Raw genomic sequence first — 72,089 nt, forward strand, 5'->3', positions numbered from 1 at the left:
CACATGTCATTAAGTTATATATCTTTTCCTGATCACCATATTAAAATTCCAAATTCCATCTTTCCAACATTCCAGTATTATGGTATTATGCTGGAGGCAACTTATACAGTTTATGATAGTTGATCATTAATATTTTAGAAATTTCCTAGGTATATTGATATCACATTAGTAGCTTAAAGTTGGTGGAAATATTTACGGAAATTGGAAAACACTACAAAGTAGGATTTTTTTTCAGAGCTGTTTTTTTAAACATTTGCCAGCACACTACTACCAATTCCTTTTATTTCCCTATTTTTCCATAATATTTATGAGCTTCTAAAATACATCTTAATATACTTATTTGTGTGTTTATTATATATTGTCTGTCTTCCCTATTATAATCTAAACACAAGGGTAGACTTTTTTATTTTGTTCACTAATGTTAGCTCTCTGATGTATCTATACTTAGAAAAGTCTGGATTCCTAGAAGGCACTCAATAATACAGGTGGAATAAATGAGTCTTTAACAATATGAACCCTATTAATGCAGTGACAAACAAGTACTCCCAAAGGAAAGACTATATTTCCCAGATTCCTTTGAAGTTAATCAGAGTGCATGTTCTCACCATCTGACCATCTTTGGGCTAACAGGAGGTTACCGGAAGTAATGTGTTCAACCCTTGCACTGTGACCTTAATGGGGAAGGGATCAACCTTTGAACAATTTAGAATACAGCTATGGTCGTGTGCCATCTTAGACCATGTCTTTGAGGCAGCATTGTACAGATGTCAGTATAAAACCATATAATGGGTCCTGGATCCCTGATACAGAGACACTTCAATAATAGTCCTGGACTGATCATGAGTAGATTGTTATTTAAGAGGTAAATAAAACTCTATCTTTAAGCCAGTGCTTCACACTATTTTCCAAATTATGGCAGAGTTAGAAAATCCTATCTGTATAACATGCTGGGTATATAGATGAAGTAACAGTCCCATTGGTTCCTACTACCAGTAGGCACACAAGTGCCCCATAGCACAACTATTACAGTGCTCTGCTTTCTGCCAGTGTTATTTGGTCTTTGTTACAGTAGCCAGAACACATATTTTAATTAATATAAAAAATCATCTACATTGTTTATTTGCTCAGAATAAATGAATTGCAACTACTCCCTTTGTTATTTTGAAATACTATTGGATTATAAATGAGATTTAGATTCTAGTACTAGCTTTCTTCTATGTTAGGCTATTTGTACTTCCTGATTCTTCTTTCTGTAACACATAATCATTGCACTCTCTTTCCCAGTGAATTTCTTCAGGTTTATGTTGAGATATCATTTCCTTAAGAAAGCCTACTCCAAACTCTCAGGCGAGATCAGTTTCTCCCAATTTTCTATATATATATATATACTTCAGTGTTATTTTTTGTTATATTATTTAAAACAACTTTGTGTCATTGATTGTTTTCTATCATAATGGGTAAAAAAAAAAATGTCTGTTTTTCTAATAGCCTGGCGCTTGATAAGCATTCAATTAACATTTGTCAGAAAATGAATTAGCAAAATAGTATGTCTGCAACTGATTTTTTTTATTACAACAAAATGGGACAGGAAGATAATATCTGCCATGTTAAGTTTGAAGTGTTCATGTGAGCATGAACTAGTCAATAGATGTTATGGCACTTTAATAATAATATAGTACTATATAAATATAATATAAAGATATGTAATTAAATATGAATCTTGTTTCTATGATACATTACTAGGTAACATAGGCCTTATATGTTTTAATTTCATTAAATGATTTAATTTTGCTTGCTTGTGTGATCATTAGAAGTGTTTAACAATAATCTAGATGAGTTTGCTTTCCTTTATTTCATTCTAATTTTAAAAAAATGTGGTTATATTTTTCATTTATACATAATTTTGTTATTTATAGTCAAAGTAGACCCTTGGGTTTGACACAATCTTAAATTAAGATAAGATTAAGCTATTGACCTTTTATAAGTCTCCAAAGACAATTTTTAATTTTTGGTAAACAAGATAAACAATTTTGAGAATTAGTGAAAAGTTTTGGAATGTAATAATTCCTCCTAAACTAGCATTTTGGAATTAAGTATGTGTGGATATCATTCCAGATGGTGACCTTTAATTTAAAACTTTCTGGGTTTATGCAATTTGAGCTCCTGAGAATTGCTATCTCCCAGCTGGTAGCAAGGCACCATTACAGAGTTAAAGGCAATCTAACTTCATTTATCACAGTTCCTAGGACTCATTCACACACACTTTTATTATCTTGCCAGTCACCAAGTATTACATTAATGCTTACTTTTTTCTAAACGCTAAGTATACAACAGTGAATTATACACAGTCTCTGTGTTGTCAGGTTGCTTAAAATCTAGTGTGGAAGACACCCAATAAACACATAAAATGAAACAAATACATAACATAAATATAGTAACTCCAGAAGTAGTTAGTTCTATGAACAAAATTAAGTGGGAAAGAGAGTATTGGAGTAATATTGGAGTATTGGAGAAAGAAATACTGGAGTAATATTTCTACAAATATTATGCAAATGAGGCAGCTGCATGAAGTTTTAGGTAAAATGCATTTTAGCATATATTAAATAGTCACTAAGTAATTGCTAAAGTGGTGTATGCATATAAACTGCATAAAACAATGATTGTGCAAAGGTATGGATAGGTAGGAATGAGCAAGTTATGTTCATTAAGATATTGTGATTTTTTTGGAGTCCAATAGAAAGTGATTCAAATAACATTGTAATCTCAGCTTCTTCTGTAAAATAAGAATAATAGATACATTCATACTATTATCGTGAGCCTTTAAGCATTTTATGTATATAACAGAATAACTTACATATGCTAGGAACTGCTTTTGAATATTATCTCTTTCCTTTTCTTTGGGTTTGCTGTAGTAGAATATCTCACATGATACAAATACTGAGTATTTTCCCAAGGGAAAAATATGATGAATATAAATTAAATTTCTGACTCCTGCTTTTTAATACCTTAAACATTATAAATAAATTAGAAGTAAGAAATTGTTTCTAAAACTTTGTAAAAAGATTATTGATTGGAGAGGTGCTTGTTTTCTGTTTACTCAATCTTCCTATGTTTTCCCTCTGGGTTCCAAATTTTTGAGTAGCACACTTAAACAATGATACATTGCCTTATTCGATCCATGAGAACAGGGCTATATAGTTTTAAATTGGTCCCAATGGAACTAATAATACAGTCATTGGGGAATGGGCAACCAAAAACAAGAAAAGTTAATCTTTGATCATAGCTATGATTCTAAGCAACTTGTTTATGTCTAGCATGCTTAATAAGAATATTAAACATATATAGATATATATTTAATATAAATATATATGCATATTTACATATATAAAATAATGGTTGTTAAATAATGATTAATAATATATATGGATAGCTTTACAGTATAATTGAATGTCTTCTTGCTTATATTTAGTAATTTCATTAGATACACAGAAAGGAATACTAGAAGTGTATGCGTATACATAAAAAATATGGATATAGATAGATGTAGGGTAAAGATAAATATATGGAAGACCATACATTTGCACACAAATGTAACATAAACATACCAACACTACTAATTTAAATGTATGAATATGCATTTGCTCTTTTGGTAGAACATTAGTCAATAATCTATTAGTTTTCAGTGTGGGTAAAATATGAGAATTTAGCCTTGTAGAATGGTTCTCTGGGTGGTATAACCTACAAATAAAGTGGTAAGTGTGAAGATCTTTTAGCAAAAGCTGGGGAAGCAAAACTAAATATAACTATTCTAATACTGTAGGTATCTACATTCATGTTGAGATTTGTGGTCAATACTTTAAAAATTTACAATGTGTAATCATGCTTTTTTTTTTTTTTTTTAAAGATTCTATTTATTTATTTGACAGAAAGAGACACAGCGAGAGCAGGAACACAAGCAGGGGGAGTGGGAGAGGGAGAAGCAGGCTTCCCGCTGAGCAGGGAGCCCGATGCGGGCCTCGATCCCAGGACCCTGGGATCATGACCTGAGCTGAAGGCAGATGCTTAACCACTGAGCCACCCAGGCGCCCCTAATCATGCTTTTCTAATAGTAATAGCTTTTTCTTTCCTCTTTGGAGAAAGTAATGATTTTTCAAAATTAGAATGGAAGGAAACTTAAAAAACAAAAACTTTCAGATTTAGTACTGCAACAATGGCTTACTTTGCCAGATGTGTTCTGGTTAAGGGCTAAAGCAATCAAATAAGCAGTTCAGAAGACTAATGCCTCCCTGTGGAAATGCCATTGTATTTCACATAGAAAAATGACTTGTCTGTTTCTATGATCAAAGCTAGTATTCATGATTGATATCTGATTAAAGAGAGAGATATGTATCACATAAACTCTATTGAAAATTAAGTATTGTGAAGAAATTGACATACTATTTATAAAGGAAGGTAATCCACGATGAATGTGAAATCAGTACTTTTTCAACTGTAATACTACATATGTTTATTAGAGCTCAGGGGAAAAGGCAGATTTTATTAGAAATGGACAGGCCTAAAAGCATGTCTGTTAGTACACCAGAGTCATGAAGAGTTGATGACCTTATTATTGAGCAATTGTGTCCATCAGACATTTGATATCTCTAATATTTTCAGTGAATTAAGGATAAATTTAATTTTTCAAAATTAGTGTTACTTAAAATTTGAAACGGAAAATCTGTAAATTGAAACAATTATTTTAGGCCTAATTTTTCCACATGTGAATTCATAAAAAAACAACAGTTTTAATGTCCCAAAACAAAGATATAGAAACATAATTTTTATCTTTTTTTAAGGAACAAAACTCAAATCCTTATTAGAAGTGAAAGAGAGTTTTTATAAAAATCCAAGAGAGGCATTTCATCTACCTTAATACTGTGTACTTGTGTTGAATTTAATTCAGCTATTCAAATATAAATGGAATGATTTAATAAAAATCATTAAGAATATTAAATAAAAAATGAATTATAAGAAAAATGAAAGGAAATAATGTGTTAATAATGAAAAGATTTCCATATTCACATTATGTTGTTAATGTCAGTAGTGATTGCTTTCATTATTCTCTTTATATTCACTTTTTACTATTCTCCTTCATATCATAGTCTCAACACCATATAACTTTTAACCAAAGTAACTAACTTATCTTTCAAAAAAGCCCCATAAGCCAGTTATTTGAGAACAGCTGTCATACATAAACATTTTAGTAGACTTGCAAAGATCATAAGCCCATAAGATAAAGCCCCACACAGCCACACACTTCCTTTTACACTTTCTTAAATAGTAAAAATGAATAATGATAATATTACTAAATATTTTTAACATAACCCAAATATATAATTATAATTTTATTTAATTATTTAACAAACAGACATTCAGTAACATCTCACATGACAATGAATAGGTCCCTGCTTTTACTCCACAGAAATGACTAAATGTACAGAAAATAAAATCCAATTCCCAAAACTACTGCCACCAGTGGGGAAGCCATGTTTAAACTAGAATCAAAACTACACTTGGCCAAAAAAAATTAAAAAAAATAAAAGCAAAATCAGAAGCAAAAAACAGAGAATCAGAGAGGAAGCAGAAGTAAAATTGTTTTTACTATTTGTGATTTACTCTGGGAACCAAGAAAATACATGCCTGGACTTAAACAGTCCATGAGGTATACAGTTTTGGGGCTACACAGCTTAACTGGCTCTACAAGATGAGTCTACTTGGACATCTTACTGCCAAAGCATAAATTTTTAAAGTTAAAAGCTCTTACACAGATAGAGTGAGCATGTGTCAGAGATTTATTTAATTCATAAATGAGGAAAACAATAAAATGGCAAGACTGGTTTTGTTCATTATAGAAATGAAGACACTGTATCTTAGGGAAGTTATTTGCTGAAAATCACATGGGAAATAAGTGTTAGATGTGGGAATAAGATCTAGGACAAAGTCTCATTTTACTACACATTCTCCCAAGTGAGATAATTCCATTCTTTAAAAACTTATTAAATAGTCTTCATGGTATTTAACTGAGATCATCAGGCCTATAACTTCTAATTTCTGATCCTGAATAACTTGGTGATATTATTACATCTTTCTTTTGTATCGTGTTTTATTAACATACCTTATATGTTCGCTAGACTTTCTGTAAGATACATCATACTTTTTATTTGCACTAATTCTTGTATCAGCTAAAATCATTAGATCTGATTGTATGTAAGCTACTATATTACAGTTTTATGGACTTTTTTATAGTAGTAAAGTTTATATATGAAAATACTTATATTAGTTTTCAAATAGTGTGTATCAGAATTTTTTGATTGCAAACAAATATTGGCTCTGGATAATTCAAGAAGAGTAATTATTGAAAGATTGTCTGATAGTTCAAAGAATTCATGGGAAGCTGGATGTGAGCAGAAGCAGCACCCAAGATCAGGCCACAGGAATACCTTGGTTAGAATAGGAATTTGCTGTTGTTGTTAAGCAGTGAATACTCTGGTGCTATATACACTGCTGCTAAGGAATATATTAAAATTTTAAATGAATAGTCATTTGTTCTTATGTAATTACATAACTTGTTCAAGATTCACAATATTGAGTTGAAGCAGCTATTGTCAAGCTGGATCAGATGTCTACTCCATAAGTGCTGGGAGATATATAACCCATTTCAACTTTCACACTGGGAGGCAGAAGTCTCAGTAGGATTTTCCCCCGTATAGAAAGTGAGGGTAAATGAATTTTAGACAAAAAAAAAAGTTCACCTTTCTGGGGGCCTAACATTTATTCATTATATTTTCTTTCACAATTATATCTTTTTTTTATTTAAAAAAATTTTTTTTTAAGTTTTTTTTTTTTTTAATTTATTTGACAGAGAGAGAGAGAAGACAAGTAGGCAGAGCGGGAGGCAGAGGGAGAAGCAGGTTCCCCACCTAGCAGGGAGCCCGATGTGCGGCTCGATCCCAGGACGTCGAGATCATGACCTGAGCCTAAGGCAGACACTTAACCGACTGAGCTACCCAGGCGCCCCTCACAATTATATCTTAAAATGACAACAAAACTACAACAAAACACAAAGTTCCTGCAAAACATAATGCAAACATCCCTTCCAAAGAGAACGAAAAAATGAATTTCTATGTTTAACTACAAGTCTAGGTATAGTTGGACATCTCTAGTTAAAGTTAAAATTACTTCTATATATTTTATAATTTATGGACCATTAAATATTGTTTTTGTACAGTATTGACAGAAAAATTATTTAAAACATAGACATATTTATGACACAGCAAGATGGAAGATTGACGAAAGATTTTTCTTGTTTTTTTCTACTAGTCACAAGGCAATAGCCCTGATGTATAATTCCCTTCTACGTTGCCCATCGTATGCACTCTCTACTGATTAGTAGTATCTTGCTGGTCAGCATTCTTTTTGGTAACACAAGCCAAGCCTTAATTTTGAGGGATGAGAACAATATAAGTTTATAGTAAATTATGTAAATTTACAGTACACTTCCAGTAAAACTTACCACTCTATAAAATAATATAACATTGTCTCCTAGGTGCATCTAAATATGTATTCACTAGATAAGATATCAATAATTTGCTATCCAAACCACTGTTTTTATGAGTCAGAAGACACTGTTGATGGTTATACTCAAACAACTGTGTACAGAGATTATCCGGAGCAATTCTAGAATGCATTTATCATTCCACTATTTTATACTATCTGTATAATATACAGTATATTAGAAGACATGAAACTCCTAAGGCATCAGGCCACTGATCTACTGTTTCTAGAAAATGAGAAATGTTTTGTCAGAGAATATGTGTTATCAGGCATTCAATATTCTCAAGGATGGTGCTGTTAACACACCTCCTTGTCACTAAATGTCCAGTCTTATTCCTTCCACATCTCTGATCATTTGGGTCATCTTGTCAAAACCTTAGACACCAACCATAAACCAGAATGTATCCTTATGTTAATCCATCTATCCTTCTGGGCTAAGGGGACAAGTTGGCCTGGTGGAAGATTGACTCTCTCCACTGTTCTTAAGAGACATTCCTAAATGGGAAATTTATGCGCCCTACATGATGATGGAGGCCTGTTGGGCAAGCCTAACATTATGGCAGGCAAGATGTATTATATACATCTTATTCAAGGGAGACAGCTTAGGTCACATGGTCATCTGGCGTGCCATTCTCTACTGGGACCCTGTAGTCAGTAAAAAATTATTTCTCAAACATCAGGCTCCTAGAACTATGCTTTTCATCCTCATCAGTCAATCTAGTGAAAAACAATTATTTTGCTATAAGAATGACCATTTCTGCATCTTTCAATACTTTTATGGTGATAGTAATCTTAAATTTTCCTATGATTGTGGTATTGCTTTTAGCTCACTCTTTTTGTACAAATAGAGAGCTCTAAATGCCTTATGTGCCTTTTTCTCTCATAATTCATGAATTAATTAACTAAATATATATTGAGTGCCCACTAGATGACAGGTATTAATTTGATATTGGGTAAGTAGCATAGAAAAAGACAAAAAAAAAAAAGCCCCTCTTCTCACAGATCTTCCTTCTAGGGAGGGTATCATGTAATAAACTCACACACACACACACACAAAGAAAATTTTCAAATAACTTTCAGTAAACTGACTAAAGATAACTATGGCTTGATAAAATAGGCAGGGTAAGGAGTGAAAAGTAGGCATAAGGAAAGACCTCTTTGATGGTTTGGCTTTTATTTCTCAAACCTACAACTTTGCATTTTTGCTGTAGTCTTGGCAGAGTCTCCATGTGGGAAAATTAACTAATTGTGCTGGGTCTGTTTGCATTCTAGTTACCAACAGGGCCCTGTAGTTTCCATAGTGGCAGGTAGGCCTCAACTGAGGTCAGCAGATTGGAGGAGTTCCAGAAAATGAAAAGTGTGTAGACTTGCTTTGAAGAAAATAGCAATGTAAGGAATTGAATTTGCCTCATTTGTAAATTTTGGATAACAATCTGAAATGAAGGCTAAGTGAGGTGACACATTTAACACATAATTTATGGCTTAATTTGGCACAGTTCAAGGCAAATGGTAACATTAAATGTTGGCTGTCAATAATATAAGAATAATGGATGATTATCTTGAGAAGTTAAATGCTCTATTACTAGTCATTGCAGATAAATTTCAATTGTTTTATTCATGTTTATTTTCATTTTGGTTGAACACTATCCTACTCAGATGGAACCCTATATTTTCTCTAGCATATAGTTTGTGCACAATAAAAAATAGGATATATAAATGAATAGAACAAATAATTCATAAAATAGCAGAAAAATATGAGTGGCCTCATTCTCCCTGGGTCTTCGTAAACATTTTACCATTAACCCCAAATAAGCAGATGAACCAGTTCTTTATGCTTTGCCTTTTAAACATTTCCTTATCTTTCTGTATTCATATTTCATTTTACCTTTAGTCTTCTGACATTGTTATCAGACATTGTTTATTATTTTAAAATTTACCTTTTATTTTGCCTCATTCCTCCTACATTTTGTCCAAGTCATTTTTATATCTGAGCTCTCCAAAGAGCTCTTTGTGTCATCACATTCATTTCTTTAGATGACTGACTTACTCTTTTGGCTCTATCATGATATTTTGTGACAATACTATCAAAATTCTGTGTGACATTTCCCCTGGGTTAACTTCTTTTCTCATGTTTCTGCCCATGGGGTTATATTTATTTTTCTATGGATTTAATTAAACTTAATTTCTAAAATTCAAAGGGGATTTGCCTGACAAAGCTTGGTAATTCCTTTCTTTACAAGAAGGACATCATTCTGCTTTGGGGGAAGTATTCTTCCATTTCACCATTGTAACAAACTACCCAGGTCACACATCTTTTTCAGAGTAATTAATTTTTAGTGGGAGGAGCGATGAAAACACTCCCATGAATCCAAAGTTTTAATATCCTCCACTGAATTTCAAATTCTCTATTTCATTCCAGGTTCTTTCTGGTAGAGTTGGAAAGTACATTTATTGTCAGTCAATAAATTTTGTATAAAAAGTATTTCAGATCTTTACATAACTATAGCACATATTGAATCACCTCAAGTGTGAAGTACCAAGGAGTTTAGCACTTGTATTTTCTGCTCAAGAGACCACAAGAGATTAATGACATAAAAAGAATAAAGTAGAATTATTCAAAATGATACACAGCTCAATATTGCCTATTTTTTAAGGTTTTATTTATTTGAAATAGAGCGAGAGAGAGAGAGAACACAAGCAAGGCTGAGGGGCAGAGGGAGAGGGAGAAGCAGGCTCCCTACTGAGCAGGGAGCCCAATGTGAGACTTGATCCTGGGACGCTGGGATCCTGACCTGAGCTGAAGGCAGACGCTTAACCGATTGAGCCACTCCGGTGCCCAATACTGTCTATTTTTAATGTACATATTGTGCAACAAAACTGCTGGTTTCCCTATTGCATGAAATGATAAACAAAATCTGTTTACAATTTCCTTGCCTTGACTCATGCTGTAGAGTGTAAAAAAGTATATATTATTGAAAGGAGGAATTTGGAAATTTGGTAAGGTCTGTAGCATCTGTTCTGCTAAAAAGAGGTTTCCCCATTGATGTTCAACGTGGTGAAATATTTTGAACCCCTTGGAGACTCATTGAAGTTTCTGGAGTCTGAGGCATCAGCAGTAACCATGAATGTCTCTGTTCATTTGTAAACTGCTCTAGCCAGAAAATTAAGCTGCAAGATGAAGATCTTGCTTCAGTGATCCATACTCTTGACATATTCAGCCTTTCAACCTGGTATATTTCAAACCTCTTTATTTGAATCTCTCCAGGGAAGCCAGTCAAAGAATAAAAATGGCCCATAAAGTAGCAGACTGCTTTTTGAATTGAACAAACAGCATTCGGCAGTGATTTTCTTTTGCCTTTGCTCATTGCCAGGACACTTCCAAATATAAGAAAGCCTTTTCTTCTCATTTTCAAAGCATCACACAAGATGAACCCCAGCTTCTTCAAACAACATCAAACTTCACACCATTCTATCTGAATCCAGAATAGCACTGAACCAAAATGGCACAAAATTCCTAGAATGCCAGGTATTGGGACATTCTATTAAAAGGGCATGGGAATAAAAAAAAAAGAGCCTATAATTCCTTGCACACTAAAACAAGTACCACAGAAAAATAGTTAGGTTAGACTACTGATGTTCTAAATAAAAATTACAGGGGCGACTGGGTGGCTCAGTCGGTTAAGCGTCTGCCTTCGGCTCGGGTCATGGTCCCAGGGTCCTGGGATCGAGCCCCGCATCGGGCTCCCTGCTCAGCAGGAAGCCTGCTTCTCCCTCTCCCACTCCCCCTGCTTGTGTTTCCTCTCTCGCTGTGTCTCTCTCTGTCAAATAAATAAATAAAATCTTTAAAAAAAAATAAATAAATAAAAATAACATATTTTAGAAATAATTTCAAGGTTAGAAATTTCTATATTTATAAAATTTTAATCACAGTAAATATGTTAGTGTCATAAATGTTATATCAGGGTACAAAACATCACTCAGTTTGAAGATAATGCTGTAAATTACATGCCAAATATATAAAAAATGTTTTATTATATACTTTTATATTATAGGTTAAATTGTGTCATATCTGTATATATATGGCTGTCTATTATGTATGAAATTATTAAAAAGTGGATGCTCTTCTTTTTTCTCAGGCTATAAGCAATCAATATTGGAACATTTCTGAATAGATTCTATTCATCAAAACTATGTTAGGCACAGTGAAGTTGTAGTAATACAAAGGGTTGAGTTGTCAAGCTGATTTATGCAACTTACACATTTTACTCAACGTCTAACTTTACTAACATTTAACATTTTTGTTCAGTAAACAAAAAACACCTGAAAGGGTGGTGCAAGATATGAGATATAAAATGTACGGTGATTCAGGAAATTAATTTTAAATAGAAATACCAAATTGGGGGCAACCCTTTAATGAAGGAGCCTAGAATGAGCCAGTGAAGTGGAGATGAATCCTGGGTGTGTCATCATTAGCCAAGTATTTAGGATTCCACATTTGCTGGCTAATGACAAAGAAGTGACAGCTGAAGTGATATTAGAAGATATATTTTTCAAAGCAACAAGAATGAAGTTTAAGGAGTGTAGAATAGAGCCTATATCTGAGAAATTGCCATCGTTGCAAATTCAAAAAGGGGGAGCCAGGAAAACATAAAAAGAAACTGTAAAGTCCTGTTGTCTACATGGTGTGAATACATTTTTGTTAACATTTATCATGGAACTGCTTCTTATAAGAAATACTGACTTCTTATTCCCTGATAATGTAAATCTTGGAGAAGGACACAGGAGGAATGAGACAAGCCATCACAGATGCTTTATTTTTACATTTAGTTACTGAATGAGGATATATGGCATGAGAGTAACCAAAACAACAACCATGGCTTTTGAATTTAGGCAATTATTCAATGATTCATTTTGTTTTTGTAGATGCATTTTTTGTATGGATCATTTTCCTTTTGCCCAAAGAACTTCTTGTACTGTGTGTTTGGAGATGATTTGTTCAGCTTTTGTATGTCTTTGAAAAATCTCTATTTTGACATTATTTTGAAAGACTATTGCTGGGCATAGAATTCTAGGGTGATAGCTTCTATTAATACTTTAAAGATGTTGCATTACTCTCTTTGCATTTGTAATATTTCCACTGATAAATGTCGAGCCATCCTTAACTTTATCCTTTTGTTCATAATGCGTTTTTTGTTCTACATTATACTTAAAATTTTTCTTTAGTATTGGTTTTGAGGAATTTGAATACAATGTGCCTTATCATAGTTTTCCTTGTGCTTTTAGTGTTTGGAGTATGTTGAGCTTCTTGCATCTGTAAATTTATAGGACCACATATAGATCAAACATATATAACATGCTTGATCATATTGCTTCAAATATTTTTTCTGATTCCTTTGTCTCTCCTTTGGGAATTCCAAATTCAAATAATATTGCAATGCTTTAAGTTTTCCCACTAATTCCAGCTGAATGATTCTCTGTTCATTATTTAATTTTTTAATTTTTTAAATTTTTAAAAATTTTATTATGTTATGTCACCATACAATACGTCATTAGTTTTTGATGTGGTGATCCACGATCCATTGTTTTCGTATAACAACCAGTGTTCCATGCAGTACGTGCCCTCCTTAATACCCATCACTGGGCTAACCAATTCCCCCTCCCCCCTCCCCTCTAAAACCCTGTTTGTTTCTCAGAGTCCATAGTCTCTCATGGTTCATCTCTCCCTCCGGTTTCCCCCCCCTTCATTTTTCCCTTCCTTCTCCTAGTGTCTTCCATGCTACTCCTTATGTTCTACAAATAAGTGAAACCATATGATAATTGACTTTCTCTGCTTGACTTATTTCACTTAGCATAATCTCCTCCAGTCCCGTCCATGTTGATGCAAATGGTGGGGATTCATCCTTTCTGATGGCTGAGAAATATTCCATTGTACATATGGACCACATCTTCTTTATCCATTCATCTGATGAAGAGCATCTCGGCTCTTTCCACAGTTTGGCTATTGCAGACATTGCTGCTATGGTCTGTTCATTATTTTTTATTTTTATTTCCCCCCCTCATTTTCAGATAGTTTCTATTACTACATTCAAGTCAACTAATTTTTTCCAATATCTAATTTACTGTTAATCCCATCTGGTATCTCAAACAATATAGTTTCATTGCTATTTTTTTAAATTTAATTTTATTATGTTATGTTAGTCACCATACAATACTCATTAGTTTTTGATGTAGGGATCCACGATTCATTGTTTTCATATAACACACAGTGCTCCATGCAGTACATGCCCTCCTTAATACCCATCACTGGGCTAACCCAAACCCCCACCTCCCCTCCCCTCCAAAACCCTCAGTTTGTTTCTCAGAGTCCATAGTCTCTCATGGTTCATCTCTCCCTCTGACTCCCCACCCCTCAAATTTTCCTTTCTTCTCCTAATGTCCTCCATGCTATTCCTTATGTTCCACAAATAAGTGAAACCATATGATAATTGGCTTTCTCTGCTTATTTCACTTAGCATAATCTCATCCAGTCCCATCCATGTTGGTGTAAAAGTTGGGTATTCATCCTTTCTGATGGCTGAGTAATATTCCATTGTATATATGGACCACATCTCCTTTATCCATTCATCTATTGAAGGGCATCTTGGCTCTTTCCACAGTTTGGCTATTGTGGACATTGCTGCTATGAACATTGGGGTGCATATGGCCCTTCTTTCACTACATCTGTGTCTTTGGGGTAAATACCCAGTAATGCAATTGCTGGGTCATAGGGTAGCTATTTTTAACTTTTTGAGGAACTTCCACACTGTTTTCCAAAGTGGCTGTACCAACTTGCATTCCCACCAACAGTGTAAGAGGGTTCCCATTTCTCCACAACCTCTCCAACATTTGTTGTTTCTTGCCTTGTCAAGTTTTGCCATTCTAACTGGTGTAAGGTGGTATCTCAATGCGGTTTTGATTTGAATTTCCCTGATGGCTAATGATGATGAACATTTCTTCATGTGTCTGTTAGCCATTTGTATGTCTTCTTCAGAGAAGTGTTTGTTCATGTCTTCTGCCCATTTTTTGACTTGATTATTTGTTTTTTGGGTGTTGAGTTTGAGAAGTTCTTTATAGATCTTGGATACCAGCCCTTTATCTGTAGTGTCATTTGCAAATATCTTCTCCCATTCTGTGGGTTGCCTCTTTGTTTTGTTGACTGTTCCCTTTGCTGTGCAGAAGCTTTCTTTCTTGATGAAGTCCCAAAAGTTCATTTTTACTTTTGTTTCACTAGGTTTTGGAGATGTATCTTGAAAGAAGTTGCTGTGGCCGATGTCAAAGAGGTTACTGCCTATGTTCTCCTCTAGGATTTTGATGGATTCCTGTCTCACATTGAGGTCTTTCATCCATTTTTGAGTTTATCTTTGTGTATGGTGTTAGAGAATGGTTGAGTTTCATTCTTCTGCATGTGGCTGTCCAATTTTCCCAGCACCATTTATTGAAGAGACTGCCTTTTTTCCATTGCATATTTTTTCTTGCTTTGTCGAAGATTATTTGGCCATAGAGTTGAGGGTCCATATCTGGGCTTTCTATTCTGTTCCATTGGTCTATGTCTGTTTTTGTGCCAGTACCATGCTGTCTTGGTGATCACGGCTTTGTAATATAGCTTGAAATCAGGCAACGTGACAGCCCCCCACTTTGTTTTTCTTTTTCAACATTTCCTTGGCAATTCGGGGTCTTTTCTGATTCCATACAAATTTTAGGATTGTTCGTTCCAGCACTTTTGAAAAATGTCATTGGAATTTTGATCGGGATGGCATTGAAGGTATAGATTGCTCTGGGTAGCATAGACATTTTAACAATGTTTATTCTTCTGATGCATGAGCGTGGAATGTTTTTCCATCTTTTTGTGTCTCCTTCCATTTCTTTCATGAGTGTTCTGTAGTTCCTAGAGTATAGATCCTTTACCTCTTTGGTTAGGTTTATTCCGAGGTATCTTATGGTTTTTGGTGCTATTGTAAATGGAATCATTTCTCTAATTTCTCTTTCTACAGTTGCATTGTTAGTATATAAGAAAGCAACTGATTTCTGTGCATTGATTTTGTATCCTGCCACATAACTGAATTGCTGTATGAGTTCTAGTAATTTGGGGGTGGAGTCTTTTGGGTTTTCCACATACAGTATCATGTCATCTGCAGAGAGAGTTTGACTTCTTCTTTGCCAATTTCAATACCTTTTATTTCTTTTTGTTGTCTGATTGCTGTTGCTAGGATTTTTAGTACTGTGATGAACAATAGTGGTGAGAGTGGGCATCCCTGTCATGTTCCTGATCTTAAGGGAAAGGCTCTCAGCTTTTCCCCATTGAGGATGATATTTGCTGTGGGTTTTTCATAGATGGATTTTATGAAATTGAGGAATGTTCCCTCTATCCCTATACTCTGAAGAGTTTTAATCAGGAAAGGATGCTGTATTTTGTCAAATGCTTTTTCTGCATCAGTTGAGAGGACCATATGGTTCTTCTCTCTCCTCTTATTAATGTGTTCTATCACATTGATTTGTGAATGTTGAACCACCCTTGCATCCTGGAGATAAATCCCACTTCGTCGTGGTGGATGATCCTTTTAATGTATTTTTGGATCCTATTAGCTAGGATTTTGTTGAGAATTTTGGAATCTGTATTCATCAGGAATATCAGTCTGAAATTCTCCTTTCTGAAGGGGTCTTTGCCTGGTTTGGGGATTAAGGTAATGCTGGCCTCATAGAATGAGTCTGGAAGCTTTCCTTCTGTTTCTATTTTTTGAAACAGCTTCAGGAAAATAGGTATTATTTCTTCTTTGAATGTTTGGTAGAATTCCCTAGGGAATCCATCAGGCCCTGGACTCTTGTTTTTTGGGAGATTTTTGATCCCTTCTTCAATCTCCTTACTGGTTATTGGCCTATTCAGGTTGTCAATTTCTTCCTGCTTCAGTCTTGGGAGTTTATAGGTTTCCAGGAAGGCATCCATTTCTTCCATGTTGCTCAATTTATTGGCATATAGTTGTTGATAATAATTTCTAATAATTGTTTCTATTTCCTTGGTGTTAGTCATGATCTCTCCCCTTTCATTCATAATTTTATTAATTTGGGTCCTTTCTTTTTTCTTTTGGATAAGTCTGGCCAGTGGTTTATCGATCTTATTAATTCTTTCAAAGAACAAGCTTCTAGTTCCATTGATCTGATCTACTGTGTTTCTGGTTTCTAATTCATCAATCTCTGCTCTAATCTTAATTATTTCTCTTCTAATGCGTGGCTTAGGCATCATTTGTTGCTTTCTCTCTAGTTCTTTAAGGTGTAAAGTTAGTTGGTGAATTCGGGATATTTTTATTTTTTTGAGTGAGGCTTGGATGGCTATGTATTTCCCCTTTAGGACAGCCATTGCAGTATCCCATAGGTTTTGGACCAATGTGTTTTTGTTCTCATTGGTTTCCATGAATTGTTTAAGTTCTTCTTTGATTTCCTGGTTGACCCATTCTTGAGCAGAGTGGTCTTTAGCTTCCAAGTGTTTGAATTTCTGCCAATTTTTTTTTTTTGTGATTGAGTTCCAGTTTTAAAGCATTGTGGTCTGAGAAAATGCAGGGAATAATCTCAGTCTTTTGGTATCGGTTGAAACCTGATTTGTGACCCAGTATGTGGTCTATTCTGGAGAAAGTTCCATGTGTGCTTGAGAAGAATGAGTATTCTCTTTTTTTTTTAGGGTGGAATGTTCCGTATATATCTCTGAGGTCCATCTGGTCCAGTGTGTCATTCAAAGCTCTTGTTTCTTTGTTGATTTTCTGCTTAGATGATCTGTCTGTTGCTGAGAGTGGATTATTGAGGTCTCCTACAATTAATGTATTGTTATCAATATGACTATTTTGGTTAACAGTTGGCTTATGTAGATGGCTGCTCCTATGTTGGGGGCACAGATATTAACAATTGTTAGATCTTCTTGTTGGATAGACCCTTTAAGAGTGATATAGTGTCCTTCTGTGTCTCTAACTACAGTCTTTAGTTTAAAGTCAAATTTGTCTGATATAAGAATTGCTACCCCAGCTTTCTTTTGAGGTCCGTTGGCATGGAAGATGGATCCCCATCCCTTCCCTTTCAGTCTGGATGTATCTTTAGGTTCAAAATGAGTCTCTTGTAGACAGCATATGGATGGGTCCTGTCTTTTTATCCAATCTGCAACCCTGTGCCATTTTATGGGAGCATTTAGGTCATTCACATTGAGAGTGGTTATTGAAAGATATGAATTTATTGTCATCATGTTGCCTGTGAAGTCCTTGTTTCTAATGATTGTCCCTGTAAATTTCTGTTGTATATCACTCTTAGGGTCTTTCTCCTTTTATAGAACCCCCCTTAATATTTCTTGCAGGACTGGCTTAGTGGTCACATATTCTTTCAGTTTCTGCCGGTCTTGGAAGCTCTGCATCTCTCCATCCATTCTAAATGACAGCCTTGCCGGATAAGTATTCTTGGCTGCATGTTCTTCTCGTTTAGTACCCTCAATATGTCTTGCCAGCCCTTTCTGGCTTGCCAGGTCTCTGTGGATAGGTCTGACATTATTCTGATGTTCCTCCCTCTGTACATAAGGAATCTTTTCCCCCTAACTGCCCTTTAGATGGTTTCCTTGGTTCTAAGATTTGCGAGGTTTACTATTACATGCCAGGGTGTTTTCCTTGATATTGGGAGGGGTCCTCTCTGCCTCTAGGACACGAATGTTTGTTTCATTCCCCAGATTAGGGAAGTTCTCAGCTACGATTTGCTCAACTATATCTTCTAGTCCTCTCTCTCTCTCCACCTCCTCAGGGATCCCAATAATTCTGACAATGGAACATTTTATGGTGTCACTTATTTCTCGGATTCTATTTTCATGGATTTTGAGTTCTGCCAATTCAGCTTTTATTTCTGTCCTTAGAGACTTTATGTTGCCATCAATCGATTTCTCCATTCTATCTATTGTCTTCACAATTGCTACCCTGAATTCCATCTCCTACATCTTGATTATATCTGAATCCATTTGTAAATCTGTGGCAGAAGTCATAGTCTCTGAGTCTTTCCTATTTTAGAGGTTCCTCCTCCTAGTCATTCTTGAGGGTGGTTGAGGGAATGTACAGAGTCCAAATTATTGACCACAACCCAAGCAAGATGCACCTGTTTTTTAGGGACCTTAGTGTTGTCATCCTCTTGTTCTCCCAGACTGTCTTCTGGGGGAGGGGCCTGCTGCAGTGTTATTCAGGCAACCCTGTTTGAGTAGAGTTGCCCTGCTCAGTGAAAACTGGTTTTCTGGGGCTTTTGTTCTCTGGTGGCTTTCCCTGGCAGCTTTCCACATCTCTTCTGAGAGTCACAGCAGAAGAGACCATTTCCAACCCTCTGCCTCATAACAGAGAGATGGCAGTGTGTTCTTCAGTGAGCTCTCCAGGCCACACTATCTCCATTTCTGTCTGTGTTGCTATAAACTGCAGTGTCCTGGGTTGTGCACCCCTCAGCAGCACTCTGAGCCCTCGCTTCCAGGTCCAGGCATGTGTTTACCCTTTGTGCTTCTAAAACTGCCAGCTGCCCCCAGTTCACACGCACAGTCCTGCTCTGGATTTCCGTCCTGGGGGCTTCCCTAAAGTCCTTTCCCCTCCACTACTGGTCTGTGAGTCTGTGCCCTGTCCCCAGTGCAGGAGGCTATCACTCACCAGTGCTGTAGGTTACGGGGGGCTGGGCTCCCTCCCCCTTCCATTTATCCTCCGATATCTGCTGGCAGAATCACGGCTCCCCACTTCATACCTTGAAACCAACCGCAGGCAATATTCTGTTTGTAGAGATCCAGATCTGTATTCTTACATCTCAGGCTGATTTCATGGGTGTTCAGAGTGGTCTGGTATATATCCAGCTCAATTCCAGAGACTGGTTGGAATAGGACCCCCTACTCCTCTGCCATCTTTTCCGTATCCACATATACCTCATTACTAAATTTTTCAAGGTATATGGTTATAATTACTATTTTAAAGTATCACTTTTCCTTTTCCTTTTTTAAAATTTTATTTTTAAGTAATCTCTACAGCCTACATGGTGCTCAAATTTAAAACCCTGAGATTAAGACTTGCATGCTCTACCAACTGAGCCAGCCAGGTGGTCCTAGTTTTTTTTTTTGTTGTTGTTGTTTTTAACACTTGTATGACTTCTGGATTGGTTTCAATTGATTGACTTTTCTGCTAATTATACATCATATTTCTTGCATTTTTACATGGCTGGTATTTATTATTAGATGTCAGATATTCTGTATTTTACCTTGTTTAGTGTTGGGCATATTTGTATTCCTATAAATACTCTTGAGTTTTGTTTTGAGATGCAGTTAAGTTAGAAACAATTTGACCATTTCTGGTTTTGTTTCCAAGATATTTTAAGTGGACAGAAGAAGTGTTCAATCTAGGACTAATTGTCCCCATTATAGAGATAGGAAACTTCTGTATCCTCCACCCAATTATGAAGCTCTTCAGCCCTGTGTGAGCACCAGACACTGTTCATTTTGCTTATTTGTTTTTATTCCTGATTTTGATTACTTTTCTCAAATGCACATGCTGATCACCATTCAGCAAAATATGTAATGGGGAGCCTCTGCAAATATCCAAAGTTTGTAGTTTTCTCCTCTCCAGTTCTGTCTTCTGAACTCTAGTTGCTTTGTTCACTCTGGACCATCATTTCTGCCTCCAGAACTCATGGAGTCTGTTGGTCTCCACCTGCTTCTCCTTTTCTGAACTGTGACCTAGAAACTCTCTCATAGCAATAATCTGGGGTAATGATAGGGTTTATATCATTTATTTTATAAACTGGAATGCCATTCAAGACACTTCCTAGGGCCTTGCCGAAATTATTGCCCCATTATTTCTTTTCCTTTTTCTTTTCTATTTTCTTTCTCTTTTTAAAATTACTATTTCATGTAGGAAGATCAATCTGGTTTCTATTACTTCAGCATGACAAGTGGGTATCCACTTGGGAAAAATAAAATTTGTTTTAATGTTCTCATATATTTTGGTCTTATTTAAAAATTCAGAGCTTAGAATGAAAACATTTACAAATCACATATCCAACAAAGGACTTATATCCAAAACGTATTTTTAAAAACCTTCTACATGCAACAGTAAGAAAATAATCATCCAATAGAAAAGTGGACAAAAGGCTTAAATAGGTAATTCTTTAGAGAGGATATGCTAATGGTGAATAAGCACATGAAAAGACACTCAACATCATTAACAATTAGGAAAATGCGAAGTAATTCCATGAGATCCCACTATCCACCTAGGAGAATATCTAAAATTAAAAGTTTGAACATGTTAAATGTTGGAAAGGATATGGAAGGACTGAAATTCTCATACATTGTTGGTGGAAATACAAAGTGGTACAGCTGCTTTGGAAAGAGTTTGACAGTTTCTTAAAAAGTTAAACATAGGGGCGCCTGGGTGGCTCAGTTGGTTGAACGACTGCCTTCGGCTCAGGTCATGATCCCGGGGTCCCGGGATCGAGTCCCGCATCGGGCTCCCTGCTCGGCAGGGAGTCTGCTTCTCCCTCTGACCCTCCCCCCTCTCATGTGCTCTCTCTCATTCTCTCTCTCTCAAATAAATAAATAAAATCTTAAAAAAAAAATTAAACATATGCCCTCAAATAACTGGCATTTCCCTCGTTAGTTATCCAAGAGAAAGAAAGCATGTGCCTATACTAGTATATAAATGTTCATAGAAGCTGTCTTTGTAATAAATAAAGCAGGAAATAGCCTGAGTCCATCAATGGGAGAATGGATAAACAATTGTGGTAAATTTAGAAATAGAATCGTATTCCATTATAAAAAGGAATGAGCGGGGCGCCTGGGTGGCTCAGTTGGTTGAGCGACTGCCTTCGGCTCAGGTCATGATCCCGGGGTCCCGGGATCGAGTCCCGCATCGGGCTCCCTGCTCGGCAGGGAGTCTGCTTCTCCCTCTGGCCCTCCTCCCTCTCATGCTGTCTCTCATTCTCGCTCTCAAATAAATAAAAAAAAATCTTTAAAAAAAGAAACCAAAAAAAACCAAAAGAACAAAAAAAAACTGTATCCTTAAAAAAAAAAAAAAAGGAATGAGCTGTCTCAAAATAGTTATGCTGAGGGTAATAAAGTAGACATAAAGATCCCATGATATATGATTGTGTTTATTAAAATTCTAGGCAATGCAAGTTAATTTACACTGGAAGAACACAGATCTGTGGTTGCTAGGAATTGAGATGGTCTGGTGGGGCTGGGAAGAAAGGATTACAAAATGGCAGAAGAAAACTTTGAGTGATAGATATGTTCATTATCTTAACTGCAATGATAATTTCACAGATTTATACACATATCAAAACTTATCAAATGGTACATTTTAAATATACACAGCTTATTTTATGCCAATTATATCTCAATAAAGCTGTTTTAAATTTTTTCAAAAATTAGAGTTTACTATGGACTAGGCATTATGTGGACAATGGGTATACAATGGTGAGCAAAGGAGACATATTCTTTGTAAATAGTAATTTTCAGTCTGTTGGAGGAAATACATATATAATTACAAGTTTTGATTAGTGCTATGACCAGAAGAAAGTGCCTGTATTCAATTCCATAATGTAATGTTTAAGTTATTGACAACGGGAGCCACAGCTTACCTTTTACATCTTCACATCTCATACATTATATGTTATACAGTAGCCACTCAATAAATACTTTTTAATTTAATTCATTAGTATTTCATGACTGAGAAAAGGTACTGTTCTAGTTCCCAAAAAGGTTACTCAATGATGTTGAAGATATATACAGATAAGAATTACAAAGGAATAGGATAAATTATGACTTATATGTACCTAAGATAAAGTGGGAAAACATGATGCCTAATTTATATTTGTAGGTCAGGAAATAATTCTTGAAGGAGCACTGAGCTGAGCCTTAAAAGACAAGTACCATTAAGGAAGAAAGATAGTGGGAAGGAGAGGTTTTATAAAGAGTGATCAATATGTTCAGAATCATAAGGTGAAAAACATAGGTGACATTATAAAATCTTAGATGGTTGGAGTTTGAATTGCATTTGGTGAAACGGCAAGTTAAGAAGGCCTAGAGGTAGCAAAAACGAGATAAAGGACTGTGTGTTAACTTATTGGTCTATACTTCATGCTAAAAGCTATTGGGAAACAGTAACAACTTAAAGTAGGGGAATAATATAATGAAATTTGTATTCCATAAAATCATTCTGGCATTGAAGAGAATTAAAACCCCAGTATGGGGACTAAACAGACTTTTGTAATAATGTAGTAATGAAGTTAGAACCTATAGCTGAAGCATTGAAAATAAAAAGAAAGGAATGGATTTCAGATGTACTAAGAATTGAAATTGATAGAACTTGGTGACCAACTGAATTCGGGTAGTATAGCAGAGGAGGAAATAACTTAGGAGACAGAATAGAGGAGCATATCCTTTAAGGAAACAGTTTCTAAAGGAAAGGAGTAGGTGTGGTGTGGAAGAAAGGTAATTAATTCTGACCTGGCTGGTGGATTTGGAGATACTTGCATAGAACTCCTAAGCCCTTCTCACTTTCTTTCCTGCAAAAATGCACTAGCTTTCCAAGTGTTTCCCTGAGTGCCCTGCCATTTCACTCAGCTCTGGCAAATGGGAGTTGCTGGGTTTCCCAGGAAGACCTTTTCCCCCTGTATAAAGAATCATATGAGAAGAATCTGATTCCAACTTCTGCCTTTGCAACAAGCTCTATCAACATGCATGTTAGATCTTCAGGTTATGAGAGGCAAGTCTGAAACTCAAACTGAACACTTTGAGATGGCAGAATATAAAGAAGGAAGAGCTCAGGTTTCGATAACATGTTTAAACTATTTCATCAACATTGAAATTGCTCTGGCTCTGAGCTTCTTTATCTGTGAGGTAATACTTACCTACATTTATTTAAGTCACTTTTAATATGATATTTTGTTTCTTTGCAATATTCTAGTATGCTCAAATACAGAGAAACACTCTGAATGCAGAGGCAAAGGCAAGGAGCTTTGGAAAACAAAGTAGATGAGAAATACAATTTTGAGATATATCAGCGCCTAAGTGATAAAGTCATTATTACATATAATTCATTTTTAGTAACACAGATTGTATGTTCTATGTTATCCATTCAACATCCATTCCACCCTTCTCTAGTTTGCCTCCCTGAAATACAGAGGCTGGAAAAATAAAAACTCCATTTTCCACACTTATTTGGTTTCTAGATGTGATTTAGATTTGGCCCATCACGTGCATACATAAGATGTTGGAAGACAGAAGTGAGATGGAGGCCATATGGCAGCTTCTTCTGCTGTTTCACCTGGCAGACATGGATATTAAGGCATTTGCTGTTTTATGCAATACATCAACAGTTGTGCCATAGTTCAGTAACTGGCACCATGAAAGCAGAAAGACAGGGTACAAACACCAGTTTTGCTGGTGCAGGTTATAGTAGATACAATGTGGTTCTGGAGACAAGAGAAAAAACTGTAATTTTTTTTCATCATGGTGCTGTCCTGAATGTCTATAGGTGTGTGAGAGTATGATTTCCTAATCATGGTGGACTTTAATTTTGGTAGTTCCTGGTTGTGGCAATGTAAGTGTTGTAGGGTTTGTAAGTTTATGATCTTAAAAGAAACTTCCTTGATGTACAGGTTCCCTGGAGTGATTTGAATTGTTATTCTTGAAAATCAACCTAGCATTTCCTTCTTCAGCCCTCCCACTGATTTCTTAAGCCTTTTAATATCCTACAATAATATCTAAATAATATCTTTTAATATCCTTAAACAAATTCCCTCTTTCTTAAACTACCTAGAGTAGAATTTTGTTCTATTTAACACTGACAAATATCAAAACCATAATTAATTTATCATTATCACACACATTTACACATTAATTGTATATTTTTTGACAGTCTTTTTTTTCTTCTGGTATTTAACAAAGTTCTAGGCATATGGCAATTCATAATTTTATATAGATATATAAATAAAGATAAACTTCTATAAATCTAGTATCATATTCATGTCAATAGTTTTAGTTCAAAATATTCCCTTCTAGAATATAAAAATAGCAACAAAAATATGTTAAACATTCATTGTCAAAGTTTTATAGGGAAATATGAAAGGTGAACTCCTGGCATTTAAAGTGCCAAATGTATTCAGACATTCCTTTGAAGAAGGTAAACCCTACACAGTATATGTGTTGTTTAATGACAGGTTTACGTGATGTCAAAATAACCTTCTGGCAGTGAATAAATTGGTGAATACAGGTACAAGTGCCCTAGCTGATATCACTCTTTTTTAATCTATTGTTTCTAAATAAAATTTCCTATCAACTTGCAAAGAGTTTCTAGTCCCAAGGTTTTTTTATTGGCCATATCTCATTTAGTTTGAAAGATATTCTTTAACTTAATGTGGACAGTCATTGGGAAGAAGAACCCATAAAGACAAAATTTAAAATGTTATCCACAGATAGTCATATCTTTACCATTATTAAACTTCTGCTTCACATCTATCAGTTTATTAGCCATCCAGAAGCAGGGTTGTCCTCTTATACTTAAGCAGAGGAAGTGGCATTCAGTCTAGTTTTGAGGAATTATGCAGTGTTTAAGCCCTTTATCTTTGTGCTCTGACTATATTGGTTCAAATCCCAAATCTATCACTTCCTAGCCAAGTGACCCTGAGTAGCTTAATTAACTTCTTGGAGGCCAAATTTCTGTACCTATTAATTATCTATCAATTATTCTGCATCTATTCATGTTTTTAAATAGTTATAGGAGGATAAGCCCCATAGGTGTTACATGAAGTTTAAATAATTTTCTTTTCTCCTAAAGCACTTGGCCTAATGTTTGTCACATAGGGATAGATTTAATAAAGTCTAGTTTTTTAAAATTATTGAGGAGCTCCCTTATTTGAAACAGCTCTCTCACAGTCCTGTTAGTTGTTCTAATCAACAATTTTAGCATTAATCTATAAATACTATTTGAAGAAGATACGCATTTAAATTTCATTTAGGCATTAGGTTATAACAAATACATTCACTGTACTTGTTTAAGTGCTTGTGTCAGAGGATATAATATCCACCTTACAGAAAACTGTGACCATATGATGCAGGCATATATTTTGAATGGAACAAAGGAGGGTGAGAACATATTATGATAACTATGGGGATATGAGAGGGAGGATTACAGAAAAAGGAGCAATGTTAGATCACTGTAAAGAATTCCACTTAATTCAAACTTTTTAACAATGGCAATGATATTAATAGAATATTTGAATGTCTAAACAAGTTAACTGAGAAATGTATCAAGAAATATGATTTTAAGTACTCAGAAAACTAGATTTAAGGTGTAATAACTAGCGGTGATGTCTTATTTGATATTTCAAATATAAATGTTAAGAATAATTGATCTGATAATCAAATTTACAAGATGGTCTTCTTAAAGTATATTTACATAAAGAAGTTACAGTGATTTCAGTTAGTCTTCTAGTTGACTTTTTTTGCATTTCTTTGGCAAGACTTAATTAATTTTCAATGAACTGCCCAGCAGCACTTGTTAAGTTATTATGGGTATTACAGAGGCACTGAATATATTAATTTCTTATGACTTGAGCTGTTAATATATTATTCTAGCAAGGTTTTTAGCCAGTTAATTAAAAATGCTTAACAAGGCAGCACATTGCAAAGCACTTAAGGTAATCACTAAAGTAAGACACATTAGCAAAAAACACAAAAGAAAAAAGAAAATATATCTTGATCATAGCAACAAAACAAATATCTTTGTTACACGAAATAAATGTGCATTAAAAAATCTTTCAGTTTCTAATATTGTTGGACACTATCAGTCACAGTGTGCATTTCATCATGAACGGTGTACTGGTATTGCTGTAAATGTGTTATGTTCTGATAATACAGTCAGTAACTAATGTTTCCCCATGAACAGAATGTGTTAGAGATATGACTTAATTGCTTTGAACCTCTATTTACACTTTCTCAATATGTTTAATCATAATTTTCAAATATCAGTCTCAATATCACATTAATTTCTTTCTTGGAACAAAATATTTGTAATTTTTCTGCCTTCTGGGGACCCATGTCATTAATATCTTTGAAAGCTGGGAATATGTTCTGAAGAGAGAAATTGCTATAAATAAATGCTTACAGAAATTTATATTGTTTAGGTTGATTTTGAGCATATTTATTATGGCTAATATCAGAGAGTATGATTTAGTTCTTCATAGAAAGTTATAATTTAGAGTTAGAAAACATCTTGAAAATTTGTACTCACAAATATTTATTATGTGAGCAAAAAGGCATTCATTTTATGGAGGGGATTTTTTTTTGTTTTTTATTATTTTTTTTTATAACAATTTTCCTTAGAGTTTTTTTTTTTTTTTTTTTGTTAGTCCAAGGTAAAAGAAAAAAAAAATGAGTTTATAGACATAGCTAACACTAGTATAGAGATTTTCTTATTCATTTCACTTATGTTTTCAGTATAATCTGAAAGGTTTTTAAAGTTTTTAAAAAGTTTTTACTTAAATTCCATTTAGTTAACATAGAGTGTAATATTAGTTTCAGGTGTACAATAATATAGTGATTCAACACTTCCATACAACACCCAGTGCTCATCACTCCTTAAACCCCATCACCTGTTTAACCCATCCCCCTGCCCCTTTGGTAACCATCAGTTTGTTCTCTGTAGTTAAGAGTTTATTTCATGGTTTGCTTCTTTCTTTCTCTCTCTTTTTTTTACCCCTTTGCTTGTTTGTTTTGTTTCTTAAATTCCACACATGAATGATATCATATGGTATTTGTCTTTCTCTAACTGACTTATTTCACTTAGCATAATACACTCTAGTTCCATTCATGTCATTGCAAATGGCAAGATTTCATTCTTTTCTATGGCTGAGTAATATTCTATGTATATGTATATGTGTGTGTGTGTGTGTGTATCACATCTTCCTTATCTATTCATCAGTCAATGGACATACTTTGGCTGTTTCCATAATTTGGCTATTGTAAATAAAGCTGCTGTAAATAAACATCAGAGAGCATGTATCTCTTTGAATTAGTATTTTTGTATTCTTTGGGTAAATACATAGTAGTGCATTTGCTGGGTCATAGAGTAGTTCTATTTTTAACTTTTTGAAGAACTTCCATACAGAGCAGCTGCACCAGTTTACATTCCCACCAGCAGTCCAAGAGGGTTCCTTTTTCTCCACATCCTTGCCAACACTTGTTTCTTGCATTTTGATTTTAGTCATTCTGACAGGTGTGAGTCAATATCTCATTGTGGTTTTGATTTTCATGTCCCTGATAATGAGTGATGTTGAGCATCTTTTCATGTGTTGGCTATCGGTATGTCTTTTTTTTTTTTTTTAAGATTTTATTCATTATTTTCGAAAGAGAGAGAGAGAGGGAGAGAGAGTGCTCACATGAGTGGGGGAGGGGCAAAGGGAGAAGCATACTTCCTGCCAAGCAGGGAGCCAGACATGGGACTTGATCCCAGGACCCAGGATCATGACCTGAGCAGAAGGCAGATGCTTAACCAACTAGCCACCCAGGCAGCCTGTCTTATTTGGAAAAATGTCTGTTCATGTCTTCTTCCCATGTTTTAATTGGATTATTCATTTTTTGGGTGTTGAGTTTTGTAAGTTTTTTGTATATTTTACATACTAAACCTTTACTGGATATGTCAATTGCAAATATCTTCTCCCATTGCCTTTTAGTATTATTGATTGTTTCCTTGGCTGTGCAGAAGTTTTTTATTTTGATAAATTCCCAGTAGTTTATTTCTGCTTTTGTTTCCCTTGCCTCAGAAGACCTATCTAGAAAGAAGTTGCTACAGCCAATGTCAAAGAGGTCACTGCCTGTTTTCTCTGGAATTTTTATGGTTTCAGGTCTCATGTGTAGGTCTTTAATCCATTTTGAATTTATTTTTATGAAGCAGTAGAAAGAACAAGTGAGGAATCAATTCCATTTACAATTGCACCAAAACCAATAAGATACTTGGGAACAAACCTAACCAAAGTGGTGAAAGACATGTACTCTGAAAACTATAGAACACTTATGAAAGAAATTGAACATGGCACAAAGAAATGGAAAGATATTTCATACTCATGGATTACAAATATTGTTAAGATGTCTGTACTTCCCGAAGAAATCTACACATATAATTCAATCCCTATCAAAATACCACCAGCATTTTTCACAGAGCTAGAAAAAATCCTAAAATTTGTATGGAACCACAAAAGACCCAAAATAGCCAAAGCAACTTTGAAAAAGAAAAGCAAAGCTGGAGGCATCACAGTTCCAGACTTCAAGACATATTATAAAGCTGTAGTGACCAAGACAGTATGGTACTGCCACAAAAATAGATACATAGATCAATGGAACAAAATAGAAAACCCAAAAATGAACCAACTATATGGGGTCAATTAGTCTTTGACAAAGTAGGAAGGAATATCCAACAGGACAACTGGGATACATGAGGGGAGATTGTTCACTCTTCTGGGAGAGCTTCCTTGATAGCAGTGGACCCAAACTACCCTCCCCAGGAAAGAGGGCAGGAGCTGGTGCCATTTCTCTCCCCCACCTCTCAGCATAAACTAACTTCATTTAGCATTTAGCAGCACAGCACTAACAGTGGTGGCCTAAACCACTTACACAAGCCTTGCTCCCCTGCGCTCTGCAGATGTTGCTTTTCTTAGGCAAGTGTGCCTGAGAACCAGGGCAGTGGGCCTGTTCCCCAGAAAACCAGCACAAACACCCAGTACACACTACATCTACTGGCTGTAGAGTTCTGAAAAGCTTCAGCTCTAGTGCAAATAGCATCAGATCTCTTTTAACAAACAGACCAGAAAACACCTAGTTAAAACTCACCACACTCGGGCGCCTGGGTGGCTCAGATGGTTAAGCGTCTGCCTTCAGCTCAGGTCATGATCCCAGGGTCCTGGGATCGAGTCCCACATTGGGCTCCCGGCTCAGCGGAGAGCCTGCTTCTCCCTCTGACCCTCTCCCCTCTCATGCTGTTTCTCTCTCGCTCGCTCTCTAAAAAATAATTAAAATCTTTAAAAAAAAAAAAAACTCACCACACTCTGGCCAAGGTTTAAACACTCCCCACTACAGGCAAGGGGAAACTGTGGAGGAGTGACTTGAGGAGCAGCCAAAATAGCAGCAGAGCATATCCAACATATACCAGGAACGCTTCCTGAAGCACCAGGCCCTGGACAGCATATGACCTCTTCTTTATAAAGCCATCACTTTGAGGAGCAGGAAACATAACCACTTTCCTAACATACAGAAGAAGACAGAGACACAGACAAATGCCAAAGGGAGGAATTCAGCCCAAAACAAAGAACAAGAAAAGGTCACAGCCAGGGATCTTATCAAAACAGATATAAATAATATGCCTAACCCAGAATTTAAGACAACAATCATAAAGATATTAGCTGGGCTTGAGAAAAGCATAGAAGACACCAGGGAGTTTCTTACTGCAGAGATTAAAGACCTTAAAACTAGTCCAAATGACTAGTTTTAAGGCCAAAATGAAAATGCAATAACTGAGATTCAAAACAAACTAGATGTAATAACAAGAAGGATGGAAGAAGAAGAGGAATGAATAAATGAATTGGGGATAAAATTATGGAAAATAATGAAACTGAAAAGAAGAGGGAAAGAAAAATATTATATCACAAATGTAGATTTAAGGAACTCGGCGACTTCATAAAATATAATAACATTCATATCATAGAAGTCCCAGAAGAAGAAGAGAGGGAAGGGGGGCAGAAGTTTTATTTGAGGAAATTATAGTTGAAAAATGCCTAATCTGGGGAAGGAAACATCCAAATCCAGAAGGCACAGAGAACTCCTATCAAAATCAACAAAATTAGGCCAACACCAAGACATATCATAGTTCAATTTGCTAAATATAGAGATAAAGAAAAAATCTTAAAAGCAGCAAGAAAAAAGAAGTTCCTAACTTACAAGGGAAGACAAATAATGTTAGCAACAGATCTCTCGGGGCGGAGCAAGATGGCGGAGGAGTGGGAGACCTGGATTTCGTCTCCTCTCAGGAATTCAGCTGGATAGGGATCAAACCATTCTGAACACCTACAAACTCAACAGGAGATTGAAGAAAAGAAGAGCAACAACTCTCTCATCAGAAAAGCGACCACTTTCTGGAAGGTAGGATGTGCGGAGAAGTGAATCCGAGGCGATATTCGGGAGGATAGACGGCGGGGGAGGGGCCTCCAGCGGCCACTTCTGGCAAGTGATAGAGCCGCGGAGCACAAAATCGGAACTTTTAAAAGTCTGCTCCACTGAGGGACGTCACTCTGGTGGCTAAGCGGGGGGTGGAACCCTCTGGGACAGTGTGGTCTCAGGACCCACGGGTCACAGAAAGACCGGGGGTGCCTGAGTGTGACAGAGCTCCCAGATAACGGAGCAGGGAAGCCGGCTGCAGAGGCGGAGCCCAGGCGGGGGCTCTCAGCTCGGGGTTGCCATAAACCGTGATCCGCGGCACAGTTGGGCCACTGTTCCTCCAGCAGGGACCCAACAAGCGGCAGATCCGGGGAGACTCACCTTCCTCCCCTGGAAGGAGCCGCGCGGGAGTGCACTGCAGGGATCTGCTGGGTTTGGAGACTCCACCCAGGGTCGGGTGCCAGAGATAGAAACGCGCGGTCACAGGCCGGGTGAGCATGGAGTGCGGCTGGAGACCGGGGAGACGGGAGTGACTGACGGCTTTTCTCTGGGGGCTCACTGAGAAGCAGGGCCCCGAGTTCTCGGCTCCTCCGCGGCGGAGATTGGGAGGCCGCCATTTTCACTCTCCGCCTCCAAAGCTGTACGGAAAGCTCGCAGGGAACAAAAGCCCCGGAGAGCAAACCCGGGGAGATTACTTAGCCGGGAGGGGGCAAGGGCGGGGCAATTCTGCCTCCGGCAAAGACATTTGGAAACCACGGCAACAGGCCCCTCCCCAGAAGATCAGCGAGAACAGCCAGCCAAGACCAAGTTTACCCATCAATGAGAGCGGCAGAACTCCAGCTCTAGGGGACTACTGCACATAGAATTCATGGCTTTTTTACCATGATTCTGTAGTCTTTCAAAGTTAATTTTTTTTAACTGTCTTTTTTTCTTTTTTTTTCTTTTTGAATTTTTCTTTTTCCCTTTTTCAACCAACATCTTATCAATCCCTTTTTTTAAAAAAAAAAAACATTTTTATTTTTCATTTTTAGAGTCATATTCTATCCCTTCATAGTAGTTACCCGTATTTTTGGCTTATATATATAAGTTGTTCTCTCTTTAAAATTTTGAGATAGTTTCTTCTAACAGATCAAAATATACCCTAAATCTCTAGTATATGGTGTTTTCTATTCCCCTGCCTGATCACATCCTCTCCCTTTTTTTTCTTTTTTTAAATCCTCTTCTTTCTTTTTTCAAACAACTTCTTATCAATTCCTTTTATAAAATTTTTTATAATTTCCATCTTTACAGTCATATTCCATCCCTTCATCATATCAACCCTTATTTTTGTACATATATAAGTTTTTCTTTCTTTAAAATTTTGGGAGGCACTTTCTTCTAAAAGACCAAAATACACCCCAAATCTAGTGTGTGGCACTGATCTATATACCAGCCTGATCATATTTGATCACATTCTGGTTTTTTTGTTGTTGTTGTTTTGTTTTGTTTGTTTTTGTTTTTATCTTTATCTTTTTCTTTTTTTTTCTTTTTCTTTTTTCTCTCTTTCCCTTTCTTTTCCCACTGCTTCAGGTTTTTTCTGATTTGTTTAGAGTATATTTTCTGTGGACGTTGTTACTCTGCTAGCATTTTGTTCTCTCATTAATCTATTCTCCTCTGCACAAAATGACAAGACGGAAAAAATCACCTCAACAAAAAGAACAAGAGGTAGTACCGACTGCCAGGGACCTACTCAATACGGACATTAGTACAATGTCAGATCTAGAGTTCAGAATCATCACTTTAAAGATACTAGCAACAGATCGCTCCACAAAAACTTGACAGGCAAGAAGAGAGTGGTATGATATATTCAATGTGTTGAATGGCAAAAATATGCAGACAAGAATACTCTATCCAGCAAGGCTGTCACTCAGAATAGACAGAAAGATAAAGAGTTTCCCAGACAAACAAAAACTAAAGGAGTTTGTGACCACTAAAACAACCTGCAAAAACTATTAAAGGGGACTGCTTGAGGGGGAAAGAAAGACCAAAAGCAACAAAGACTTGAATGAAACAGAGAAAATCTCCAGAAACAATGACAAAACAAGTAATAAAATGACACTGAATTCATATCTATCAATAATCACTCTGAATGTAAATAGACTAAATGCTCCAGTCAAAAGACATAAGGTATCAGAATGGATTAAAAAACAATACCCATCTATATGCTACCTATAAGAGACTCATTTTAGACCTCAAGTTACCCGAGATTGAAAGTGAGGGGATAGAGAACAACTTATCATGCAAATGGATGTCAAAAGAAAGCCAGAGTAGCCATACTTATATGACAAACTAGATTTTGAAACAAAGACTGTAACAAGAATTGAAGAAGGGCGCTATATCATAATAAAGAGGTCTACCCAACAAGAAGATAAAACAATTGTAAATATTTATGCCCCCAACTTAGGGGCACCCAATTATATAAAACAATTAATAACAAACATAAAGGAACTCATTGATAATAATACAATAATAGGGAAATTTAACACCCCACTTATATCAGTGGACAGATCATGTAAGCAGAAAATCAACAAGGAAACAATGGCTTTGAATGACACACTGGACCCGATGGACTTAACAGATACATTCAGAACGTTTCATCCTAAAGCAACAGAATACACATTGTTTTTGGGTGCACATGAGACATTCCCAGAATAGATTACATACTGGTCACAAATCAGGCCTCAACAAGTACAAAAAGACTGATATCATACCATGCATATTTTCTGACCAAAATGCTATGAAACTTGAAGTCAACCATAAGAAAATATTGGAAAGACTACAAATACATGCAGGTTAAAGTACATCCTACTAAAGAATGATTGGGTCAACTAGGAAATTAAAGAAAAAATTTAAAAATACATGGAAACAAATGATTATGAAAACACAATGGTACAAAACCTTTAGGATGCAGCAAAGGAGGTCCTAAGAGGGAAATAAATAGTAATACAGGCCTACCTCACATAGCAAGAAAAATCTCAAGCAAACAACCTAGCCTTACACCTAAGGGAGCTAGAAAAAGGAACAGCAAATTAAGCCTAAGGCCTTCAGAAAAAGGGAAATAATAAAGATTAGAGCAGAAATAAATGATGTAGAAATAAAAAGAAACAATAGAACATATCAATGAAACCAGGAGCTGGTTTTCTAAAAGAATTAATAAAATTAATAAACCCCTAGCAAGACTTACCAAAAATAAAAGAGAAAGGACTCAAATAAATAAAATCATGAATGAGGGAGGAGCAATTACAACCAATACTACAGAAATACAAACAATTTTAAGAGAATATTATGAAATATTATGAAAAATATTATGGGGAAATGATATGCCAACAAATTGGGAAATCAGAAGAAGTGGATAAATTCCTAGAAACATATAAACTACCAAAACTGAAACAGGAAGAAATAGAAAATTTGAACAGATAACCAGCCAAGAAATTTAATCAAAAATGTCCCAACAAACAAAAGTCCAGGGCCAGTGGCTTCCCAGGGAAATTCTACCAAACATTTAAAGAAGAGTTAATACCTGTCCTTCTCAAATGGTTCCAAAAAATAGAAATGGAAAGAAAATTTCCAAATCATTCTACAAGACCATCATTATCTTGATTCCAAAACCAGACAAAGACCCCACTAAAAAAGAGAATTACAGGCCAATATCCCTGATGAACATAGACACAAAAATTCTCAACAAGATACTAGCAAATCAAATCCAATGGTACACTGAAAGAATCATTCACCACAATCAAGTGGGGGTTATTCCTGAGCTACAAGAGTGGTTCAATATTCACAAATCGAGCAACGTGATACACCCCATTAATAAAAGAAAGGATAAGATCCTCTGGCGCCTAGGTGGCTCAGTCAGTTAAGCATCTGCCTTCAGCTCAGGTCATGATCCTGGAGTCCTGGGTTCGAGCCCCACATCGGGCTCCCTGCTCAGCAGGGAGTCTGCTTCTACCTCTGTCCCTCACCCCGCTCGTGCTCTCTCTCGCTCTCTTTCAAATAAATAAATAAAGTCTTAAAAAAAAGAACCATATGATCCTCTCAATAGATGCATAGAAAGCATTTGACAAAACACAGCATCCATTCTTGATAAAAACTCTCAACAAAGTAGGGATAGAGGGAACATACCTCAACATCTTAAAGGACATACACGAAAGAACCACAGTTAGTATCTTCAATGAGGAAAAACTGAGAGCTTTTCCTCTATGGTCAGGAATAAGACAGGGATGTCCACTCTCAACATTGTTGTTTAACATAGTATTGGAAGTCCTTGCCTCAACAATTGGGCAACAAAAAGAAATAAAAGGCATCTAAATTGGCAAGGAAAAAGTAAAACTTTCAGTGTTTGCAGATGACATGATACTCTATGTAGAAAACCTCAAAGACTCCATCAAAAAATTGCTAGAACTGATACACAAATTCAGTAAAGTCAACGGATACAAAATCAACATACAGAAATCTGTTGCATTTCTATACACCAATAATGAAGCAGTAGAAAAAGAAATCAAGGAATCGATCCATTTACAATTGCACCAAAAACAATAAGATATCTAAGAATAAGCCTAGTCAAAGAGGTAAAAGATCTATATTCTGAAAACTACAGAAACTTATGAAAGAAATGGAAGAGCACACAAAGAAACGGGAAAACATTCAATGCTCATGGATTGGAAAAACAAATACTGTTCTATGTTAAAATGTCAGTGCAATCCCTATTAAAATACCACTAGCATTTTTCACAGAGCTAGAACAACAATCCTAAAATTTGTATGGAACCACAAGAAAACCCTGAATAGCCAAAGCAATCTTGAAAAAGAAAAGAAATGCTAGAGACGTCACAATTCTGGACATCAAGCTGTATTACAAAACTGTAGTATCAGGATAGTACTGGCACAAAAATAGACACATAGATCAATGGAACTGAATAGAAAACCCAGAAATAAACCCACAACAATATGGTCAATTAATCTTTGACAAAGCAGGAAAGAATATACAGGGAAAAATGTCAACAAATGGTGTTGGGAAAACTGGACAGCTACATGCAAAAGAATGAAACTGGACCACTTTCTTACACCATACACAAAAATAAGTTCAAAATGGATGAAAGACCAGGAAACCATCAAAATCTTAGAGGAGAACACAGGCATCGACCTCTTTGACATTGGCCACCACAACTCTTACTAGATATGTCTCCAGAGCAAGGGAAACAAAAGCAAAGCTAAACTATTGGGACTTCATCAAGATAAAAAGCTTCTACACAGTAAAGAAAACAATCCACAAAACTAAAAGGCAACCTTTGGAATGGGAGAAGATATTTGCAAATGACATATCTGATAAAGGGTTAGTATCCAAAATCTATAAAGAACTTATCAAACTCAACACCCCCAAAACAATCAAGTTAAGAAATGGGCAGAAGATATGAATAGACATTTTTTTCCCAAAGAAGACATACAGATGGCTAACAGACACATGAAAAGATGATCAATATCCCTCATCATCAGAGAAATGCAAATCAAAGCTACAGTGAGCTACCACCTCACATCTGTGAGAAAGGCTAAAGTTAACAACACAGGAAACAACATGGTGAGGATGCGGAGAAAGGGGAACCTTCTTACACTGTTGGTGGGAAGGCAAACTGGTGCAGTCACTCTGGAAAACAGTATGGAGGTTCCTCAAAAGTTACAAAATAGAATTACCCTATGATCCAGCAATTGCACTACTAGGTATTTACCCAAAGGAAACAAAAATACTGATTTGAAGGGATACATGCACCCCAATGTTTATAGCAGCATTTTTAACAATAGCCAAATTATGGAAAGAGGCCAGATGTCCATCAACTGATGAATGCATAAAGAAAAAGTAGTATATATACGCATTGGAATATTCTTAGCCATCAAAGAGAATGAAACCTTGCCATTTGCAATGATGTGGATGGAGCTAGAGTGTATTATGCTAAGTAAAATAACTCAATCAGAGAAAGACAATACCATATGATTTCACTGGTATGTGCAATTTAAGAAATGAAACAGATGAACATATGGGGAAAAAAGAGAGGCAAACCATAAAACAGACTCTTGATTGTAGAGAACAAACTGAGGGTTGCTGGAGGAGTGGTGAGTGGGGAGAGGGGCAGGTTAAATGAGTGGTGGGTATTAAGGAGTGCACTTTTTTTTTAAAGATTTTATTTATTCATTTAAGAGAGACAGAGAGAGAGAGAGACAGAGAGAGCACAGGCAGGTGGAGAAGCAGAGGGAGAGGGAGAAGCAGACTCCCTGCTGAGCAGGGAGCCCCTCGTGGGGCTCGATCCCAGGACTCTGGGATCATGACCTGAGCCAAAGGCAGACGCTTAACCATCTGAGCCACCCAGGCGCCCCAAGGAGTGCACTTGTTGAGCACTGAGTGTTCTATGTAAATGATGAATCACTAAATTCTCCTAATACTAATATTACACTATGTTAACTAACTGGAATTTAAGTAAAAAACTTGAAAAAAGTAAAATAGAGGTAATTATTTTTAAAAATACCTGTACACACAAATACCTACTCAAACTTAAAATATTTCTAGAAAGATGTATAAGAAACTGGTAAAGGTGACTGTAGGAGGGCAAAGGGTTGAGGTGTGGGCAAGGGCACAGGGGATATTTATAGATCCATAGCCTCTCCAGAAGTTCCTGCAAGTCATTGTTGGAATATGACTATTACGGGCCATTGACCTGATTATTTTGTACTGGTGTCCAGTGATCTACATGTTATTTTAGGATAATAGTTGCATCTGTTACTCATATTCATGGGCCCTACTTAGTCTCTAGCATCTTTAGCCTCTCTTTTCATTTACCCAGGCCTCTTCCAGACCTATCCTTCCTCTTGGGCAAGCATGTTCACCTCCCCTCCAGATATTGCTAATATATTTCCCAACACCATGTTGGACAGGCCTCTGTGTATAGTTTCTTCTATGCCCTAGGAAGCAGGTTTCCCCTAATACAACAGGATAACTCTATATCTCTTATTTCCTGGAGTTTGACACCAACTGTGGGGGAATCTATGCCCTCTGAATCTCATATCTTCTTTTCTCTCTCTTCCTGTGATAGATATCTTCCTGGTATGAAGTACACAGGTCTTGGAAGGGTTTCTTTCTTACAGGCTGGGAACATCCCTTACTCTTTGTATTAGGCAGGGTTCTCAAGAAATAACTAACAGGATGCTTATATAACAGGATGCTCATATAACAGGATGCTTATATATTATATATATGAAGTTGCATACACATCGGACCTCTGAACTTCTTAATGTGATTGATTAATTAATTCCCAACTGTATCTTCTTTGAGTGGAAGGAAAAATATGACCCTGACATGTAATCCCATTAATGCTACTGGTTTCTTTTCCACACTTCCACTTGTCCCTTTTAATGAAATATGAATTTTGTTTGGGTTTTGCAATGAGCAAACATACTTTACAAAATAAGAAATGATTATGCTTTCAATGAAGTTTTTGAATTAAAGTGTTTTTTTTTTTTTTTGCCAAATAGAGCCTGAAAAGCAGGTGGTGTCTGTTAGACATTGCACCTTGGATATGTCAGAGCATTTATTTTGTGATCCTTATAGGCAGAACTGTCTAGGAACTGATAGGCCAAAGTCAAGCTTCAGTCTTTTCTGGAAAGTAAACAATGAATCTTTTTGAAGCATTTTGACAAGAAAACAATTGTTTCCAGCCAAAAGGACATAAGTGTAGGATGTGTATATTATAGTGTACATGTCAAAACTCAGAAACTATAGTGGCTTTTACCTCTAACTTGGTGGTCCTGCACTGATAGTTGAGGGCTTTTTAACTGAAGTTAATATCAGAGTATGCTGTCCTTTACTCTTGAGGAAAGACTTGTGGCCTTTGAAGTATTTTTTGCTCAATCTCTTCTGAAAGAAGAAGCCCTCTGCAGAAGATTTAATGAGACACAACTCATTATGTAAAATTTAGGTTTTCAATTTCATATTTCCCACTAAATGCAAATTATTTTTCCACTAAGAAATTGACATCCAAAAACATCAGAGAATATTTGTATAATCAGAACCTGATATAATGCTTTACCCAGGGTAGTTCCTCTATAAATGCTTGTTGAATTGAACTGAATTTACCTGTTTTATTTAACAGTAAATTAGATTATCCTGCTTGTAAATTTTAAAAAAAGACATTAAATTTATGTGATCAAATTTAAACTAGGAACAAAGATTAAAGATGTGATATTTTGTATGATCTTTATTCCTGCTAGTATTTGAAACTGGGAAGGAAATGTAAAAAAGTTCTAAATGCTTTTCTTAGTTCAGGAAAAGAAGCACAAAGTGAAGGGAAGCACTAATGTATAGAATTGGGGAAGTAATTACCAATTAAGAGTCATCACTGACTACATAAACAAAAACAAATATTAAACAAGAAAAAAAGCTGGGACAAAATTTTTCGTGGCCCAAATAGGTCTCATTTCTTTTTTTATTTTTTACTATAAAAGATGTCCCTTCCATTAAGCCCTCTTTAAATATATTGGCTTAATGAATGTAAACTGAGTAATTCTATAGAATGCCATTGACTTAAGTGTCATTTTTTTCATTAAATTGCATATTATTTGGTACAAATAAGTGTCATTTAAATTATTTGCAAAGATTCAGCAACTTAACATAGTAAGAATGTGTTTATTTGGGATGGCTAAGGCATTAAAGTTAATAAAAATTCACTTTTCAAATAGGGTACATGAACCTACATGTACATAAAATGTGGCCTTTTATGTTTCCGGATTTAATAGATTGTCCATAAGCACACATTTGTGAATTTTAATGAATGCTTATAAACTCAGCTCAGTGAATATTTCATGAAAATTCACTAATGATTTATGAGAATTTCATGATGGGTAAGTATCAACTTTTAAGAAATTTGTATTGGAAATATTTTAGAATCAGTGTAGTAATATCACAGTTATTTAGGTGAAGTCTCCATTCTAATTGTATATTATTAGCCTATCTAAAAATATTACTTTCTTTAATCAACTATTTTATAATTTTAGTTAACAGAGTCAGACTCTATGAAAGCTTGCTTATCTTACTGTATACATCATGCAATCAATAGATTCATAAAATCTAAAACTTAGATTTTCTCCTCATACATATTTATATGTTGATATCCCGGTGCTATGATTTAATTCTGTCTTTGGACTGACTTTCTTTTATTTTCATCTACTTCCTTATTTTTTGAATCTGTAACTGGTCCCTCTGATTGGATTCCCTACCTTCTGCCTTAAACAGAGTCATTTAGACTAAATGGAAGCTTCTCAGATGGAGATGGGAAATATATTATGGTACTAAGATGCAAATATACTGGAATATTTCTTAAAAATGTGAGAAAATTGACAGGGGAATGTTAGTTCATTGAGCAATTGTTTTTATTTATTTATTTATTTATTTTTATTTTTTTTTTAAAGATTTTATTTATTCATTTGAGACACAGAGATACAGAGAGAAAGAGAGAAAGCACGAGCAGGGAGAGAGGCAGAGGGAGAGGGAGAAGCAGGCTCCTCGCTGAGCCAGAAGCCCGATATGGGGCTCGATCCCAGAACCCTGGGATCATGACCTGAGCTGAAGGCAGACGCTTAACCATCTGAGCCACCCAGGCACCCTGAGCAATTGTTTTTAAAGCATCAACTGATGATGAGTTCCTGGGTCAGATATTAGAGATAAGAAGATAAACCAGAAACAAGTATGATCCTCAAAGAAGTCACAGTCAGAGAAAAGAAAAACATTAACTAAATTATTGGATTATAATGCCAAAGTATATAATAGATGTGGTTACCAGGCACTGTGAGAGGATAAAAGCAGGAATGAACCATAAGAAATTTTAAGACAAGTAATAAACTATTTGATTACATGGATTATAAACATTTCTAAATATTAATTTTCCATATACACTATATACTTCACTCATATATATTTGTGTCTGTATGATCAGTGACAAATTAAATGTTAACTTATTTTTTTATCCCAACACTTTTGTAAATGATAATATTTCTGACTTTAAGTATCCTAACAACTTAAAACTAATCTTAATTTTATTATGAATTATTGGATGAATGATTATTAGGTGAATCTGTTGAAAAATAAATTATTTATCTTCCAAAGTCCAACATAATTGTTTTGTAGGTATATATACTTGATTTAGAAAGAGTTTCGGTTTCTAAATTCACTATTTTTCCCCTAGAGCCACTTTTCAGATGACGGAGAGTGATTGTGTTTTCAGAACAGAATCTCAAGGATATATGAAAGAAGAGTTGGGAAAATGTAAAAGTTTGTCTATAGAGTTTTTTCTTAAAAAAAAACCAGCTTTGTTGAGGTATACTTGATACACAAAACCACATATTTAATATATATAATTTGATGAGTTTGGGCATATATATATGCCCATGGAACCATCACCAAAACCAGGGTATTGGACATAGGCATTGCAACCAAAAATTTCCTTGTGTCCAATTTTTTTTTGTTTTTTCTTATTTTATGTATGTTTACCTAACATAAGATCTAGTCTCTTATCAAATGTTTAAGTGTATACTAGAGTATTGTTAACTGTATGTTCTATGCTACAGCAGATCTCTAGAACTAATGATCTTGCATAACTGAAAACATACCAAGTGAACAACCTCACGTTTCCCTGTAACCCCAACCCTTGGTAACCAGCATTCTATTCTCTATTCTCTATTCTATGAGTTTGATTATTTTAGGTATCTCATATAAGTGGAATCATGAAATACTTGTCTTTCCTTGACTGCCTTATTTCACTTAGCATAATGTCCTCAAGTTTCATTCATGTCACAAATGGCAGGATTTTCTTTATTTTAGAGTCTGGATAATATTCCCTTGTATATATTTACTACATTTTCTTTATCCATTCTTATGTTGATTAACAGTTGGGTTGTTTTTATAACTTGGCTATTGTGAATAGTGCCCCCAATGAACATGGGAGTACAGATATGTCCTTGAGATCCTGATTTCAGTTCTTTTGGGTATTTACCCAGAAGTGGTATTCATTGGTGGATCATATGGTAGCTCTATTTTTTAAGTTTTTGAGGAAACTCCATACTGTTTTCAGTATGTTTTCATACTGCACCATTTTACATTCCCATATAGATGGGTTCCTATTTCTCCACATCCTTAGAAACATTTTGTTTTACTTTGTTTTGTTTTTGCTATTGAGCTGTAGGAGTTCTGTATACATTTTGGATATTAATCCCTTATCCCCTTATCAAATATATGATTTGCAAATACTTTCATTCTGAGGGTTGTCTTTTTAAAATATTTGGAAAGTAGAGAAAAATGGAAATGGTAACTTGATGGTCAAAATAGTCTATGATTATAGTTTCACTTTTAAAATAATTCGGATTAAAATTGTTTTAGCTAAATCAGTTTGTTGCTTTTTTGGTCTTCTGGCGTAAGTTCCTAGATTTATTGCCTACTTGGCTACAAAGTGCAAATGAAAACATTATAATAATTATATTAAAACTTTACCCTTTTGAGCCATTAGAAAGATGACTTAATAATTCTGTGCTTATATTTGATACATTGTTCTCAGGATGTATACTTGGCTCAGAAACTTGTTTACATTAGAGCTTTCATCCCTTCCCTTAACATATTTGACTTCTTAATTCTACCAGGACTCTTTTATTTTTTACATTTGGGAAATTTGCTATTAATATATAACATTGTTTGTGTTTGCTGGTAGAGTTTTATATTTATAAACTATCTGATACCTTAACATTATACCTATACTTCTCATAAAATATGAATTGAAACCTACAAATGTTCAGTAAAATCTTCAAATGCAGTTGTGTGCTCATCATTAAGTATAGCTTTGGTCCTTTCCTTGCTATTACAAAATAAACAGATAGACATTACATAAAGCAAATAAAAAAGTAAAGTAAATTCCCACCAATAAACCACATCACACTTTTTCTGTTAATAAGCTTCCCTTCTCCCCTCAGACCCAGGAGAAATTAAGGAAAACTCTAATGGAAAATTTACTAATAGCTACCTATGATCTACCTAATAAAGGAAAATCTGCTGTTTCTTTTTCTACCTAATATTATTTTTTGGTAGCATTGAATATGAAATGAAATGGTCAGATGTAGAAGTGGAAAAAAGATTTTAAATTACTTAAAAATTTCAACAAAAATTAAATTCACTTAATATCTAAAGGAATACAAAAATGCATCTATACAAACACATTTGATGTGAATATAAGCATCATTAGTGTATTGCAAGTATTTAATTATACTGGCTAATGATATTCATTTAAAAGTGGGATTTCAGAATGGCCTCCTGGCTTCCGTAATTCTGAGCAAAGACTACATGGAGTTCCAGTGTATTTCCTTACAAAAACAAAACAAAGCAAAGCAAAACAAAACAAAACAAAGCCTGAATGTCACTATTTACAACATTTATTAATGAATATTTGCTTTGGAACATTGGAAAAAGGCCCAATGAGTGAAATTTTTTCATGACTTACCATACAAACTATGTTCTATCAATTAGCTTTAGCTGCATAAGAAATCACTCCAAAATCCAGTTTCTTAAACAACATTAATTTATTATTTCTTATCAATCTGTGTGTTGATTGGACAGTTCTGCTCATGTAGGCCATCTCAACTGGGCTTGCCTTGACATCTGTGGTCAGCTGGCAGGTCATCTAGGGCTGGTTGATCTAGGATAGCCTCATACTTACGCCGGACAATGGAAGCCACATATTACTGGGAGGTAGGGCAATTATACGATTATTTTTTCTCCTCAGGCAACAGGCTACCCCAGGCTTTTTCACAAATGGGGGGGGAGCACTATTTCAATAGCACCAAGAAGGGGCAAATTCCAACGCTGAAACATTTTTCAAGTTTCTGTTTGTGTCCTATTTCCTACTTTTCTATTAGCCAAAGCAATTTGCATGACAATACTCAGAATCATTATGGGAGGCAACTGAGGGCATAGATACTGGGACAAGTGAATAAATGTAACAATCTATGAGCACTTTTATACCTTTAGATAGTTTTGATTTTTCCCACAAAGATACATTATATGAAAGTTTATTTTGCAAAAGGCTAGACTGGTATGGAAAGGGAGTCTGTATGAGGACTTGGCTTCAACAACAGAGTGAAACTAATAATAAAAAATGAAGCCAACATTACTGGGTATTGTCCATGGCTGGTATACAAACTGATGTTTTCCTTCAAAAATTGTTTTCTTCTCTATTTTGGTTCCAGTGTAAACATTTATAAGCTATTAAGTGCCTGAGTGGTTTGAAATACAAACTGATCCAAATCATCAGTGCCAACAGGCTAGGAAATAATAGCCAGCTGACCAAATATGGTAGGCAGATAGAAATAAATTATGACTTCTGAAACTCCTGGAAACTTTCTGAAAATTAATTTCAGAATGAAATGTGGCATCTGTCCAGATGGCATTTAGACAATAATGTCATAAATTACTACTTTTTTTTTTTAGATGAGAAAAGATTTACTCCACTCCACCATCATTACCCAGTAGACAGTGAGACTTTAGAATGGTAAACCACTCACCAAACTCTACAATCATTTGTTTTTATTGTTCATAATTTTAAAAATTTATTTCTATGATTCAATTTCTATGATTCAATGTATCATTTGCATAATGGAAATATTAATGCTGACTTAATAGGATAATTGCAGGAAATACTTAATATTTTTGACATTTTAAAACTGAAAAATGCTATATACCTTCTGTTCCACTGAAGTTAGGTAGGTGCATTCTTAAGAAGCCATCCATTATCAAATCAATATTATAATATAAATTGCTTGAGTAGAAAAAAGGCATTTAAGCATTATACAGTTTTTAACTCATTGCTTTGGTAAAGAATATGGAAAGCCACTCTAACATAATATGTTTATGTGGCAAAGCACAGTGTTTTTTCCAAAATAGAGCAAGATATCCAGAAGATTCTAATCTCAAATTGAGTAATAACAGTGTTTAGTATAATCAAGTCATATCCCATAATTAATTGATCACTTTATAGTTAAATTTGCTTTACAAAAACCTGTATATTTAAATATACAAATTAATCAGCAACCACTTGGAAATGTTTCTGATATACTACTTCAGAGAATAAACTGTTTCCAAATATAGAGCATAGAATATTATGAGAGTATCTACACCTTGTACTCTCACCCAAGAATAGCTACTGATGAAGTTTTGTGGGTTAACCTCAAAAGTCATTTGAGAGAAACATTTTTTGAAAATAATAATTTTAAATGAACTATTGTTTTTCAGAAAATATGTGTGTGTGTGAATTTCACTTCTTATTTTAGATCTTTAACAAAATCTTAGTGTTCAATATGTATTGGACAATATTCTCAGACCACAGTAAATGTTAACTTAATATAGCCTCATGATACACTGAGGTAGTATATTAGTATTGCAACCATTTTAAAGTGAGAAAAATGTGACAGGTTAAGTAGCTTGCCCAAATTCACACACAATTATTACACTTTGAAGTACAAAATCTGATCTTTGAGTTTTTCATATTAAGCAGTATTTATCCTGAAATTGAATAGTTTATTTGTGGGATTATGTCCCCACCTTTTTCCATTTTTCCTTTCTGAAATGCTTCTACTGTAGAAATACTCAGAATTTTGAGCTTATCTCATTTTTTGTTTCTCTCTAGATCTGGTCTTAAAATCCTTGATATTTTGCTAGTTTTCTGATTTCTTCGAACAATTTCTTTCTTCAAATTTTGTCTAATTTTTCTAGATGTTCCCTGTACTTAGGCTAGTCTGCAAAATGTTTCTTTACCATTCTTAGAAGCAGAAATCCTTATACTTCAATAACAGAATAGGAAAGGCATTTAATATTTTAGCCAAATTTCTCAATTATCACTAGTTCCTACCAGTGTGAGCTTATCTCTACTATCCATGAAGTTTTAGCCACTGTATCATCTGAGGTCCTTCATGTAGCAGACATCAGCACAGGATTGGATTTACAAAGGAATTACTTGGGGCAATTCCTGTATAGGATAGACTAGAGGAAGAACAGGGAGCAGGGAGTAGGCAGGGAGAGCTGGAAGACTGCAATGCTGGTTTGACACTTGTTAAAGAAGAAAATAAAGGAACATTGAGTAGAAAGAGCCTCAGACCACAGTGCAGCTCTGAGAAAGTCTCAGCCAGGCCAACTGGGAGTCCTAGGACAAATACTACCTTAGAATAGTCCACTATTGAGTAGGGATCACTTAACTCTAGGAATCCCACTGAGCTCAGTCACTGGCTGGGAACACTCAGAAAAGAGAATGGCCTTGGCCTCAGCCAAGAAGGTAGAGTGAATCCAGAAGGTAAAGCAGGCGGAGGCTGTCAGCTCACTTTATGCTCCTTGCAGCAGGTCTCTCCTGAAGCGAGTTCTGAGTAGTGCACTTCTGTGGCTGCCACAATTGCAATTTTACCAATGTTCTTCTGTTTTACTTTGCCCTTCTATTATTTCAGTTTTCTCCTCTAAATAATGACATAAAATTAAGTCCAGATTTTTAAGGTTAATGAAAATATCAAATGAGAAAATATAAATGTAATTGTTCTGAAACAGAGCAGCTAAACAAATTTTAATTATTATGTCACTCCTTAGAGATAGTTCCTTACAACAAAAAATTCTTTCATAAACTTAACAAGTTTCACAAAGTAGAAAATAAACTTGAGTTTTAGAAATCTACTAATCATCTTAATGCATTAATGACATATACCTTAAAACATTTCTATTTATTTATTTATTATTTATTTATTTATATTTATTTTCTTTTTATTTAAGACATTTCTAACAGAAGTAAAGTATTAAAAGGCATATTGTACCCGAGTCCATGATTAGAATTTGGCATTGCTTTCTGTATGCTCAGTTCTAAATAGCATGTGATTTTCAATGTCTAGCACTTAAGTAATTTTAAGGGATTTCAAAATAGTAATCAGCTTTAAATTTTCAAGAAAAAATTCATATATAAAGGTACCAATACCAGTAATAATTCCTGTGAAAGTAAATGTCATCATCAAGAGAACTTAGAGAATACCAAATTTCATGTGGACATGTACTAAATTATTTACAATAAAAAAATAGACAAAATATGTAGGCAAAGGCTCTTCTTTTCAAAGTCATATGTAATTTTTCTGGCTGAGTAAAACTGTTTAATTTTGAAGTCATTTACATTTTAAGAAACTTAAGACATGATCTCTAATATTGACAAATGGTAGACATGATCTGCAGTTTTTTCCATTATTATAAATTTATATCCCAGTAAAAAACTAATATCACAATTAATTTCTCCCTACTTAACTAGTTTGTGACACCATATTCTTTATTTATTAATACATGTGTATAGATATCTGAGGTGCCAAGAAAGATATGCAGTTGGAGAATATTATTTCTTTATTACAATCAGTTTGGTTGTCATTGACATAAGGTGAATTTGGGAGTAGGGTAGAAGAGTGAGATGACAAAATTATGATGAATATGTAAACTTAATTAAAAGATAAATTGTTTTAAACTATTGATTGTTATTAAAAATACAAATAACAAGAACAAACTTGGTACATGTATTTGAAATATTTTTGTCTTATTTCATAGTAAAGGAATAAGGAAGTAAAAATAAACAATCCAAAACTACTTTATAACGTTCTTATACTAAGTTATTACTACTGCACAACCTTCAAATTATACTTAGGGATATATATTTATTATTATTTCTAAGGTTCTAGAGAAGTCAATAAACATATGTGAGATATTCTTCTCACTTGTAGCTTTAGGATAATAGTTTTCAAGTTTTTGTGTGTTTCTGTTATACTTCTGATTACCAAAATTTTGATAATACACTTGACAAAGTTAAATATTTTAGCACTAAATAGAGGAAGAATAATGAAAATATATCAGTAATACAATGATTCAATCCTGTGCATTACTTATAAAAGCATCCATATTGATTGCCACCTTCTTTTTGTCTACCCTAAGCATTCTCTTACCATTTGAATAGAACTCTTGCCCTGGTTGGTTATGTGTACCTGTAGCCACAAGGTCTTTTTTTGAGTGCCAACTTGATACAGAACCAAATTTCCCATGGAGAGCCACAAGTAGTATACTATTTACCTTATGTTCTAGTGGACAGATAGTGGACAGTGTAACAGTATACATATTCATTGTAGCAAAATTTTTAAAAATTTAACTTGATGACATACTGATTGAGAACTAATGCCTAGATTATGGATACTCAGCTGTACTTCACTCACTTTGAACATTGTATTCTAGCATCATGAAATCTTTATAGAAACAGTCTTACGAGTAGTATGTCCAGAATTACACAATAAAAAAACCTCCACTTGTTCATTATCCTTCTTTTAAAGAGTGGTCCTATGGGTTCATTCCAAATAGATGAAAGCTTTTAAGAAATGAATAATAAATTTAGAATTTTAGGTACTACTGTAGTCTTGATAGTTTATTTAAAAAAAACTGGTCTAGGGGTGCCTGGGTGGCTCAGTTGGTTAAGCGTCTGCTTCAACAAAGATAGTGATCCCAGGGTTCTGGGATTGAGCCCTACATTGGGCTCCCTGCTCAGCGGGGAGTCTGCTTCTCCCTCTAACTCTGCCTCTCCCCCCCACTCATTTTCTCCCTCTCAAATAAATAAATAAATAAATAAATAAATAAATAAATAAATATTTCAAAAAACCAAACTGGTCAACCACCAAAAATCCAGGTAGCCATACTAACAAATTGATTAGCAAAATAATTCACTTCTTTTGAAAGTTTTCTACAGGATGACATATTTTCTAAGGAAGCTAGAATACAGATATCTATTGAATACCCTGTTTCTACAAGTTTAGCAAGATGTGGGGTGGTATAAAATTTATGTTAAATGAAAAATTTTACCCATTAGTAATTTATGAATTAAAATATAAATCTACATTAATGAAATAAATGTATTTTAAGTATATATATAAAAATGATGGGCTTTTTTCCCCCCATTTTGTAAGAACTATTACTAATAGTGATGAAAGAGAAAAGATGCAAAGACAACATAAAATGGACACATGCTAAGGAGTGGTCATGTCCAGTGTTAAGAAACAGAGGCTTTTGCCTGACAATGATATTAGAACAAGGGTAAATTAAAATTACCGGAGAGGAAGAAATTGAATTTGCCATATGTAATCTGGTAACTGTCTTTTCAACCTGGCCCTAATTAGTAGCATAAAATCTATTTAAAATTCTCAAATAACTTGCTTATAATCAGCTCCAAATCTGCAAAAAGGTTTTCTCCTATTGGGCTGGATCATAGGGTAGTTCTATTTTTAACTTTTTGAGGAAACTCCATACTGTTTTCCAGAGTGGCTGCACCAGCTTGCATTCCCACCAACAGAGTAAGCATCCAACTTTTAAGACTGGCACCTAAAAGAACTAGGAACATACATAACACCAAACCAAATCAAAACAAAACTAATAGTAAAAAAGAAATCCTACCTTTAGTTCAAAGAACATGTATTAAAATTTCAGAGCACAAAAGTATAGTCAGTTTGAATTGCTTTATTCACAAATATAATTTGTCTGAAGCTTTACGGTCCTGTTTGATCTAAGTAAAATAATTTCATAACCTACTATTGACAGCACTTTCCTTTATCCAGATTTTATAAAGCCAAAGCTAAAAATGTTCTTGTGAATTTGAGTAGGTTAAACAAACAAACAAAAAATTGACATTGAACTCCCTATTTTTTTGCTGTACAACTCAGTTTATTCATGGTTAAAAATGTAAGTGATGACAGTAGCCTTTCAGAGTAATAGAAATTAAGCTTTTATCACTACAGCTTTTAGTACTTGACCCAGAACCTTGAAGAGAATGTTACAACTGACATGGGAAAGTGTTGTTTAGGTGCTTACACCAAAGATATATATTGCTGAGGAACAATTTTTGAGTGAGAAGTTTATATAGTATCCCTTTATAACCCATACTAAAATTCATGATTGTGGCTGTCATACTTCTGGGGAGCTAAAATATTGTGGACTAGAATTTAATCAATAGTATATTTCAGGTAGAATAAAGTGTAGTATATCTATATTTTTACAACCATTATTTTCTCAGAACACATTACCTAGTATGTGTGGTAGTCAAAAAAAAATATAACAATACAGAGATTACAAAATGGTATATAGATGGTATATAAAATATAATATAATGATGCTAAGGTATTTCAAATCAAGTCTTTGTTCTTCTCTAGATTTTGTTTCTATGATATTAACCACAAAATTACAATCTGGTAGTAAAGCACACAACACAAATAATCCAAATCATCCCTCATTTTCCTCAGATACCTTCTTTCAATCTGATTTCCACTGGCCTAACATGAAAATAAAAAGAGCAATTATAAGGAATGGGAGATTCACTTTCCTTAGATTGCTTTTACTATATAAACATCTAGGAGGTTTTTATTTACTATAAGGATCCCTACTAGCAGGGGCAGAGGTACAAATTTCAGAAAGGACTTGTCTCCTTTTGTTAGTTATAAACAATTTCTGTTAGAAGGAATTTCTTTTTGTGGAGTACTGCTGAATAGGAGAAACACTCTTTAACTTTGTCATGTAACTCATGTTACTGGGAAAGACCACGCTAGCTCACAAGGGATTAGTCAAAGTCAAAGATCCAAGTATATGATTTCTACATTTAAAAGGACTACTATAATAATGATGATGAAAGTAAAAAATAAACATTTTATATTAGATATTTTATATATATATATATAACTCATATATGATGTTTTATAAAACATATTATACAATTAACATTTTTGAATACATCCTATGTGGCAGGAACTCTACTAAGAAATTAACAAGCATTTTTATTTAATAATCTCAAAAACTTTTTATGAGTTTTGTTGATGATATCTCATTTTATAAATAGAGATGATAAAACTTAGAGACATTAAATAATTTAGCCAAGGTTACATAAAATGACAAGAGTTAAGATTTCTTCTATACAATCAAATTTAGAAGCAGCTGTATATCTATATAGCTACAATGTCAAAAATATGTTTTCTTGGGAAGGAAACACTTGTGGTGTTAAAAGTTCTATAATAATTAATGATATCATAAAGCCGTTGTTAACAATGTACAGGAAATAGCAGCAAAACCACAGTAACAGTTACAACATTTTCATTATAGTATTCAGCACACAAACAAAATAATCACAAAGAAAAATTTCCCTTAATAACCACAAACAGGAGTTTTCCCAAATTTACTCCAGGACAAACTGATTTGGTGATTAAAGTTTTAGAGGGAGTGCTTATTCTTTGCTGTCATGTCATAGTTTGCATCATTTCAAGTGAACTGAAAATGACTAAAAATACTGCTACAAAGATAAATAATACAAGCTATCCTAGCCCACTGCTTTTTTTTCTCCTTTTTTACACAATCTCTCAGTTAAATTTCCATTTTCTTTGGAATGTGGTAAAAATGTATTCAGCCAAAACCAAGAAGAAACAAAGTGTCCAGGACATAAGGTAGTAGAGGTGTAAAATATGAAGATATGTTACTTTCCATATTAATAAGAATACATATGTGAGCTATAGAAAGTAGTAGAGATCTGATAACAAGGACTCCTACAAATTCTCAAAAATGGAACAATTATCAAAAAATCCATATACTTACTGGTGAAATTTAAAAGAGCTAAATCTTCAAAAAGTATAAACACCAAAAATCATTAGGGATTTTCTTTTTAAGCCATATAATTGTACTCTCCCATTAAATGCAATTTAATGAACTTTAATTGCATGTGTTTGTATAAATTTCAGTATAAAATTACTCTGTAGTGCATAAAATATTTAAGAAAGTTTTAAAGTTTGTGGGAAAATATGTTCAAAGTCAAATTAAACTCACTAAAGCTTCCCTTACATTTTAATTTTTCTTCAAGGTTTTTTTTTTTTCGTTTTCAGAAATTTCTCTCAGCTTATTTCCTTAGTCTTTTTGGGTCTCAAAGTATTCAAAGATCACACAAGATCTTAAACATAATTAAACACACATTAAATGAAATGATTTAGTAACCATAATCCTCAACTAAATTGTTATTGACGTCAACCATTTCTTCATGAAGTTCCACTTTCCGCAATAAGTGTTATGGTCTTTTATATTAGTCCAGATGTAATTATTTGTAATGCAGCAACTACACTAGCATTGGAAATAATGGTCAAGATGCAAAAAATTAATACTTGTAGAACAATCTCTTTGTGAATCCTGTATACTCATACATAATATAAAGTATTTAATACAAAAAGCAACATCTGCACTTGAGGAATTTCTTTCTCAGAAGATACTGTTTATGAAAAAGTAAACACCACTACAATAACTTTTAGTTATTGGAAAATATTATGATTGGTTATATTAAATAGAGATAGTAAAACTTTCAATAGGATTCTGGAGTAAAATATAATCTTACCAAAATTTTAAAATGATAGGAAATATTATTTCTGTATCTGTTGATCTATCTAATCTATTTATCTACCTACCTACTTATATACCTACCTACTTATCTGTATTTTTCAGAAATGTTGAGGTTGGAGAAATCCTCCACTGACTTCTGTAGTTAATTATTGAAACACACACACACATTAGTGTAGGCTATGAATGCTTAAAGATATAAATAGTGTTGAGATACATGAAATCCTCTATAAATAAAACAATGTTAAATGTAAACAACATAAGATTAGAGTTAACAGAAGGAAGAGAAACCGTATTGAGGACATACTTTATTTCATGTCTTCAGATAATCATTTGAGATTTGTAGTCTCACATAAACTTCATAATTAGGTGATGAGTTTGCCACTAGATTGTATTTTAGAGAAAAATAATGTGAGTATGATGTATAAGATGACAGATAAGTAACATTATGTGGTCCCAAATTTCTTTGCCATCACTACCAATATTTTTATTTTACAACATTGCTTCTTTCCCTGTTCCAGAAGGAAAGGTAACAGCAGATGCTTAGAAGATATTGTTATATCTCAGTATATATAATACTATATATGTATTTTATAGATTTCATACTATCTCTAGATCTGTCCATATGCATACCTGGATAAATAACATATTTACATGCGTATACATTTCCATGCTGGTGGTAAGTATAAATTAACAAATATACATTGAATTTATGAGAAAATAGTAACACTAACAGAACCTCCAACTGTTGGCATTTCTAGTCATCAGGGACTCATCTAAGTGCTTTTATATTGATTAATTTATTTAATCCTAAAGAGAACTTTATACTATTAATATCCCTGTTACAAGGATGATACTATTGAGGCCTAGACCTGCATGACCATATAACTAGTAAATAAAGAACTTAGTTATAAAACAAGTCATTCTTACTCTAGACCCTGGACCTACCTATTCTCTTGTGTTGCCTCTCCCTTGCCTACAGTCACTAGTTTCAGAGTGGTCATTAACAGAGGCCATTCTTCTAGGGAACAAGGCTTTAGTCCAGCTCAGAACTTCTTAAAATCATATTGGTGGTTTCCTGTTAAAATTAGACACAGACCTTCGGGATAATATAAACATTCTAAACCTGTGACTATAATCTCAGTATGGTGACTTTAGTTGTTGAAGGAGGTCATTGAGAAGATGTGGCCTCCAGTCTGGAGCCTGGCAATATGAGGCTCCTCACCTCTTCCTCTGTCCTTGGAATGCACTCTCCACCCACCATTCCCACAGCGGGAGCCATTTTCAAGGACACAACCTGGAGAAAGCAATGTGTTGCTAAGACCATCTGGATGGTATACTGGTACTGAACACAGTTAAGGCTTCTGTATAAACTTTTTAAGTTTCTGCTGGGCAGGTGAGGAGATCTCCTTACCTTGTGCCTGCCCAAGACAAACTTCATATGCAAGTTCCCTTACTTGCTAAACCTGCCATTTAGCAATCTGGAGTGGCTTGCCTCATTCTTCAGTCTCTTCTTGCCCTCCATGTATGGAGGCCAGTTTCAGATTTCACTCAAGAGTCTCCCAAGGTTTTGAATCAACATTGGTGCACTGAAGGATTTCCAGTTTCCTGTCTTAGTCCCCAAATAGGAAATTCCAACCTCTCCATGAAGATTTAAGAAGTACTTTATTCCTTCCACATCTTGTTGGTTTCTCCCGTTCTAGATTAGGATAGAACTGTAGCAGTAGCTACTCTGTGTGTCACAGGCATGTACATCTCTGCCTGCAACTGGGTGCATAAATTCAATGCAGGCAGAAGTAGAAGAAATTCCAATTTCTGTGTACATCCTAAGCTGTGTTTCAAATACTATTTTACCAGTTGAATTCGATAACTAATCACTTATTCATAATTATCACATCATAACATGACCCATTCAATTATTTCACCCATTTTTTATTATTTTTTTTGTTTGTTAGGATTATGCATGTATTGGATAATCAAGAAGGATTAAAAGAATAAATGTGCCAGGTTTTAAGAATGACTTTTTTTTTTTTTTTTTTTTAAGATTTTATTTATTTATTTGACAGAGAGAGAGATAGCGAGAGCAGGAACAGAAGCAGGGGGAGTGGGAGAGGGAGAAGCAGGCTTCCCGTGGAGCAGGGAGCCCGATGTGGGACTCGATCCCAGGACCCTGGGACCATGACCTGAGCCGAAGGCAGACACTTAACGACTGAGCCACCCAGGCGCCCTAAGAATGACTTTAATGGTGAGTTACAGCATTAATACAATTACATCCTTGCACCTATATAAATATATAAATACATATTAATTTGTAGAACTAATCATATATAGATCACCTAATGCTTAGCATGCAGCTGTGGTAATCCTCTCTCACTTCCTATCTATCTATCTATCATCTATCTATTATCTATTCACAAAAATTAATACACTATTTGACTCCAAGAAAAAGCTTTTTGGAGGCAGTGGTATTAAACTTAAGAAAAACATGCTAGCCCTTGCAGAGGAATGAATTATTAAGTTAATATCTATAACTTCACTTCAGATTTTTATTTAAGTGATGATATTAAAATATATATTTCCATTTTATTGTTTTCCACTTACTCTTTTCTGTATGTTCTATAATAAATATGTACTGTATAAATTCTTTTAAGTTTGGGACAATTAGGATAATTTGAAGAAGTTACAACTCTCAGCAAGTCTGGACTGGGCAATTTATTGTGTGCCATTTTCCAACTTGGTATAGCTTAAATTTGCACAAGAAAATCAAATTCAGGTTCCATAGCTATAAACTGGTTATCAGAGTTGGTCTTTTAAAAATCACTTTTTAAATATCTAATATTTATTAATTGTACTGAAAAACTCCAAAGCAAGTTTATAGTGATGAAATGAATGCTGACAGTGTAAACTCCCTGAACAAATATGTCTCATTTTCTAAGCTGTGTGAGACTTTCAAAGGACTAAAGATATATACATTTGTAATTCATTCAAAATAATTGTATTTAATTATCTGTTTATGGTCCATATAACATTTAAATTAGACAAGATTAACAAGATATTGGATCTTAGATTTCATGAAACAATTTACTCATTTCTAGGCAAGCCCTTCTATTTTTTTTTTTTTTAAAGATTTTATTTATTTATTTGACAGAGAGAGACACAGTGAGAGCAGGATCACAAGCAGGGGGAGAGGGAGAGGGAGAAGCAGGCTTCCCGCCGAGCAGGGAGCCCGATGCAGGGCTCGATCCCAGGACGCTGGAATCATGACCTGAGCCGAAGGCAGACGCCCAACGACTGAGCCACCCAGGCGCCCCAAGCCCTTCTATTTTTAAGTGATGTCTTCTAAAGACAAGGTAGGGCTCCTTTATGTTCTTCATCCACTTGATGGAGAATAAAAGGCAGAAATGTTGCCTGTCACACTCCTTGTTTATTTCCGAGCATAAATTAACTGAACCTCAAATTTTTATATAGTTCAAATATTAGAATTTTATTGTTATTACATTTCAATAAAAGAAAGTTTAAAAAGTGATCCACTTAATTTTTTCTCTACTGAAGGAATTTTCATTATCACTGTATTCATTATGCCAAAATCCAAATGTTCTAAAAATTGATTTTTTTCCTTAACTATTTTGGTATTTCAACCTGTGCTGAGCTGACTTGAACTCAGGTGATGGTAAAACCAAACCAGAACTGGAGAAATCCATTTATAGTCTTTATATAGCTGAACAATGTGGATATGCTTATATTTTGCTGGAGTATTATGAGTGTGTTGCACTGAGAGATGCTGCTGAACTCAGCTGGAAGTGTTAATCTATATAAGATGTATATTTTTATTTATTTATTTTTTTAAGATTTTATTTATTTATTTGACAGAGCCATAGTGAGAGAGGGAACACAAGCAGGGGGAGTGGGAGAGGGAGAAGCAGGCCTCCCGCGGAGCAAGGAGCCCGATGCGGGGCTCGATCCCAGGACCCCGGGATCATGACCTGAGCCAAAGGCAGACACTTAATGACTGAGCCCCCCAGGTGCCCCAAGATGTATATTTTTAAAAGCCTGAAAAATTTTGAAATTTATAGTACATCTGGCCCCATGAGTTTCTGATAAGTGATAGTAGATCTGTAATATCACCTTCTGGTCCTAGCTCTTGAAAAAGAAACCGTAAGACAAACATTTTACTCCTACTTAAAAAGTGTGCCTTCCAAATTTGTGCACAGGCTCTGTCATCATCTGTGTGTCTTCTATCTTGATTTCTTCTTTTCTCTCTACTTTCTATTTTCATCACACTTTTTATACCTGCCTCACTAACAACCTTTGCTAATGATGCAGCTCTCTTGTAGTGCATATTATATTCTACCAGTTAGTCTTTTTATTTCTCCCTAACCGGGCTTTCAGACTAGATTATCCTTGTGGCTTATGTATTTCCCTGAAGCTGAGTGATGTGGAGCACGTTTTCATGTGTCTGTTGGCCATTTGGATGTCTTCTTTGCAGAAATGTCTGTACATATCAACTGACTTCTTATATTGGCCACTGATTTCATTAATATTTTAGCTTATCTCACTCTCTTTTGGTTTATACCAGTGTTTTAATATTTTTAAGACTTCATTTTTATTAAAATATAATTAATATACACTGTTATATTAATTTCAGGTGCACAATATAATGATTCAACAATTCTATACATTAGTCAGTGCTCATCACAATAAGTGCACTCTTAATCCCCTTTATCTATTTCATCCCCCAAACACACACAACTTCTGGCAACCACCAGTTTGTTCTCTGTATTTAAGAGTCTTTTTTGTTTGCCTATTTTTTCTTTCTTTGCTTGTTTCTTAAATTTCACAAATGAGTGCAATTCTTTATCTTCCTCTGTCTGACTTATTTCACTTAGCATTATGCCCGCTAGGTCCATCCATCCAGTAATTCACTACTGGGTATTTACCCAAAGAAAACAAAACACTAATTTGAAAAGATATACACATTCATGTTTATTGCAGCATTATTTACAATAGCAAACATATAGAATCAACCAAAGTGCTCATCCATAGATGAAGTATAAAGAAAATGTGGTGTGTATATATATATATATATATATATATATATATTGAAATATTTCTCGGCCATTAAAAAGAATACAATCTTGCCATCTGTAAACACTTTGCTTTTAGAGCAGTTTTAGGCTTACAACTATTTGAGGGAAAAGTATAGAGATTTCCCATATATTCCCTGTCCCCACAAATGCATAGTCTCCCTTAATTTCAAAATCACTCATGAGAATGGCACATTTTTTTAAAAATCAAATGGGAACCTACATTAATAGATCATAATTACCTAAACTCTATAGTTTAGGGCTTAATCTTAGCATTGTATATTCTGTATGGCTTTAGACAGTTGTATACTGATGTATATCCATCATTATAGTACCTACTATTTTCCCTGCCCTAGAAATCCTCTATCCCCCTCCATCCCTAGCAACCACTGATCTTTTTATTGTCTCCATAGTTTTGCCTTTTACATAATGTCAAATAGTTGGAATCATAGAGTATATAGCCTTTTCAGATTGCTTCTTTCTCTTAGAAATATGCATTTAACGTTCTATATTTTCCTGGCTTGAAAGGTTATTTCTTTTTAGTATTGAATAATATTCTCTTGTCTGGATGTACCAGTTTATTTATCCATTCACCTACTCAAGGACATTTTGGTTGTTTTGAAGTTTTGGCCATCATGAATAAAGATGCTGTACATGTCTGTGTTCAGGTTTTGTGTGGATATAAGTTTTCTATTCCTTTAGGTAAATACCAAGGAGCATGGTTACTAGATCATATGGTGAGAATACGTTTAGTTTTATAAGAAACTGCTAGACTGTCTTCCAAAATGGCTGTACCATTTTTCCATTCTCAGCAGCTATGTATGAGAATTCCTGTTTTTCCATATCCCCACCAGCATTTGGTAATGCCAATGTTTCAGATTTTGGCCATTCTGATAGCTGTGTAGTGGTATCTCATTGTTGTTCTAATTTACATTTCCTGACAACATGTGGTTTGGAGCATCTTTTTATATACATATTTTCTATCTATATAAATTCTTTGGCTCATATTTTCATTTGGTTATTTTTTTTTGTTATTTTGGAGTTGTAAGAGTTCCTTGTATATTTTGGATAACAGAGCTTTATCAATGTGTCTTTTGCAATATTTTTTTTCTTCTGATCTGTGGATTGTCTTTTAATTCTCTTGACACTGTCTTTCACAGAAAAGTTTTTAATTATAATGAAGTCAGGTTATCAGTGATATATTTCATGGACCATGTCTTTGGTGGTTTTATCTAAACAGGCATCACCATACCCCAGGTCATCTAGGTTTTCTCCTATGTTATCTTCTAGGGAGTTTATGTACAGTTAAGTCTGTGATCCATTGAGTCAATTTTCATGGAGGGTATGAGGTCTGTTTCTAGATTCCTTTTTTTTTTTTACAATGGATGTCCCATTGTTCCAACACCATTAGTTGAAATGAGTGTCTTTGCTCCTTTGTTAAAGATCACTTGACTATTTTTATGTGATTTTGTTTCTGAGCTCCCTGTTTCATTGAGCTATTTGTTCATTCTTTCACCAATACTATACTGTCTTGATTACTGTAGTTTTATAGTAAGTCTTGAAATCAGATAATATCAGTCCTCTAAATTTGTTCCCCTTCAATATTACACTGGCTTTTTTTTTTTTTTTTGCATTTTCGCTTCTTTTTTTTTCTAATATAAGTATTACTGTACTCTTGCATCCCACAGGTTTGATGTGTTAAGTTTTTATAATCTTTTAGTTCTAGGTATTTTAAATCCCATTATATTTTCTTCTCTTATTCTTTATTTATTTAGATGTACATTTAAATTTCAATAAATATCCCCCAATTTTTTTTGAATATTGGCAAGCTAATTCTAAATCTTATATAAAAGAGCATAGCCAAAAATAGCTAAGACCCTTATGAAGAAGAGGCTATAATTGCTATGCATACTCTCTGTCCATTATTATGCATTCTGGGCCTCATTCATCTTTGGTCAGCATTTGTGCTAATTTAGGTTGATTACCCAATGAAATAACCTATGGTTGAAGTGTCTAAGCCCCTTTAATACTGTACTCATCTCTGGCTGTGATTGCTACAGTTGTCCATTTGTGCTAGATGTATAAAGAGCCCCACATGAATTTCTTTAACTTGCATCATACTCTTTCCTGTTTCCTTATGTAGCAACAACCCTATCTTTTTATGATGATCAGGGTCAATTAATCATACCAGCATTGTAAATCCTTTCTTTGCTTGTCAATCTACAATCATGAAGAGCTCAAGTTGACTAGGCATGAGCCATAGATTTACGCTTATTGGAGCTCTTATTATGTACTCTGGTAGAAATATTACCCCCATTGCTGAAAACAGGACTTCTAATCCTTAAATGCTTATAATTATAAAGGTTGAAAATATAAATTTCCCAAATGTTTCACTGGTAATGATAAGAGGGACCACTTCTTCCGCAGATCCATGTATTCACAAGCACAGCATCATATAATGGTCGATGATTCAATGTCTAAATTGCAGGTTGTCATTCCTAAGCTTACACATTTACTGTCCCTTTTAAGGGTCATTACGATTTCCAACCAGGCCAGAGTTTCTGGTAATACAAGCTATGGTGGAGCCAGTATATCTAGAGTACTTGCTACCATTTGTTTACCAGATTCAGTTAATAAAGTGTTATCAATATAATTGCCAACATATTTTTTTTCTGAAGAATGTTAAAGCAATCAAGATCTCTGGGCTACACTGAGACAGAAACCAAAAGTTCATCATAGCCCTGGGGTAAGACAATGAATGCATGCTGTTGTTCTTCTCAGGAAGATTGAAATAGCTTTTGATTCTTTTCTTGATAACAGATTGAAAAGCATTCACTAAATAAATTCATACCAAGAACAAGGGCTATATTTTTGATTCTAATAAAGAAAACACATCCAGCATAACAGCTGCATTTGGGGTTATCATGGGGTTAAGTTTATAGAAATATACTGTAAATTTGCATGATACATCTGATTTTTTTTTAAAGATTTTATTTATTTATTTGAGAGAGAGAGAATGAGAGACAGAGAGCACGAGAGGGAGGAAGGTCAGAGGGAGAAGCAGACTCCCCGCCGAGCAGGGAGCCCGATGCGGGACTCGATCCCGGGACTCCAGGATCACGACCTGAGCCGAAGGCAGTCGCCCAACCAACTGAGCCACCCAGGCACCCACATCTGATTTTTGATTAAGCTAGTTAGTTAAATGAGAATATGATGAGACAACTAGCTTTATATTATTTGAGTCTTTAAGAGATGTATTAATCTCTGCCGTTCTACCCAGGATGCTTTACTGCTTGTTATTTACAGTCTGGGTTGAGGTTTGCAGGGGTGAACATTTTCATGAGCCTCTACTTGGTTTTTCCTATCATATTGTTAATGCACATGTCAGAAATGATGCAATAGTTGTGCCAGCTATTAAGTATGTCCATCACAATTATGTATTCAACAAACTGGGGAATGACTGCAGAGTGTTTCCATGACCCATTAGGCCCAATATGAGATGACTTTGTGCCAGAAATTAATTTTTCATCTCACTTATATATGCCCCCACTCTTATATGAGGCCATGATGGTGTTGTATGCTCCTAGTTTCAGTGTCAGCACACAACCCATATCTGACGGCTTTTGAACGATCTGTGGTATTCTCTCTTCCCTAATCTGACATTTAGGGAATAGCTGCTGAATATACTTGCCATAGATTTTTATCTCCTCTTCTATTGCTGAGTTCTGGGTCTCATACCATGCTTAGGTCTAAAAACTCTCTTAGGGACAGTGATTTACCTTTAGTGGTGACTGCCATCAGCTTTCTGCTCACCTGCTTTTGATTAATTTTAGTTATATAAATGAAGCAGTGTCCTCAATGACTGCCTGCATATTTTGTCCTTAGGAATATCATTGTGTACTAGCCACCTACCTCAAATCCCTGGGAACGAAGGTCAGCTGCTTGCTGCTCTATCATTGGTGCCATGCAGTCATTGCCTAGGCCTCACATATGATGTTTAAATATTGCCACCTGTCCTCTGCTATTTCGGAATCCCATCATCCACAATTATCACTGGAGAGCCCAAAATGATAGCAGCAATTCTTAATATCAACCTTGCATTTGAAAGGACAATCACCACTGAATATATCAATGATGCTAGAACCCCACACCACAACATTTCTTATCACTTTAGTGAAGGGAATATTTTTTTGATCCTCCCAGAGATCATTATCAGCTGGTAAATTCTTTGGTTTTACATAACAGATCCATTTTAGCATGACCTACCTTCAGAACTATTTGACCTCTTCCTCAATATGCTGCCTAGTTACAATGTCTCTGCTTAATTTAATATAAATCAGTGTTCCCAATTTTCACAGATCATTCTTCCAGTGTATTAGGACAGTTCCAGGAACCTTGGCCAGAACGTTATACACTAAGTCACAAGAGTAACTCCACATCATTAAACTTCTGCATATCTAGCCATATATTCTGCCACTCCATTCTAGTCCCTTCAGTATCTAATGTCACATACGTTCTCCTGTGGGTACATATCAGTCAGGTTCTGGATCTTCCTGGGGGATAACTTATTTCTTCCCTAAACAAGATTATGTTGATAATTGACCCTAACTCTTGGTCAAGAAGCAATGAGTGGAGGAGGTAGCAGATCTTAGGAACAACAAGCATCATTATATGAAGAAATCATGTCTGATAAAACTATTTCAGTTTTCAGGCAATGAGAATGAGATGTTCAATTGCATGGGTGAGGGGACCTCTTTTTCTGGCCCAAATTCCCTATAAAAGAATCTTGATGTTCAATATTTCATTTGTTTGTGCCCTATTGTTCCATTCCTGGTCTCAGGAATACTCTTCCTTTCCTACTAGGGCCTGGATTTTAGCATAGTAGATTTCTGGGACTGTGAATTTTCTTTTTAACTCTACCACTTGATTACAGTAAAATCTTGGGTCTGATTTTCAGCACAGTCTGCCCTTGTACTTCAGGAAAAAAAGATAATTCTAAAATGTTGTAACGGAAGCCTTTTGGCTTTAACACTATGGTCTGAGTACCCAAACCTATTATTTTCTTCCTATAGAGGAACAATAGTCAACCCATACTCAATCCTTTTAAATACTATTGCCCCCATATTTTCTCAAGTGCTACAGCTATTTGCATAATCTAATAAATTCCCTTCCACCACTATCCTATCTTAGTCCAAAACACTTGAAAGTCTTAATAATGGTAAAGCTATAGCATATTAGAGGTTATTATTACTCCAGTCATCCTCAGTAAAGGTTTCCTTGTTGAATATGGCTGATAATTGATACAATTCTAGAATTTTAACCTAGGTATTTACTTCCTGGAACCTTATTTCCAGTACCAACTGTCTTGGTTGTATGCCCTTCCTGGGCTAGGGAAAGCCATCATGCAGAGTAGACTGACGTATAGAGAAGTCATTAACAAGAACTGGAATGGTAGGTGTTGAGGGGATATGGGTGGGGTGTCCACAGTGATTATAGCACATGGATTCTGAATGAAATTATGTAATTAATGAAGGACTATGCAATCCAATTCTATAAAATGAAGTCCAAAGGAAAAATAATCTGGAAAATAATATTCAGATAATTTGTAACAACAGCTTTCATGACCCTTAAAGATATGATTGGGGACCAGGACTGCATAAATGATAAGCTTTCTTCTAATCACTTGGAAAAGATACCAATATTCATTTCAAAAGGCTGCTCCTTCTACAATGCAAGTTCCAGGGTCTATTCAAATTGAATTAATAGCCACTCTGAAAGTTCCGTTTTTTGAAGTTTTATGGGTTCTATTTAAGCATTTAAAAAGATTAATAGCAACATCAAACATCCTTGTAAAGATGTCCCTTTCTTGGTATATTTAGCTTAAATGGATTTAAAACTTCACTTTAAAAAATAACTCAAATCCAAGTAAATTTTACTTTCCCAGCTTCTTGTATAATCAATGCTGCAATTCTTTCAGCATGTTAGGGCTTCTAAGATGGCCCCTCCAATAAGAATCTATTTAGTCACAGAAAACAGGAAAACATTTTTCTGTATCAAGGAATCTATGAGGACTTTTCAACAAGACGAATATTCTGTTAACAGTAATTTCATATTGTATTCAAGGCAACATTGTTTCCAAACTTGTAAGGAGGATCAGGTAGAAATTTAAATGATCATTTTCCAAGTGCTTTTGGAAGCGGAAAAGAGGAAAAGATAGAACAGTCAAGTCAGTATGACTCATGCATTTAGAAATTCTTCCAGCCACTGATCCTACATGTTAGTATCCTTCTTCTGACATCAATTTTTATCTTTGCTTCCTTCTTTTCCAGTTATCTCAGTTATCACTATGGAATTACATAATAATTTATTTTTCCCAAAAAGTAATCTATTTTCTTGGTGACTTCACTATTATTATGGCTACCAATATTTTTATTTAGGTAAGATCATAGTAGTATAAGTAACCCTGAGTTCTCATCGTTGTTAGCTTATACCCACTTCTTTCATTACCTACAGCATGTTGCTTACTAAAAGTATCATCACAGAGTAAAAAATTAAATGTTTGACTCTTTAGATGTTGTTGGCATTAAATTATCCATGAAAAGAAATATAAATTAATAATTTTAGAATTAATAACATCCACCCAGTAAACTTATTAGGTGCTACTTCTTTCTAAAAAAAATTTCAAGGAAAAGATTTATAACTATTTCAGTAGAAATAATTATTAAAAAAGAAAGTTAGACCCTTGTGCATTTAGAAAAGAATGAAACACAGTATTGTTATTGATCAATCTAACAATCAAAAAAGGCTAGTAAAATAGATTTAAAATTATTTGCTGAGTCTAATTATCGCTCTCTTGAGGAATTGCAATGTATAAGTTCGGTTGTAACTCTTCTAGGAACAAAATATTGTATTTAAATTTTGTTTTATTTACATTGTAGTTTTTCCATCTAGTAAATTTTACCTATTTAGTGTCTTTGTTATGAGTAGGAAATTGGCTTTCTTTGTACTCTGTTAGCCTGCATAACAGTAAAGTAAAACTTTTGACCTTGCCTTGTTTCAAAATGCATTGTACTTTCCTTTATAACTATGTTGGTAAAGAATCTGGAGGCTCCTCTACTAATAAACAAATATGTATAACATAAAGGTCTACTGATGAATTATTTTACCCAGAATTAATATATTTGCTTGTTTTCATTTAACTAGAAATGCTAGAACTTATTTTGGTATAGTACATTAAATACAGAACTGGCTTAGCATATCTTTCCTGAAGAAATTAAACATCCTTTTAAACTATAATGTTAAACTAATAGTAGAGGATTAAAATTCTAATTTCATTATGAGTCTGGGGTATAAGACTGCATATGAGGCAATATCATTCATCTGCTTAAAGAACTATTTCGAAAAAAAAAAAAATATTTCAAGACAGCTGAATTAGTTGCTGACCATGCAGTATAATACTAGATATGATCTATTGCCTGAGGCCATTTCCTTCATATAAGATGTTAAGTGTCTCTTGGAGATCCGTCTGGCAACTAGACAATAGTTAAAGATATCATTAGTTGTTTTTCTTTTCTTTTCTATCTTAAATGAAAGAGAAAAATGTCAACAAACTCAAGTTGGTGGGATGGCAATATCTACTAAATTTTCAGTGAAAAAAAAAAGATCACATTTTGCATGACCAGGCTGATAGCACTGAAAATAAATTGTGCCACATATATATGTCTATATGTATATGAGTGCACAAACATGTCTATCGGCCATCTTAACTGTGCTACTGCAACCACCATTACAGGAGCAAATCTGTGGAGCTCTTGCCCTCCCTCTCTCCCTCCCCAAAGCATATGGCCCTTGATAACTTCTTTTAGGTAGATCCTGTTTATATCTATCAAGAAGACAAGTGGTGTTATTTGGTGGGAATTGGAACTTTTATGAGGAGGTCCTAGGTCATATACCCTCTTATGCATAATCTTGGGTAGCATTCTGGGTTTTTGGTTATGTTCTTAAATGTTAGCATGAGGTGACAATCTTTAAACTAAGTAGTCTTCTTCTCTCTCCTCTCCTCTCCTTTTCCTGTGTTTCCTTTCCTTTCTTTTCCTTTCCTTTCCTCTCCTCTCCTCTCCTCTCCTCTCCTCTCCTCTCCTCTCCTTTCTTTCCTTTCCTTTCCTTTCCTTTCCTTTCCTTTCCTTTCCTTTCCTCTCCTTTGTCTTTTTTTTTTTTTAAGATTTTATTTATTTCTTTGACAAAGAGAGAGAGAGAGCACAAGCAGGGGGAACAGCAGGCAGAGGGAGAGAGAGAAACAGGTTCCCCACTGAGCAGAGAGCCTGACATGGGGCTGGATCCCATGACCTGAGCCCAAGGGAGACACTTAACCAAATGAGCCACCCAGGCTCCCTTAAACTAAGTAGTTTCAGCAGGAATCTCTTTAGTAGATTAGAAGGAGAATGATATAATTTGCAAAATCTCAAAATGAATCTATTATTTAAAAATGAACAATGTAATTGTGTATAGACACTACAATAAGAGAACACTAAAAAAATACCACTTTTAATTGTTTTCACTCAGATAATTTATCACAAATGTGATTCCTCTAGTTAAAGTAGTTATGCTTTTGGTTTTAACTATAAGTTATTTAGATTAGGTTTCCACACATGTCTGGTAAGAGTACCTGAAGTGCTTAATAAAATGTTGTCCTGAGACTTTTCTAACACATTGAATTGATATCCCAGGAGACAATTTAACAATCTCTGTTTTTAACAAGAGCACTTGATACAACTTCTCATAAGGTAAATTAGCAGATACTGAGTTAGACTTTAAGATTCAAGTGGCCTATAGTAAGTACTTAATATATATGTTAGAATGAATGACATTAAGGCACACAATTCCTTTTTCAGGCTAGTACTGCTTCTAATAAAGATTACCTGCTTAAGCAGTGATTGGCATCTACAAGCTGCAGTAGATACAAGCCTGAGATTTAGGGTACTATTTAAGAATTCTATTATGTTTGTTGGATGGTACTTAGACTTTTTTTCATCTGCATATAATTCAGGCTTAAGTTTCCAAGACTCTTGCGCAATATTTCTTCCTATATGATCCTCTACTTCTGAATTCACAATGAAAACAAGTCGGGCGCCTGGTGGCTCAGATGGTTAAGCGTCTGCTTTCGGCTCAGGTCATGATCCCAGGGTCCTGGGATCGAGTCCCGCATCGGGCTCTCTGCTCCTTGGGAGCCTGCTTCTCCCTCTGCCTCTCTCTCTCTCTGTCTCTCATGAATAAATAAATAAAATCTTAAAAAAAAAAAAAAAGAAAACAAGTAAGTCATACCAAAAACACATCTGACATTTTTTTCCTAGTTTTCTTGGTCCAATGAAAGATAGAAAAGAGGGGTCACTTTCTGAATATTGAAGTCTTTTAAGTGGAGGCATTTAAGTGTACATCAATCTCTAGTCTTTTATTTATTTATTTATTTATTTATTTATTTTATTTTAAAAGATTTTATTTATTTGACAGAGAAAGGGAACACAAGCAGGGGGAGTGGGAGAGGGAGAAGCAGGCTTCCCATGGAGCAGGGAGCCAGATGCGGGGCTCGATCCCAGGACCCTGGGATCATGACCTGAGCCGAAGGCAGACGCTTAACGACTGAGCCACCCAGGCGCCCCTCAATCTCTAGTCTTATCATGACCGCTCCAGTGCATCTTTACTCTTCTGGTGTCTATTTAATGTACAGTATTGCACCGATGATTTTTTAAAATCTTTTTTTTTTTTCTATTTTAACCTTTGTTACCTCAGTTAAAGTGGTAAGTATCTGCACTTAAACGTTGAGGTCAGGATTAAATAAGAGCACACATAGCATTGAGAAAAGCAGTTGTGCAGTCTTTTGACACCTACTTGACTGTGTATGAATATATCTTGGGTCCAGATCACTTTCTTACTAAGAGATAAAGAGCCCACACAGTCCGTCAGGCTTCTTGCCTTGTGTGCAAAGCTCTTTCCCTGTTGCAAGCTCATTGAATATGCCTTTATTCTACATAAGCATGTAAATCACTGGCCCTCAGGCATATCCTCAATTTCCAGACTCCATGGGGGTGGGGGACCCACTAGTCATGTGAGGCTAACTCACTATTGGAGATGATCTTGCTCTCTTTCTTATGTGAGTAAAGCTTTGTTCCATCCAGTGCTTGACTGCATCATTTTCCTTGGCAACTCTGATACCAATGCAGTAGGCAGAAGTGTTTGTAGTCCTTCTTGGGATTGATAACCAGTGCACAGTGTTCTGCTTGACACAGTGTCTGAATTTCAAAGAGTATTCATTCATAAACTTCTTTCTCAATGGAAATTGTTTACCAGTTCTGTAATCAAGTGGCACAACCCTCACTAAATTGATTAGGTCTGTCATTATTTCACACTACTCTTCAGGAAAGAACACTTTTTTAAAAAAAGATTTTATTTATTTATTTGACAGAGAGAAGGAGAGTGAGAGCAGGAACACAAGCAGAGGGGGTGGGAGAGGGAGAAGCAGGCTTCCCGCTGAGCAGGGAGTCCGATGTGAGGCTTGATCCCAGGACCCTGGGATCATGACCTGAGCTGAAGGCAGACGCTTAACAACTGAGCCACCCAGGTGCCCCAGGAAAGAACACTTTTTAAAACACACAAAGCATAACAAAACTACTGGGGACAGTTAAACAGTGTAGTTTTCTCCAGAGAATGTTAACTTGAAAAAATGCCAACCCATTCTAAAATAATTTTCATGAGAGAATGGTACTGTCAATACCTGGTTTGTTCTCAAAAAGTTGCATAGCCTCTTAAATCTTCTATATAAACATAGATTACTACAACAAACCTAGTCTTAGTACAGCATAGCATTTGTTTAGCCATCTGTTATATTTACATAATCAGTGTCCAGGCTGCTCCCTGGGGCTCTACAACTTAATCGAGTACTCTATTTACGCAGTCGCATATTCCCTGAGAACTGCCTCTAGCCATGAAGTTTACACAACTAAATCTATCAATTAGTTTTAGCTCCTAGCCAATCAGTTAATAAAAGTGGAAAGCTATGTGAAAGAGGGAAATCTTAGTTAAAATTCCTTTGACTTTCTTAGAATATTTAAAAGTGCTGAAATTGATGCATTCCTTCATTTATTTATTTACTTTTTTGGTCAGTCTCAGAACAGTTTGCAGCTATTATAGAGATTCAGCTCAAGTAGTGGAATACAAAGGGCAGGGATTGGATTGTCTGTAGAGAATTTGAAAACAATAAAAACCCAACTAAAAGATGGTCTGCTTTTTATTACCACCAGCCATTCTAAACATTTTCAGTGATAAAATACTCATTCACATAAAACCAAAATCATTTTTGCTCTAAGGTCTAATTAAAACAAGTGCTGTACTTACCTTTGAGTTTTATGAATGCATATATATATGTATCTTTTGTACATATATCTATATATATTACATATATTCATTTGTGCATATATGTCTCTATATATGTTATATTTACATATGCATATTATATACATTGGTTTGTGCATATATATGTCACTGCTTTATTACTTATCTTTTGGTTAACATTGTATTTGACATGATTACTCTGAGGACTCAGTTATGTGATCCTCCCTGCCCCTATCCCCCGACCTAGATTTGTATGTGTGTGTGTTTAAGTAGGAAATTCAAAATAAACAATGATTATAAAAACAAGGAACAGAAATTGAGTTACTATAAATTGGCATACTTATGTGAGCACTTGAAAGTTTTTTTAAATTAATAAATGTTTTATTTTTTAGTTTTATTTTTTTATTTTAATTCCAGTTAGTTAACATGAAGTATCATTTTACTTTTATGTGTATAATATAATGATTCATCACTTCCATACATTACCCTGTACTCATCACGACAAGTGCACTGCTTAATTACCATCACCTATTTAACCTCTCTCTCCAAACCCTCCCCTCTGGTAACCATCAGATTGGTCTCTATAATTAAGAATCTATTTCTTTTATTTTAAAATTTAATTAATTAATTTGAGACAGAGGGAGCATGCCTATGTGCCACCAGGGGGAAGGGCAGAGGGGGAGGAAGAGGGCCAAGCAGACTACGCAGTGAGCACAGAGCTCGATTTGGGGCTCAATCTCACCACTCAGAGATCATGACCTGAGCCAAAAGCAAAAGGTGGCCACTCAATGGACTGAGCCACCCAGGAGCCCCAAGAATCTATTTCTTGATTTGTCTCTCTCTCTCTTATTTTTCCCTTTGATAATTTGTTTTGTTTCTTAAATTCCACATATGAGTGAAACCCTACGGTATTTGTTTTTCTCTGTCTGACTTATTTTGCTTAGCATAATACACTCTAGCTCCATCCATGTCATTGCAAATGACAAGATTTCATTCTTTTTTATGGCTTTATAATATTCCATTATATACATAATTATGAATATTGAATTATATATTCCTATATATATATATAATTCATATATATATTCCACATCTTTTTTATCCATTCATCAGTCGGTGGATACTTGGGCTACTTCCATGTCTTGGCTATTGTAAATAATGCTGTTATAAACATAGGGGTGTATGTATCCCTCTGAATTAGTGTTTTTTGCAATTGCTGGATTGTAGGGTAGTTCTATTTTTAATTTGAGGGACCTCCATGCTATTTTCCAGAGTGACTGCACCAGCTTGTATTCCCGCCAATGAGGCAAGAGGGTTCCTTTTTCTCTACATCCTTGCCAACACCTGTTGTTTCTTGTGGGTTTTTTGTTTTTTTTTTTTTTTTAAATTTTAACCATCCTGACAAGTGTGAGGTGATAGCTCATTGTAGTTTTGATTTGCATTTCCTTGATGATAAGTGATAGTGATGACCATCTTTTCATGTGTCTGTTGGCCATCTGTATGTCTTTGGGAAAATGTCTATTCCTGTCTTCTGTCCATTTTTTAATTGTATTATTTGCTTTTTGGGTGTTGAGTTTGATATATTCTTTATATATGTTGGATACTAACTGTTTAGCAGATATGTCAATTGCAAATATCTTCTCCCATCCCATATGTTGCATTTTATTTTTTTAAAAGATTTTATTTATTTATTTGACAGAAAGAGAGAGTGAGCATAAGCAGGGGAGTGGAAGGCAGAGGGAGAGGGAGAAGAAGACTCCCTGCTGAGTGGGGAGCCCAATGTGGGACTTAATCCCAGGACCCTGGTATTATGACCTGAGCTGAAGGCAGACATTTAATGGACTGAGGCACCCAGGTGTGCCACCCCCCATTTTTAAAAGATTTTATTTATTATTATGTGCCTTTTAGTTTTGTTGATTGTTTCCTTTGCTGTGCAGAAGCTTTTTATTTTGATGAAATCCCAATTGTTTATTTTTGCTTTTGTTTCCCTTGCCTCAGGAGACTTACATAGAAAGAAGTTACTACAGCCAATGTCGAAGAAGATACTGTCTGTGTTCTCTTCTAGGATATTTATGATTTCAATTCTCACATTTAGGTCTTTAATCCATTTTGACTTTATTTTTGTGTATGTTGTAAGAAAATGATCCAGTTTCAATTTTTGCATGTTGCTGTTTAGTTTTCCAACAATTGGTTGAAGAGACTTTTTCCCATTGGATATTCTTTCCTGCTTTGTCAAAGATTAATTGACCATGTAGTTGTGGGTTCATTTCTGGGTTTTCCATTCTGTTGCCTTGATTGATAGTACCATACTGTTTTGATTACTATAACTTTGTAAGTAACTCGAAGTCCAGAATTGTGATGTCTCCAGTTTTGCTTTCTTTTTCAAGATTGCTTTGGGTATTTGAGGTCTCCTGTGGTTCCATACAAATTTTAGGATTGTTTGTTCTAGTTCTGTGAAAAATGTTGGTGGTATTTTGACAATGATTGCATCAAGTATAAATTGCTTTGGGTAGTGTAGGCATTTTAACAATATTTGTTCTTGCAATCCATGAGCATGGAATGTCTTTCCATTTCTTTGTATAGTCTTCAATTTCTTTTACCAGTGTTTTATAGTTTTAAGACTTCAGGTCTTTCACCTCTTTGGTAAGGTTTATTCCTAGGTATCTTACTACTTTTTGTGTGGTTGTAAATGGGATTGTTTTCTTAATTTCTCTTTCTGCTTATTTATTACTGCTGTATAGAAATGCAACAGTTTTATGTAGATTGATTTTGTATCCTGTGACTTTGCTGAATTTTTTTATCAGTTCTAGCTGTTTTGGTGGAGTCTTTCAGGTTTTCTATATATAATATCATGTCATCTGTAAATAGTAAAAGTTTTATTTCTTCCTTACTAATTTAGATACGTTTTATTTCATTTTGTTGTCTGATTGTTGTGGCTAGGACTTCTAGTACTATGTTGAAAAAAAGTGGTTAGAGTGGACATCCTTCTCTTGTTCCTGACCTTAGGGGAAATGCTGTCAGTTTTTTTTCCCACTAAGGATGATGTTAATTGTGGTTTTTTCATATACTGCCTTTATTATTTGAGGTATGTTCCCTCTAAGCCTACTTTTTTGATGGTTTTTATCATGAGTGGATGTTGTAACTTTGTCAAATGATCTTTCTATGTCTATTGAAATGATCATATCATTCTTATTCTTTCTTATTGATATGATGTACCATGTTGATTGATTTTTGAATATTGAATCACCCTTATAATGCAGGAATAAATTCCACTTGATCATGCTGAATGATTT

The sequence above is a fragment of the Neomonachus schauinslandi genome, chromosome 2 (assembly GCF_002201575.2).
Source record: "Neomonachus schauinslandi chromosome 2, ASM220157v2, whole genome shotgun sequence".
Lineage (NCBI taxonomy): Eukaryota > Metazoa > Chordata > Mammalia > Carnivora > Phocidae > Neomonachus > Neomonachus schauinslandi.